This window comes from Podarcis raffonei, chromosome 9 (assembly GCF_027172205.1).
Source record: "Podarcis raffonei isolate rPodRaf1 chromosome 9, rPodRaf1.pri, whole genome shotgun sequence".
NCBI classification, from domain to species: Eukaryota; Metazoa; Chordata; class Lepidosauria; order Squamata; family Lacertidae; genus Podarcis; species Podarcis raffonei.
The window spans coordinates 48276533-48348621 of NC_070610.1; the positions used below are offsets into that span (position 1 = coordinate 48276533).

The 72089-nt window shown below is 42.2% G+C and overlaps 1 protein-coding gene and 1 long non-coding RNA gene across 21 annotated transcripts; one reads left to right on the plus strand and one right to left on the minus strand.

Annotated features, from left to right (window-relative positions):
- Nucleotides 1–4588: 4588 nt before the first annotated feature.
- PCDH10 (protocadherin 10) lies at nt 4589–59457 on the minus strand. Of its 20 annotated transcripts, XM_053403387.1 has the most exons (7): nt 55849–59456; nt 53550–53608; nt 52813–52919; nt 40523–40828; nt 19180–19201; nt 16158–16233; nt 4589–7251 (listed from the first exon to the last, which is right to left on the minus strand). In XM_053403387.1, the coding sequence occupies exons 1-6, from the start codon at nt 58504–58506 to the stop codon at nt 16191–16193; spliced, it is 3195 nt and encodes a 1064-aa protein (XP_053259362.1). In that variant the 5' UTR covers nt 58507–59456; the 3' UTR covers nt 4589–7251; nt 16158–16190. The 20 variants fall into 20 exon arrangements, 14 of the variants coding, with proteins under 14 accessions (XP_053259362.1, XP_053259372.1, XP_053259365.1 ...); XM_053403397.1 differs by lacking the exon at nt 40523–40828; XM_053403390.1 differs by lacking the exon at nt 19180–19201.
- A 4515-nt stretch (nt 59458–63972) lies between these two features.
- LOC128420756 (uncharacterized) lies at nt 63973–68478 on the plus strand. Its single transcript, XR_008332115.1, has 3 exons — nt 63973–64102; nt 67660–67887; nt 68318–68478. It is a non-coding gene; the product is annotated as an uncharacterized LOC128420756 (long non-coding RNA).
- The last annotated feature ends 3611 nt before the right edge of the window (nt 68479–72089 follow it).

The following is a 72089-nucleotide window of genomic DNA, read 5'->3' on the forward strand; positions in this document are numbered from 1 at the left end:
GTGCGCTTCCAACGCCATAAATCTTATCTCAGCAGAGAATTTCGTGCAGCGGTTTAAGAAGGCAGGAGAGTCAGTACCTTTCAATGAAGAATCCTGGAGCAAGCACTTTGGAACTCAGGAAAAAACTTTATTTACAAAAGAAAACCCTGGCGATAAAGCACACATGCTCTTATCTCCGGCATAAAGAAAACTTTACTCTAAACCTAACTCATATCAGCCCACCGGCCACAAACTGAGTGAACTGACTATTTATACAAACTAACTCACATTCTTGGATGCTTAATGACTTCCAGCTGCTCAGTGATTAGAGCGACTTGTTACCTCTTAACCCTTTAGTACCAACACAACATCCCTTGGAGACCGGATGTGCTGCCTTTGTGGATCCTGCCACCTGAGGTGGCTGCCTCACCTGCTGGTAATTAGCAATGGGCTGTGTGCGAGAGGAAGACAGTATTTATGTGCACACTTCCATTTATACCAGAGGCATATTAGCAGACACGTGGGGTGCAGGATAAGATGTGAGAGCTCTTGAAAAGATTTTCCATCCCTGGTTATATGAAGTCTTATTGGAATACTGGACAGATTACACCATTTTTATTCTCCATTTAATCCGCAACTCCCAGATACATTTGGTCCACCCCTGAAGTTTATTATTAATTTCAGGATTGTGAACACAACCCATTAGAAGCTGCTGTTGACCAAGGCACATCAAAATTAATGGGAATCACACCTTTTGTTGGGATGTAACAGTATTTCATTTCACTGAGGCTCACATGTAAAGCCTACAAACAGGACTTCACTGTTCCTTTCAAGAATGGTATCTATGTGTGCATGTTGCTTTCACAAGAGTCCTGCAGGTAGATGAATCTGTGTGTGCAACAGGTCACTTGGATATGAACTGATGGATCAAGGCGCTTGGCCAGTAGCAGCCTTCAGGAAACTTTGCAAATTTTCCATAGTGTGTTAGAAGACCACCTTCCACAATGGTGTTGCTTTACCTCCACAGTTGGGATGCAATATGCCTATAAATAGCAAGGAACACATGTGGGGGAGAGTTTTACTACACTCAGGTCCCGAATGCAGGTTTTCTAAAACCATCTGGTTGGTCACTGTGAGAATAGTATGCTGGACAAATTTGTCTTTGACCTGATCCAGCAGAGCCCTTATGTTTATGGAATAATGGCAAGGGCCAGTTAAATCAGATCATTGGTGCTTTCAGCCCATTACTGTCCATACTGAATGGCAGCATTTTTATAGGGTTTCATACAGGCATATTTCCTGTTGCCAGGGTATGAACCTGGAAACTTTTGTATGCAAAGCCTGTGCTCCAAGCCTGTGCTCACCAAGCTAAGATCCTTCCCTATATATGCTGCATGTGTGTGTGAACCATGAGTGAAGCAGTCCTAAATAAGAAAAGAATGTGTAGATGGGCAATAACTAAAATAAATAAATTAAATAAAAGCTTGGTTGTGCTTAGCAAGAAGTATATTGAAGTGTGTTCAATTGTATTTAGGTTGCAATCCAAACTCCGTGCAACCCCTGACCTTGTGCCTTTTGGGAGAGGTGGAGCCACAGCTGCTTCTGAAGTCTCATGGGTATGGTTGCCATCTTTCTTCTGGCAAAATACAGGGTGGGACATCTTTTTTTCTTCTAGTGCTGAGGTGGCTTCAAAGCAATCCATTAAGATCTATTGCAGCCTAATAGGATGGCTCCTCTGGAATTTGTCACACACACATGCACACATGTGCACATAAACATGAATTTGTAAATCTGTCTGTGCTCGACTACCCAGAGCTTAAAGACATGACCTTTCACACACGTTTTCAAACACATGCATTTGGAGATGATCCTTAACTGGGCAGAGAAAGAGACTTGAAATACAGGACAAAGCTGTATCAATACAGGACACAGCATTTTACATTGAAATATGGGACTACCCTGTTTTATTCAAGACATGTGGCAACTCTACTTATGGGAGCCACAATGGAATGTGTGAGGCAGGACCATCGGGTCCAGACTGGGCCCAACGTCAGTTTGCAAAGCTGCGAGACCGGCTTGGGAGTCAGCAGGTCCTCAGCCAGCTCAGTCCCTTCCCTGCCCCAGAGTGCCCCATTTGGGGCCTCTTCACTGGTTTCCACTGGTGGGGGTGCTGCCTGCCCACAGATCTGGAAGCCAGCTTGCTTCTACTCAACCCAATCCTGGCATAAGTGGTGGTGATGGTGGTGGTTGGATTGTTCTCCGTTAACTGAGGTTGCAGTTGCAGCTTAAGCTACATAACATAAAAGGGCTAAATCTTGTTTTCCATCTATTTGTTGGACATTTGAACTATTTGTTGGACATTAAAACCATGATATTAAACGAAATTTTTAAAAAATTGCAAAGAAAGTATAGTTTGGAAAATGTTGCCATGAGAACTCTTGCTACTGACTTAACATTACGGTGAATGACCACAGCTCCGTGTTAACAGCAGAGGCTTTAAAAGCTAAAGGTCCAAGGGTCTTTACCTGGCATCTCAAGTAGGGCTTGGAAAGGATGAAAACCTGGAGAGCCACTGCAAGTCAGTGTAGACAACACTGAGCTAGGTGGACTAATGATCTGATTCATTATAAGACAGCTTTCCAGGGTTCCTAACATGTCAGGCTGCATCTGTTTACAATCTCTGTGACATAACCAAAAGCAATTATAATTTAATTGTATTGGCCAGGCTCAAGGCAACCTACTCAAGCTTTAAACCTGGACCTGCTCAATTTTTCACAGCTGAAATCTCCTCATTGCAATGGGGGCTTCTGTGAAATTTCTGGCAAGGTGTAGGAGAATCTTGCTGGACAATGCAGATCAGATCAAATGCAGATCCTATCAGGGGCTTGCTGTTGAAAGGAGGAAGCTGAGGTTCTGTGCCATATGCAGCTTTGTGAATCTGAGGCTGAAATACTAAATGCCATTTTACATACTTCATCAATATTGGAAAACTTAAACATCGTTCAGAAATGCAAGGAATTGTTTAAATTGTTTATTTTTACTCTAGGGAAAGATCCTCAAAGTAAAAACAAAATAAAATAAAATATATTGGCTTTTAAAACCACCCATCTGTTATGGGATTTGGGGCCCATTCATATAATTTTGATGAAAAATCCAAACCACACACACACCTTGATATGCTATCTAATAAGTGGATGCAAACTATTCTAAAAGTAGCTGCATGTTGTCATTTCCAATACCGCCCCCCCCCCCCGGCTGCATTGCTGCAAGTCTACCATGCCTGAGAAACTGACATCCTGTAGTTCCTTCAAATAGTCCACAACATACTTTTCTCTTGTACTTGGGTAGTTTCCCATCAGGCAGCTTACAAGTCTTAAACCTGCTTAGCTTCAGCTGCAGAACTGCATTTGTACCACCTCAGATATTCTATACCTCTGCAGGCATTTGGCATGCAGAAAGCTAGAAGGATCCATTCTCCTTAAGCAGATTATGTTGGTTTTAGTTGTGTTGGATAAGTCCTTTAGGATCACACCTGAAACTTCTATATCTTTCACAGCAACTTCTCATACTGTATTGGAAGCTGCTGTGAATGTTTCCCCAAGAGTCTTGGGATGAGTGAAAGTGCAGAGAATTAGGAGTCTTGAAAGAAAATCAAATTCTACATTTGATGGTTCACAAGGAAATCAGAAAAAAATCCCAGTTGCCTTTTTGCCTACAGCAAAAGTGCATCAAGTCAACAAACTTAGTATTTAAGCTATTTGAATATTTTACACTCTTGTCTATGCAATAGCTACAGCAGAGGTGGCCAGCATGATGCTGTACTGATGAAATTGGACGACTTCCTTCTAACCCAACCTGTGCAGCCAATGGTTAAGGATTATTAGAGCTGAAATCCCATAGATCTGGAAGTCACCACATTGGCTGCTGCTGAGCAAGAGGAATATGCTTAATTTCTCCAGCAGGTCAAATTTTTCTAAAATTGTTTCTTCAAAATGAAGAGATTTTCCCACATCAGTCCGTGTGGTGAATTGTTTCACCTGCATAATGTGCTACTGGTTTTTAAAAACATAGGTTTGAGTTTCCACCAGGCCACAAATACCAGAAAACGCTCTGCTAGGGACACATACCAGAAGACACCTTGTAGTAACAAAAGGTAATCACTGACAGTAGTAGATCAGGCTACCCCACAACCAGATGCCCTCCAGTCGCTGTTGGACTACAAGACTTATCTTCCATGAATGACCATTGGTCATGCTGGCTTGAGCTGATGGGAGTCCTAGGCCAAAACATCTTTAGGCAACCAGGTTGGGGAAGGAAGTTGCCCTTGGACCATTCCCCTTTGTAGTAGTTAGCATCTTCTGTTTAGGCATCTAAAAGCTTGATCATGTTTCCATGCACAAGTCTCCCACTGACCTCAGTTGCACTAAGCATATACAGAAACAGGAGAGTAAGGAAAGGCGAAAGCATGAAATGAATTGATGCATGCCCATGTCTTCTACTCATAATCTATTATAGAGAGAGATGGAATAAATGCACTAGAAAAGACAGATGAAATAACAGCATTATGAATACTTTCCCCAAAAAAGTTGCGGGCAAAATGTGAGGGAGATTTTCAGTAAATAAAAACACCTTTAATAGTCTATAAAAAAGAAAAAGAAAAAGTGATATTTTTTTCTCCACAGGACTAGAAACAACTCTAATTTACAGTATACACCTCTGTATAGAGAGGCTATAAAAATAAAGCAAAACCAGTTCCAGGAGGGGCATTTCATTTCTTGCCTTAAAAGCACGCTCAAGTTGACAGATTTCTTCAAATGAAATATTCTTCACACATTTCATTATTAATAGCCCATTCCCCCCTCCCCGCCATAAAACTTAACAAGGCATATAGGTGACCAGAACTCCCATTACCTAAAGCTAAAGAAGAATTTACGGCTGTGTTTGCTCAAATTAATAGTTAATTTGTGTGCTTTCTTCTTCTTCTGTGATTCATATATAATACACATTGTTAAATGGATCCCAAGAAATCCCTGTCAATATATAAATAATTTAGAAATATGCACTAAAAGTATTTAGCAGGAATATTTTGTTTTGTTTTGTTACGAGTTTGGAAACTAACATTGCTTATAAGTCAACAACTTTTGTACACACAGTTCCCATTCACACAATGGGAATATGGCAGAAAATAATTGACGGAATAAATTCTTGTAGCTACTACTGGTGTCAGTCTGCTCTGCAACAATTTGCAGCTATTGGGACTCTGATGCACTTACAGACCTGGAAGTACAACGATATGCTTGCAAACAGTTACCCCCACCACAGAAGTGAATGAGGAAGTCTGCCTGCAGGGAAGCTTCATGTGTGCATTGCTGTATACACAGACTTCATAATAATAATAATAATAATAATAATAATAATAATAATAATAATAGTGTAATAGTATTTTCACTCCCCCCCCCACCCTTACTTATACCGAGTCATATATACCCTGTGAACAGAATTCATAGTCAGCAAGGAAGCAATTTTATGTTCCTAGGGTATGAACCAAAAGCTTCCAAAATAAAAAGAGTGGATTCTTATCCTTCATTCAAAAGGGCACTGCATCCATTACCTCCAACTGAAACACAAGACATGCTTTTATGGTTGTTGTTCTCCTGAACATTTGACAGGTAGTCATCAGAGAGAAAGAAAAAGACAGTAGCATTACGACAGAAAGAACAAACGAAAAACCTCACTATATTTGACCTTTCTTTTTACAATGGTACTTGTAATCAGAGGCCATGAAAGTAAAGGAAGCCTTTACTTTGTAGCATTTTGAATTTTTGACAATTTATTCTTTTTCTGATAAAAATATCCTTTCTGAGGCGCTTCAAACCATCCAAACTACAAAACGATAACACAGGCAGGACTAACCTGCTTACCACTGAAGCTGGTTCTGACTATTCCTAACTTCAAATCGCTTTTACGTTAAAGAGAAATTAATCAAATTAATGGCTTGGCAACATGTATGACTTTGTGGTTGGTCTTTCTTTGAAAACCACTGCAAGTCAGCATGAAAAGATGTATTGTGCAAAACAAGGTTAAAGGATGATATATGTTGTCAGCTATGAGTCTGGTGGCGCATGTGTGTGTGGGGAGATTGCCTTAAAATAGTTATCTTCACTTAACATCATATCTTACATTGCAAAATGTACAGACACCCAGTGTACTCTTTAACAACATATACATGTGAGTTTATAGAGCCTTTATAAAAAGTTTTTTGATTCCAAATTAAAAACCATAGAAATAGAATCAAAATAATGGAGGTTGATATATATACTTTGATAGTACATAGTCAGTGCTCATTTTCATAATTATTGACAGCTGTATCTTTGGCATTGAAAATTCAGTACAACTTTCAGGAAAAAATGTTGTTGCTTACAGCTTTTTTTTTTTAACAAGGACAAACAGGATTGACCAAAGTACAAAAATTTGGGAAGTATTATTAAAGATTTATTTTATTTTTAGGCAAGGATAATTTAAGGACCCTGAATTACCTTCTCGCTTTAGTGTATGGTGCGGATTGTATGAATTCATTTAAAAATCAACTAAATGGTACCACGTTTCCCGGAAAATTATATGTAATATAATATATATATTTTATATTTATTTAGAAGCTTTGAAATAGTACAGTAAACACTTTGCAACACGGTGTATAAACTACAGAATGTCTTTGATATTTTGTGGGTCTGCAGATTAACAACATTTCCATGACCCACAGGTGAAAAGAACATGATTCACAATTTCTTTTGTAAAGTTGGAATAGTCTGGGGGACACTTGATCACACAAAAATAATATAAAACAGTCAAGTTTAAAACAGTGATATTGCATTTATAATGCACGTTTCCTTTTTTTAAAATCTGTACGATTGGCTTCTTGTGGCGAATATAAACATCTAAAGGGCTCAGTGACATTTTGGAGAGAGAAAGAGAAACAGAGAGCGATATAGTGCTGTAAACAGGCACACACTGATCAGGGAGGCAAAGTCAGTTGCCCCTTGAAGTTTCTACAGTTCCATACATTTCAACTCATTTCTCAGGCCTGCTGAGAGCAATTAGGTCCTATTATTGGCCAAGATGTCTCCAACAGCACAGTAAATCTTCAGTTTTACACAGAATCAGATGGCCAAGATAATGACGTTGAAAAGTTGATGCTTTTGTTGGTCGACTTTTGTGCAAATCATGCTGCTTCAGGTAAGTCCCGTAGAATTGACTAGCATATCCTTTTCCGTGCTGTGGGGGAAAGAAAGAAACTTCTGAGAAAACAAAGAATAATTCTGTGGCATGTTAACACATAGCTGGTGCTCTATATTAAACAGATGAAACAGCAGTGGGCAGAATTCAGTACTCCATAGGTAGCAGTGGTAACTGGGCTTTAATGTTCTATTTCAGTAGTTTTCCATTTTGATAGGCAGATAGTAAAGTTGCTACAACAAAGTGGATGTGGTTTAGCAAAAATACAGTGTTTTAAAGGATCATGCTGAATTATAGATTTAGGAGAGGAGAATTACTGTGATTTTACATTACTGAAACCCAATTTCTTGTTATGACTTCTCTGGTAGCCCTGGTTATAGCTACCTATGTAGAATTGTAACCTAGACTGAAGAACATGGACAATCTATACAATGTATTGTTCCAATCACAATCTATTTCTGCATGATAGTTCTACTATTTCTAGAGCAGCTTGCCTCATGAATCCATCATATTCAGAGCTGGTAGTGCCAAAATTGCACACCAGAGAGACAAGGGGAGAGTGGCCTGGTTCACACATAATGCTCTTGTTTATCTCAAGATTGCATTATTGTATTCCAGATGCTCTTGTTTCATGCCTTTATAGCTTGATTACATGTCTAGGATGGGGTGGCCTAACATAGTATGGTGAAGGATGTGTACTGGGTTTGCACAAAACACCAAGAAATAGTTAAAGCAAACTACGGTCTGTATGCTAGCAACAAACCATGGCTTCATACTATGGTTTGTTCACAGTAAAGAAACCCTAGTTAAGTTGCTGGACAGGGCTTGGACAAGCAAACAAACCATAGTTTAAAGAAACAAAGTTTAGCATTATGTGCAAACCAGGCTAGAGAAAGCTTTTACAGTGGTACCTCAGGTTACATACGCTTCAGGTTACAGACTCCGCTAACCCAGAAATAGTGTTTCAGGTTAAGAACTTTGCTTCAGGATAAGAACAGAAATCAGGCTCCAGCGGTGTGGCAGCAGCAGGAGGCCCCATTAGCTAAAGTGGTGCTTCAGGTTAAGAACAGTTGCAGGTTAAGTACGGACCTCTGGAATGAATTAAGTACTTAACCTGAGGTACCACTGTACAGTGGTATCTCTGGTTACAAACTTAATTCGTTCCAGAGGTCCGTTCTTAAGCCGAAATTGCTCATAATATGAGGCGTGCTTTCGCTAATGGTGCTTCCCACTGCTGGCACATGACTTCCGCTCGCATCCTGGGGCAAAGTTTGCAACTGGGAGCATCTACTTCCAGGTTAGCGGAGCTCGTAACCCGCAATCGTTCGCAAGGAGGACGGTACATAATACGAGGTTCCACTGTACATCAACCACATTCACCTTGAAGACACTAAAAAAAATTTCAATGAAAACACCAATTCAAGCGATATCAGGTATATGTATAGGAACCTACCCTGGAACTAGGACTGGCTGGCTAAATAATAGCAGCTCTCTAGATTTACGAGTCAAATTTTCCAAGAACTGCTATCTCAGGTACTTGGAGTCACCTGAGATTGATAGTGGGATACTATAACTTCAGAGCCAGTGAGCCACTGTCTCTCCTAAAGCTACAATTGTTGGTTTAGGAAATGACTGCTGGAATCCTAGTGAAATGGCCAGTAGGATTATAAGGGAATGCAAATGAAACAACTGGACTTGAGGAACAAACTCCACTTGTTGCAGGCTCTGTGGTACTCTATTTTTCAATAAATAATCTGGTAGGCCATGGCAAGGATTCAATAATGCTTTTTGTACATTTTGGATGATGAAGAAGCACACTTTCACTTCAACATAGCATGATAAAAGTAGCACTTTGAAACCAATTTGCTTTCTCCTTTCTCCTATTTGCTAAAGCTAAAGATCCCACAACAATCTTAAACTGGTTTTTCCTTCCCTTTCAACTGAACCATTATCGTAGTCACCAACAGATATATGTATTTTCTGGGACTGACAGAAAACGAAAATATGTTGCACTAATCCCACCATTCAAATCCAGGCATTTACTGTCATGCTGAAAATTGACCTTCTTTTTTGTAGGTGAAAAGGGCCAGCGCATTAGCAGACGGGTATCCAAATCTGCCAGCTATGCTAGCCGTGTATTGTTAGCACCAGACATCAGCTATTTTGACTGTAATTGGGAGCAAAGGTAACAAACAATTTGTAGCGGCATTCAGAAAAGACACCAAATCAAATTCTCATCTGAATCGTATGCCTGCAGCTAAGATGAGAAAGAAACTTGCTCTCTTGAAGTGTTCTTTTTGAAAATATTACACTTGTGTCAATACACGGTTTGCCATCAAACTATCAAAGGCCACATGGAAGAATCATCATTAACATGTTTTATGGGGTGAAATTTAACCTCCAATGTTTCACCGTCTTCAGATTCTAAGGTGCGGGTTAAAAAAAAAAAGCTTCATCATGAGGGAAGGAAATACAAAGAAATCCCTATAACTGCTTTAATAAAACATTGCTACATGGCAATAAATTAAAACTTTTTTCAGAAATATTGTTGAACACTCTAGTTTGTTTTAAACCTAAATTGCTTTGAACCCTAATTTGTTTCAAACACATTTTGATATTGTGTTTTAATTGTTGTAACCCACCCTGGGACCTTGGGGGTGAAAGGCAGGTAATAAATTGTAATAATAATAATAATAATAATAATAATAATAATAATAATAATAATAATATATGATCCTATCAATAATTTTAAAGGAAACTATGGCAAAATTATACAAAACACACTAAAAAGTTGGAATAATATTTAGTCCAAAGAATATGCAGCTTTGGTATCTATTATGTTTATACTTGTTTATTTATTTTACCTATGTCTTTATTTGCATTTTACTTTTATGTAGCCTGTGATTATTTTTTACTGAAGGGCAGTATATAAAATTTACATATATGCATTTATTTATTTTTACTGAAAGGCAGTATAAAAAGTAAATATATGCATATTTATATTTATAAAAAATAAGCAACAAATTTACATACATCCTTTCCCCCAAAAGGCCTACAATATATTTTGATGTTATCCTATTGCAAACTAACAATAAACACAATCCAAATAAAAACTAAAATAAACAACGAAAAGCAGGAAACTCTTACACTTATATAGGATGCTTTATCAAGGTTTATCACTTGATAAACTTGACACTTTATGGATTGCAGGTGAAAGAATGAAACTCTTCCACTGAAAAGCAATAGGATGAAGATTCCCTTCCTTCAACATGAGTTTTCTGGCTATTTTGGAAGGCATGATTGGATGTAGTGGAGACACCATTAGGCTTTCAAAAAGGAATTGTTTAAACATTTTATATTGAATTTTAAATGAACAAAATACATGATGATACTAACTGCCTAGAATCCAATGAAATCAGTTCTATGAGGACAACCCTATTACCAACAGTCCTCCATCCCACATGGTAGCAAGTTTTGAAAGTAAGAGGAGTTTTAAAAGGAGTTTGCGATCTGGTGTGAGGATCAGTTGCTTGAACAAAGAGAAAAGATCCCACTGAACTTCTTGCAGAACTGTAAACTGCAGTTTGGATTTCAGCACTATGCGGTAAGCTACTAGAATAGGAAAACTGAAAGTAGACTCTGTTCATTATGTATTGGAATACAAAGTATGAAGCGAACTGAGATACTGTTTCCTCTTTAGTGTGGCTTTACTTTACATTTTAAAAAAGAAAGAGAATGCCTATTTTCTTGAAGTGTTACTTTTTGCAACATCCTACAGCTAGTGTTGACATCACAGTAGCCAAAGCCATATGGAGAATCTGTTGTTTAGGTGGTTTGTGGGATGGAGGTGTTGGGATCAAAGTAAAATGTGTTTTAATAACCCACAGCTGAATTAATACATGCAAATCATGTATTTGCAGAAACAGAGACATCAATAAATCAAGTTGTCAGTGGATGTTATTGTTGTGTCCAGTTGTAGTCCCCCCCCCCACCTCATGGAAAGCACTTTGATTCTGGAAAGGCCAGATCTAGAAAGTGATTTTTCCTATTTCCCTTTTTCTCCTCCATCCTACCTCACACTGTGCCAGTTGGTCTCTGGTCTGCAGTCTTTGTAGCAGGGTTTTGGGGGTATGAGTGCAGGGGCCTGAGAAGGGAAATTAGCAAAAAAATTCCTTCCCCCTCCGGAAGAGAAGAGCCAGGGAAGGATGTAACCCATAATGATCCGAGCAAAATAAAACAGGAGGAGATCCGTGATCTCCATTTTTTTAAAAAAAAAACTATTAAAAATACCAATGCAGGAGAAAAAGAATCAGGGCATTGGGAATAAGAGGTGTGAAACCATTCCTCCAGATGTTTGCTTAAAGGGAAATGTAAAGGTACCCCTGACCATTAGGTCCAGTTGCGGACAACTCTGGGGTTGCGCGTTCATCTCACTCTAGGCCGAGGGAGCTGGCGTTTGTCTGCAAACAGCTTCCGGGTCATGTGGCCAGCATGACTAAGCCACTTCTGGCGAACCAGAGCAGTGCACGCAAACGCTGTTTACCTTCCCACTGGAGCGATACCTATTTATCTACTTGCACTCTGACACGCTTTCAAACTGCTAGGTGGGCAGGAGCTGGGACCAAACAATGAGAGCTCACCCTGTTGTGGGGATTCAAACCACCAACCTTCTGATCAGCAAGCCCTAGGCTCTGTGGTTTAGACCACAGCGCCACCCGCATCCCTCAATGTTTGCTTACTAAAGCTCATATTGTACCCCCTGGAATGACACGTAACAGTTTCCATGTCTTTTCCCTATTGGGGAAATTGGCAGCTTGTAGGGGGCATTATATTGGGAAAACAACACAAGTTCTAAAAGCTGATGTAGCCCTGAACAACGAAGTCTCTTCTGCCATGTCAAAGACTGATAGTAATTATGGCACAAGCATTTAAGGATTACCATTCACCTTGTCTGATGAAGTGGACTCTACTTCATGAAAACTTGTGCTGTAATTATTTTGGCAGTTTTTAAAGTACCACAAGACCCTGTTGTTTATGTTGCAACAGATTAACAGCTATCTCGCTGGAAACTGCACCCCTGAACTGATTTACCACCTTGGCTGCTTTTAAGATTAAAAAAAACAACAACCAAGAGGCGCTCACAAATAAATAGCACAGAGGCTTTGATTCAGTCTCTGTACAACTTTCCTTGTGGCCACTTTTATCCTCTTCTAGTCCAGCTGCTGCTGTAAAGCTAAGTCATTGCGAAGGCTCATTCCAAACAAACAACAAGGTGTAACCAAGGTTTGTTTTATGGCTCACCTCTCTTAATTTGTCTTGGGGAGACAAACCATGATCTTGGGTTTGGATGGGATGGTTTAGTTTATGGAAGCACAGTGGCAGCAGGACAAGAGGAAGAGCAACACGGTTTGATCTTCTTTCTGGAAGAGTCACTTGTGCTAAGTTATGGTTTTGCTTAGTGTTATGTGCAATCTGGACAACTATTTACTGTTGAGGAAGCCACCTATTAAGCACTGACTAAATCAAGCTTTATATCTATCTATCTATCTATCTAGTCACACAATTTCATTACAGCAGTGTCATGACAATGCTGAATATCCCTTTCCAGGGGGCACTATCAATTAAAAACCAATTTAAACACTCATTAGAGTATGCAGTTATTAAACTAACAGACTGTAGGCCTACTTGATCAGATCCTGGGACAACAATTCCTGAACTCACTTAATCCTCTAGAATTTAACAAAGTTAGCATGTAATCCAAGGGTGGAGACTGTGACTCTACAAATATTGCTGAAGTCACATCATCCCTGAGCACTGGGCATGCAGGTTGGAGCTGATGGCAGCTATAGGTTCTCTATCTCTGTTATAAAACAATGCTTGCGTAGAGTTGAAAGACAGACAATAATCCCAACAAGAACACTCCCTTGACATGATGGGATGAAGATAATGTTAAAATGATCATGTGGACAAACAGCAGGGTCAGTATCACTTGAAGAGATGGGGGTGGAGTTAGCATTTTCTATAAAGAAACACACTGAATTGTGAATCACTCAAAACAGCCAGAAAAGGTGTGTAGCCTCAGAATTCTTTGCTTGCTGAGACAAAGGTATCTATTGGGGACAATATTATCCAATTCATGTGGGAACTGCTGTATGGTTCAGAGAATGATTAAAAAGCATCTAGAAACCAGCCTGACCATATAGATGGGACCTGATTGTTTGGGTCTTTCCAATGAAAATTGGTATCATGGAAGAAGAGAGGGGCTGAAAGTCTCATGTAGTTGAACCCAGCCCACAAGGTTAGGGCATTTAAACATTCTGCCAGTCTGCAAGAGCTGCTCATAAATAAACAGCTCCCCCACAACTGGGAGAATCTCTAAAGATTCAGAAACTCTATGAATCCTGACAGTGTGAAACAGTATCTGATTTATTATGAGAGAGAGAGAGAGAGAGAGAGAGAGAGAGAATTTATTATTTAGTTAAAAACCAGCATACTCTATTTAATACTACAAGTACCAATAGTGATAAAATAAAATAAAACAAAAAGGTAAGTAAGTAAAACTGAAGGCTTAATAATTTAAAAGAGAGATAGGAAGTCTTTATATATCCAGTAGGTAAGACTGACTGATTTTATAGGCTGACATGCAAAATTTTGTGACTCATATTGTAATCTCTGGTTTTCCATCTTCTAGAAGTAAACTAGACAATTCCAAATTAGAACTTCTGGACATTCTTCTAAGCAACGTGGCAGTAATCTTTCGACGAGCATCCTGGTAGTAGGGGCAGAGTGAAATGATATGGTCTTAATTACGTGAATGTTCTTAATTACTTATGTGGTCTTAATTAATTTCATGAATCACCAGTATATGTATAAATCTGATTAAAGGCAAGTAGAAGCTACACATGTGTTTTCATCTTGCATGTTTTTGCTGTGAACCACCCTGAGATACTCAGATGAAGGGTGGTATACAAATTAAATAAATGAAGCAAATAAAAGTAAATGTAAGATATGGTGGAAATGTTCGTTTCAATTAGTGATGCTGCCAAAAGGTCATAAATGGGGAAAGGGAGTTGGGAATCAGTTCTCCCAGTTTTGGACATCTAATGCCAATAACAAACCAAGCCAATACTCCACTAAGTTTGCACTTAGCTCGTAATGGGCTTGGCTGTCATCATTTAAGCCAATAACTGCTGCCCATTTCTTTCTCTAACCAAGCTTACCAAATAATCCAGGGAAGGAATTGCATCTGAGTCTCCATGTTGGCCTTAATGGCTAATGCACCTACAGCCACCAGGAAGCAAGGGAGATGTAATTGCCTCTGTATCTTTAGCAGAAGTGTAATGAATGTACCTGCCCATGTCTGCACACCCATCCTGCAATACTATGCAGGTTTGGTTTGGAAAGGGAAGAGACAAGAGCAAAGGCTGTCTGGGTAGGGGTTAGTGGCAGAGAACATCCTGGGTCCTGATGGTAATGAAGTCCAAATTAAGGTGTTTTCGTGAAATCCAGATTGAACTAAGTCTGGAGAAGTTTGCACATTGCTAGCTACAACCACATGAAATGTAATACTTAGTGTGTTCCATATATCACTTTGCTTTTCATCAGTTAATGAATGATTACCGTATATATGTAAGCATCTGCACAAAAATCTTTGAAAAAGAAATATTATTACAAATAGTTTGAGAATGTCAAATCACAATAAAACAATTAACCAGTATTTCCTTACAATTGCAAAAAATAAATATCAATGGTATGCATTTTGAATATTATCACTATCTCAAAACCAACCAGGTTCCAGGAAACATGATGTTTACCATTCATTTAGTTGCTGCATGTATACATAGGCAACAACTGCTAAATATTGGAGTGTTTTGGCAGTCAGAGCCATACACACGCTCAAAAAGCAATTTGGTTTTACTAAACCAATGAAGGATGCGTAGAGGGATTCACACAACAAATGGAGTTGAAGTATGCACATTTAAATCCATTTAGACCAATGGGAATAAACTGGCATTCATCTAAGGATTTTGATTTACCTTTATCATCATAACCATCATAACAAACACCACCACCCCTGCAGATCTTGGGGATTCATGGAGAAGAGATTCTTAGACATAAGCTGTTGTAAGAAAAGTCCCTTCTGAGTCTAATCAATATTGATTTTTTTCCCTCGAGTAATAACACACTTCTGCTGGGATTTTGTTTTCCTTTTTGCTTGGTCTCTGAGGACTCACTGTTTGCCTGTGGCTTCCATATAAGTAAAAATGCTCTTTGGAATCTTGATTAAACTGCCTAAATTTAACTGCCTAAATTTATCTATATAAAAATATGATGCATGTTCATCTGTTGTAAACTCCTTCACTGCTTCATTAGTTTGGCCATCAATGGGATGATACTGAACAATTATTTATATTAAAAAGCAAACAAACACCTGTATTTAAATTCTTCTAGTTTTGGAAATTATGCAGTTCAGAGTACAACGATGCCTCTATCTGACCGTTTCTAAATCACCTCATAAAAAAATAATTATGCCGTTTTTAAAACTCTTAATTCACCATACAACGAAAGCTAGCCAATATCCTGCTGAATTAATTCCTTTCCACAAAATTTAAGAGAGCTTTTTTCCACTCCAAACTTCAAGTGGAAGAATATGACCAGCCTCAAAGGTGGGGTCAGACCTTAATGTCTCACTTTTCAGCAGGCAAAGAAATGTGCCTGCACGAATATCTGTCTGAACCTGTATTATTATCCTTACTTTACAGTTGGGGAAATAGAGTCAGAGAGGTTATGTGGAAAGAAGGATTGCCATGTGGTTAAAGCAGGAGATATGAAGACAATATATCTGAGCTATTTCTGGCTTTGTCTTGAGGTTGGGGGAGGAAATCATCACTAAACCTCTCTGTCCATGATTCCCCCATCTGTAAAATGAGAATAATAATGCTTACCTATCTCACAGAGGATCTGCTGGCCTTAAATCACTATTCTTTTATAATCCACTTTGAGATCCACAAATGGCAAGGCCTAGAGAGGCGGAAAGCATAACGGTTATTACAAGAGTTCACATCAAAAATAAAGAATTCTAGCTCACACTATATTGAAGCTTTTTACAGTATCCTCATTATGGTTCACCAAAAGAGAATCAAGAGGATAGCTTTCTGTTTATCCCTTGAGTCTGGTGCCTTTTTTTTGCTTCATTTCTTATTATTAAATCATTAGCAAAGTTAAATAAAATTGCTACCATATTTGCACAACAAACTAGGTCCTGTAATATGTGTCTAGGGGGACAAGGGATTAACAATCAGTTATACAGAAGAAGCAGGAGGAGAAAAGGCTTTTTAAATCTGTTCAGGGGTTTTCTACCTTAACACATTTATTCCAAGAAGAGTTCAGATATTTTAAAGGCACAAATCACAGTATGGTATATAAAGCAGTTTCTATCCCAAAAGGTGATGGATTTTAAGAGCTACACAGAGAGGACAGGATGTAATATAATACAGCAACCACCAAAAAACATAGCAAATGTATTTATAACAATGTGTGCATTTATTTCTATGCATGTGAGAGTCTGTAAAAGGGCAATGACAATATGGATAGGAGAAAACTAATGAATCCCATTATCAACAGGGAAATGGGGAACCCTACTTTTTATTTAAATGCTTTTATATTGTGATCTGCCAGATTAAAGCTCCATCCCTAGGTACTTACTGGATGTAAGCTTTATTGAACATAGTAGCTGTTCAGATGTTCGGCCATGGCTCCATAAACCACGGTTTATGATGCATGACCACATGCCATGGCAGTATATTCCTCACTTTCTTTGATACAGAAATCCTGGCTTGCTTTGGACCAGAGTCACCCATTGCATCTGAATCAGGAAACTCTCATTTAATGTTGTTAAACAAATCAGAATAAGAAACCAAGATCTGATCTTCAGCAGGTCCTGCATACAGCTTGTTCACAACCTGTGGTCCAGAGCTGTGATGCTTCACAAATAGACATTTAAATGTCTGGAAAAATAGCCATAGGGATTATTTGATGGAAATTGGTAAGAGAAAAATGCAGCCCTGCTTATGGTAAATGGCAGCTTGTGGCTGTCCTCATCTCAGTAAGTTAGATCAGGGAAAAGCAGAAGATTCTTCCTGCCTTTGTAGAGTTTTCATACAGCCCATGTTCTAAGCACAGCATGTACAAAAATCAGCTGCTGCAGCTCAAGGGAGTCTATGACTCACAATTAAGTATTTATTCCTGTTCAGATCTGACAGTGCAGTGATGGAGTATTTGGGTCATCCTTTGGGGGCTCCTGGCTGATACTAGCAGGAAAGAACATTGCAACCATCTCTTCCAAACACTGAAGCAGACAACTTGCTACTTGTGCGGAGCCAGCAGCCGACAAGCAGCAGAGAAAGGCTACTTCAAACCATATTTAAGATCAAATAAAGAGCACATTTCTTTTTTGAAAATGCTGAAAATGTACAATGGTAAAAGGAAAAGTTAAGCTCCTTTGTACATTCAGAAGTCCCAGGAGACTTGTACCCAAGCTAGGGAGAAGCATATTCAATTGTGAATCCAGGGGAAGGACTTTTGAAGAAATCTCAGTGTATTGAAACCCCAAGGATTTTGCAACAAATGGCAAAAGCCCTGTATCCCATAGCCAATGTCCATTTAAAGTGGGGTCATAATATCCTCTGAGAAGGCAGATCTGCTGGTCTATTTCTGCTCTCCACACCCTGGCATTTTCCTTATATGGCAAACTTGGGGAGTAACATTTCATTTTTGGCAGACACGCTGTCTATAGTGTAGTTTTTTAACATCTGAGCTTTTAAAGCATCACACAGCATTATGGAGGCCCCCACTTCAGTTCATGGCACCTAGGAGAGATCTTGCTTCAGTTCAAATAAGTCCCAGAACTGTCTTAAATAGCCCTTTGGTTCAGGATTTGTCAGAATCCAATGCACTCCAGATCCCATCCCAAAACAGATCAGGGCAAAGATAGGGAGTGAGTGATGTAACTTGGAAGACGTAACCTCTACTTCACAAAACACTAGAAGCAGCAGCCATTCCACAAATTCACTCTTCATTTCTCTTCAAAAGCAGCACAAAGGAAAGCAGTCCAGCCATTTTAAAAGCATTCTGTAGCCAGACACAACAAGACAAGACAAGACCACCCTTTAAGAGAGCATGCAAAAATGTGGAAATGTTTATAACAATAGAGGAATTTTGTCAGCTAAAGGAGCACAGTTCCAAATGTTAAAAAAAAGACATTTTGCTATCATGTGTTAGGAACACCAGAAGCTGCCTTACAGCGAGACAGACCATTGGTTCATTTAGTTCAATATTGTCTACACTGACCGGCAGTGACTCTAGGATTTCAGGCAAGAGTCACTCCCAGTTGTACCTGGAGACTGAACCTAGGAAGCATGTTCTATCACTGAGCTATTGACCTACATGATGCAAGCGGACAGCCATATTTTCTTGAATGCCAGTGGTGGTCTCTATAGAATAGATTTCTGGGACAACTGATTTCTATTTTTTAAAAAAAGATTCAGGAGCTGATGTCACAGTTATTTCAAAAAAGACATACAAAGGATCTCCTGAGATCTGCATATGGCAGGGATTGTTTCATAGAGACAAAAGAATATTCTAAATTGTCTTGAATGCTTTAACGTACAAACTGCATAGAAGAGCAGCTTGTGTATACTATGTAAGTGATATGAAGTCAAAACCTGGATAATCTCCTCAAATGTGGAGCAATGGCAGAATGGGACTGCGCAAAACAGTGGAATAAATTTAAGGAGGGTTTGGACACCCTGGTCTAATAAAAAGAAATCCTATGGACGTTTTAAGACCTGACACCAAACCATACAGCATGCAAACAGCCTGCAGAACACCCATTCCCTTACTCCACAAGGTGGAAATGGACCTGGAAAGGATGGAGGAACATGGCATAATTAAGGAAATCAAGCCTACCTTGTGGTGTGCACCAAAGTTCCTAGTCATCGGGGGAGAGGTGGAAAAAAGAAGAAGATCTGTATTGATCTTTAAAAGCTGAATGAAGACGCACTCTAATAAAAAAATATGTACTTCCAACACTAGTATCTTTCCCAAAAGTGACAGGAATAAAAATATTTGTCAATTTGGATACCTCAAGTGATTTCTGGCAAATACCTTTGACAAACCAGAGTGCTAAATTGATTACATTCATCACACTCTTTTTGAAGGCTTGCCATTTGGAACAACAAACGCTTCCAATAAATTTTCAAAGAAAGGTGGCAAAACTCCTTAAGAGATTTAAAAAGAGCAATTGCCCCATGGATGGGATCCTAATACATGGCACATCAATGGAAGACTATGACAAAATCCTGGCAATTGTTTAGAATTAGATGCATGAATCCTAGCTAGGAGAAACACGTTATTTTGCAAGATGAAAGAAGAGTCTATACAGAAGCTATGCTTACAGGTACCATATAGGGTAGGGTAGTTTTGAACATCTATCCTTTTAAGAGATTTCTGCCACCATCTCTTCTCTGCATAGATTCAGCAGACAGAACCCCTGGATGGTCAAAAGAGGTGAAAAGGAATGGGGGATCATATTCCATCTTTGAGATGTTTAGCTTGAGTGGCAAACAGGTGGGCTCAACCAATTAGATGAGCACCATGTGGCCAGAAAGGAACTCTTGGCACCTTGTGGGGAGCTAGCAAATGAGGTCAAAAAGGTGTTAATTAAAAGGAGATTGCTCAGGCTATTCTCTGGTACTCTGGCATATCAAAGGAGCTCTCATATCAAAGGAGGTCATTTATTTAAAAGTGTCAAGAAATACATGCATCTACAACAGCACTGACTCATAAAACCTTTCTAGGAATGGAAAACTCATTAGGCCATTATTTGCAAGCCATCTCAACAGAGGACTAGCCACCAAGCTATTACTGAAATTTGTAGCATCCCAGTTTTTGAACCAGATCAGGAAATCTAAAGGAAACAACCTCCAAGTATGTTCCAGGATTTATTCAAACAAATACTTTCAACACCATTTGGTGGGGAAGCAGGATGTACATTTAAGAAACAAATAAATAAAGTCATGAAGTCTCAAAACACAAGTAGACACTTAAAAAGTCATTCTGCGCCAATCAACCACCAGTTCTTTTTTCCATCTAGCTGTTAACAGTGCTACTCAGCAGCACAGCACTATGAAATCTACTACTAAATCTGTGTCTATTGCTTCCTTGCAGTTTAGTAAACAGTCTGTCCTAAACAGACTCACTTAGTTTCCTAGTACAATTTGGACTGGAAAATACCCAATGCCTAATTTTGGGACTACAGATGATCGCTCTTAGCTACAGCAATAAGGCCAGACTGTAAGCAAAACCTAACCTTACATTTCACTACCTGAGAACAGCAAAGTACCCAAGCCAGCTAAGTTAGTTTGGCAGTTGAGACAGCAAACACCATAAACTCCCAAGGCATGGTGCACCTTGCCTGAGGTTAACACCTTCCTGAAGCAGGTCTGGGTCTGGTCAGTGCCTGGGTGGGTGACCTCCTGGGAGCAACATGTACACCACCTTGGGTTCTATGAAGAAAGGATCCATAAATGGAAAAACAAATATAAATGTATTAAAGTGAAATATTAAAATAATGAAACAATATAATAATCAATCAGTAACAAATTGCTGTGTTTCATGTCACACAAAATCAACTGCCTGAGATAGTAGCCTCACTATGGTAACTTTCACACCATCAGAACCTCTCCATTATCTAACTAGAGTTCCCAGGGTTCCTTGGGGAAATCCGTAACTGTTAAAATGGTACAAGAGTGATTTAAACGTATGGTGTGGATGTGACCTTTGCCTAAAGGTAGTGCTGCCTCTGTCTGTTGATACCATTTCCATCCAAACAGAAACCTCAGCATTAGTCATTATGTACTTTACAACTAAAGCACCAAGCAATCAATGGCCCAGTACATTACTGTTTCCCAGCATGATGTCCTCTGCTATTGGTTACCTGCTTTCCAAATAGATTTTAAAATCAGCTACCCCCAACATTGCAGACAGTGTTGTGACATGGGAATGGAAAATAAAATAATACTAGCTACTTATTTCTCTCAGGACAGTAAAGCACACCGTGACAAAGGGCGAGATACCTGTAAGACAGCGATGCTGAGCCTCACTTGTCTCCAAAATTAAAAATGAATGACCAGAATCCAAAGACCTCTCCAGGCTTTCACAGGCAGAGAAGCTATTTCCCTTTTGAACACCACTCGATGAAATGATATGGCTCAAGGCACATCAAAACATCTCTTCCGATTTTTTGTAAATATACGTTAGGTATATTACTTTAGGGCATGCCAAGATGAACATTAAGAACTGCATGAGTGGCATCTACTCTTCAATTTGTTTGTGTACTGGAGTAACTTTCTCGATGGCCCAGATCCCCTACCCAGGGGGTGGGGTCCTGCAGTGGAGAATGAAAGGAAGTAGGATGCTATCAACGTGGATGGTTGCAAAAGAGGGTTAGACTAATTCAAGGAGGACAAAGCTATCAATGGATCCTAGCCATAATGGCTACGCTCTACCTCCACTGGCAGAGGCAGCATGCCTCTGAATATCAGCTGCTGGGAATTACAGGTGAGCAGAGAACTGCTGTGCTCATGTCCAGCTTATAGGCTTCCCACAGACATTTAGAACAGGGTGCTTGACAAGGTGGGCCACTGGCCTCATTCAGCAGATTTGTCTTAGGTTCTTGTGTTCTTGTCATTGCAGGCTATGGATGACTGCTGAGCACTTGAAAAATTATGTATTCTCTTTAAGACTACTTTCCCAAAATAAAAACAGATATGCTGACAACTGGTGATGCTGGAATACGTATACAATGTTGGTCCTTATAGCAACATTATTGAGTGTTTGAAAAGCAGCTAAATGTAGCAGTGAAGAGCTATTTGAAGCCTTTTCTTACAGCGACCCCTATGTGCACTGTCACAATGCTAGTTATTTAACAATACATTTCTTGCTACAGTTCAAACGAAGAGCAGGAAGGAATTTCCTCTTTTGGGCTCATGCTCTGAAGACAAGGGTGAAGTTAAAAATAGGCATGTTGCCACACTTTGCAGAATTGGTTTTATATGTTTTCTGGGGAGCCCTGAAACACACACAAGCACAAAGCAAATTAGCAGAAAAATGAAGCATGATGAGGAAAGGAACGAGAAAGGCATCAAGGATGGCTGCATGATGTCAAACACCACAATATCAGAGCTGACTATGTGCATACACGCTAACCATGAGATCCGTTGTTGTGCTGCAGTTATAGTGTAAGACTTAAGACTGGAGAGACATAAGTTCAAATTCTTGGTTCACTGAGTTACTGGCAGCATAGAGAAATACTAGATAGGGAAGGCAAAGAAGAGCCTTTAGAAATATGCAATAGGAAAACCTCTCAGGCTGTGATCCTGGATGAACTGAAATATTAAATACCGAAGAAAATTCTTAGTTTTCATCTGGTAAGGCATGAATTGTATGCGTACTGAAGAAGAAGCTATGATACACTTCAGTTTAAATGTATTCATAAATGCTAATGCATACTGGAATGTGAACTCTCCTCCGCCTCTCCCCCCATCTACCAACATATATTGAGGTGCACTGTAGATGTGGATAGATGTGCACTGTTTCATAAAATGTATTAATAAATCAATAATGCATGTGAGTTTTTAGGTAACTAGCCCTAGGAAGCATAAACACACACTTCATATACGGTTCTGTGGGCATGCTGGAATTAGTATATTAACAGTTTTCAATGCCTTCCACATTTCGTTTCTTCTTCTTAAAATGGATGTGAAGTATAAGCTGTTAAGGTAAAGTGCCATGTCTTAAAATATACTCCAAATATGGCTTCTGTTGCCTCAACATTCTAACAAAAAGTAATTTTGAGCAGTTCTGCAGCTCTGGATTTTAATATTAATTTGTTTTTTTAACTAGCTTCCAATCTGTTGTGGTTTTTTTTTTAATCTGCTCGTACTTGATTGTTCTATTGTTTTCACTGTGGTTCTGACATTACATGGTATTTAACGTTGATTTTTCACCCCATTATATTGATTTGTACTGTCTTCTCATTATATCGATTAGTACCAGAGAAGGAATGACCGTTGGGAGGAGCACAGAGAGAAGAAACGACATTTGCACCTTTAGTAGCAAACCTGGATGCCTTCCTCTGCCCCACCTGTACTAAAAAACATGTCTCTCTCAATCAGTCTCTACAGCCACAGCAGGCGCTGTAACTCCCCAATAGTTTGACTTTTTCATTGTCTCCTGTGAAAGATGGATGCCAACAACTGTGTACTTTGTTATTAGCTGCTTTGGGAATTTTTTATGTCTCTGCATATAACATTTTGTAAGGCCATTTTAAATGTGCATTAGTGAGATTATTTCCTTCATCAAAAGCTCTGGTTTTGTTTATTTGTTTTGAAAAAAACAACTTTGAGAATTAATATTCTGCAGTTCAGTGGTGAAACACATGCTTTTGTAAGCAAAAGGTAACAGATCTCCTGACATCTCTAGTAGAGCTGGAAAAGACTCCTGTTTGAAAGCCACTGTCAGTACTGAGACAGTTGGTCCAAGGTAGCATCATATGTTCCTCTGAACATGTGAGCTATCCATATAACCAATACTCCTTGCCATCACCTATACTCAAGTTTTCTAGCATTCAAGGCACCTACATGGCTCTGTCTGTTATACATCATTGGCATAGCATAAGATTCAAACAAAGCATTTGATAAATGTACAGAATGCAGCTATGTATTTTTTTCTTATTTAATTATAGGTAGTGGGGACTGAGCAATGACAAACCTAGATAGCATCTTAAAAAGCAGAGACATCACCTTGCCGACAAAGGTCCGCATAGTTAAAGCTATGGTTTTCCCAGTAGTGATGTATGGAAGTGAGAACTGGACCATAAAGAAGGCTGATCGCCGAAGAATTGATGCTTTTGATTTATGGTGCTGGAGGAGACTCTTGAGAGTCCCATGGACTGCAAGAAGATCAAACCTATCCATTCGGAAGGAAATCAGCCCTTAGTGCTCACTGGAAGGACAGATCCTGAAGATGAAGCTCCAATACCTCATGAGAAGAGAAGACTCCCTGGAAAAGACCCTGGTGTTGGGAAAGATTGAGGGCACAAGGAGAAGGGGATGACAGAGGATGAGATGGTTGGACAGTGTTCTTGAAGCTACCAACATGTGTTTGACCAAACTGCGGGAGGCAGTGGAAGACAGAAGTGCCTGGCGTGCTCTGGTCCATGGGGTCACAAAGAGTCGGACACGACTAAACGACAACAACGACTAAACAACAACAACAAGAAGTGGGGACTGAGATACTTACTGAAAAGGCTGCATATGGGAAGGGAGGATACTGCATCCTTCCTCTGCGTTATTGGAGTTAAACTCTTTACCCACCTAAACAGTAAGGAGTCTTAAAAGAAAAGGACCCCACTGACACAAAGGGGAGCATTGTTCTTAAGGCTCCTAGCTACGTGTAGGGGGTGGAGCTTCACTCTAATCATGCTGAGGTGATGAGATATAAGCCGTACCTCCCTAGGAGCTGCCTTCCCCATAAGGGTTGACCCACCATGTCTGTAATTAAGTAAGAAAAAAACTAGGTGCTTAGAAGCAGCATGCTACATGTCTAGCAAACATCTAGTTTGTCACGTGGCTTCCAGAGTAGCTGAGAATAAAGTCCAAGAGTCACATATGAAACGCTAAAGTAAGCTGGCAATGCTCACCCTGACATGTACAATTATTTATAAGCTGTGTAGAAATAAAATGAGAGCTGTGAGCATCAGCTCTCTGGGTTGTGCAATAAAACAATGGTTGAAGTAATTGCTGTTTTCTCCCCCTTTGCAACAAACATCCTTGCTTTCATCTATATAAATATATAAATGCAACAGATCATTTCATCTCTATTCAGTGTACCAGTGGTTTTGTCCATACTCAAGAGGTCAAAAAATAGAGGAAAAAAAGCACATCCAAAAGCTATCTTGCCCCCAGCAGGAATAAAACCCTGTCCTTCATCTTGCTGCATGTAAGTGCATGTGTAATATTGCTGCCCAAATCAACTCAAATCCATTTTGGTGACACTGATACAAACATAAGCAGGGATGCAAAAGGCACTGATGGACATAGCACTAACCATTCAGAGCTTTTTATCCATCAAAATGACTTTGATGCTGATGCTGTTACCTCCACCATCAAAATGGGGCAGATGGCTCATCTAAATGCAGATAGGTCACTTTTTCTGTCAGAGCATATTTGTGGATACTGGACCAGCAATCAAGTGAATTTGCTAAAAAGGGTTATGAACCAAATTCTGCAGACAGACAGACAGACAGACAGTTTCGTCAGTTCCAGCACAGAATACGTCCTAGCAGTCTAGATGAGTCTGGTAGTCTAGGTTATTCAGGCAATCTAGTAGAAATCTGATAAGAGGACAAAAAGTCCTCTTTATATTAGCCTTTTTGTAAGAACTACATGCTGGGGCTAAAATCTAATCTACACTTACCTGCAACTAAGCATCACCGAACTTGCTACTGAGTTAATATTCATTGGTCTATGCTGTTCATATGCATTCACTTCAAACACTTAATACCACTGATTTCCCTTAGGAGAGCTCTTGACAATTAAGCAAGCATTTAATGTTTAGAATATAATTTTGCGTGTGTGTGTCTGTGTGTGAATACACACACACAGTCATACCTCTGGTTGCATTCGCTTCATGTTGTGGATTTTCGGGTTGCGAACGCAGCAAACCCGGAAGTGTATACTTCTGGGTTTCGCCCCGCAAGCACGCGCAGAAGCAATCTGTGCACTTCGCACATGCACAGAAGTGCTCTATTCCGCGTTGCGCATGCGCAGTAGCGACACTCTACTTACGGAGTTTTTGGGGTGCAAATGGCACCCCAAAATGGATCGCATTCGTAAGTAGAGGTACAAATGTATGTATATATGTGTGCATATATATATATATATATATATATATATATGAGAGACAAATCTGATCCTCATATTCCAGATGCAGCATAAAATGTTAGGGTTTTTGTGGTCAGTAATGTGAAGTGATGTACTTCAACCTGTTCTTAAATTTTCAACACCCGGGGGATGGAAAAAGTTGTGTAAAGAAATACATAAACAATTATCCTGACCATGCTACACATTCCATAAAGTACACCACAAACTCAACAGTATATCGCAAATAATTACTGCACACTGATATATTACTATACATTTGTATTTGAAATGTAGCCTCTGATGTTGATTATCTTGTGACAGCTATCCCATGCTTTCAGAGGCTTTAACTGATTATTCAGTGCTTCTGTTGTGGTGACTTCTTTAAGCACATATTAGCACATATTCAAGATCTCTCTAACTAGCGGCAACGTTTAACTAATTGCCAAGCTTGCATATAACTGCTCAAAATACCTGCTAAAAGAAAAGCTTAAAGAAACTTTCTAGAAGTGAGATAAATGTGACTGCAATTAACTTGGAGTGCAATTTTATGAATATCTATTCAGACCTAAGTCCCACTAACTTTGATGGGGCTTACTCTCAGATAGGTGGGCATAGGATTGAAATCAAAATGTATTAGCATAGCTTTTCTACATCTTCATGTAGCATCCCTATCCTTTTCCTAAATGCAGATTTTCCACTCTATTCCCCCAATGTAAACAACACAGGTTATATGCAACCAACCTGCACAACCTTCACCACATCCTCCTCATGTTCCCAGATCCTATAATCCCATCTCCTACCATCTCAGCAGTCTGTCCAGCAGGGGTGATGCATCTCATTTTTCTGTCTGGGATAAAACAAGAACGTGCTGCTGCACCAGTTCTGCAGCCTCCCTTACCTGGATTGCAATGCCTGTGAAACAGTGATGACGATGATGTATTCTTACAAAATTTTGTGAGACCTTGTGCGAGTTCTCATGAAATTTCTGCCACCCAAGGCAGCTGCTTCACATAGACTCATGGGCAGACCAGCCCTGCTGTCCAGATTTCAAGCCAACATGCCTGCATGACACTTTCCCTTCTGGACCCTTGAGATTTTTCACTTCAGTCTACCTTCTCTCACTGAAGATGCCAAAGGACATACTACTACAGTTCTGCCCCTTGGAATTATCAGTCCATCACATATTGGGGAGGGGACACAAGCCCTCATTACTTACAAAGCTGTTGCTATTAATAATATTATTGACTTGGCTCACAAAATTGACTCAAAGTGACTTACAACACAGTATGAACATGAAAACAAACAAATAAAAACTTCATTTCATGCAAATAAATAAAAGACGGGTTTTACAGGACCTGCCCATTAAAAGAGGCCACAAATACTCAAAAACATGCACTAAATTGTGTTTGGAGTTCCTGCTTGTGACCCATGACACACATTGCCACTACTAAGCACCCTCTTCAACTTCTGCAGTTATGAAGCCACCATCCTACCGTATTCTTCTTTATAATTCCTCCAATTGGGGCTACGTGGTGACCGCCTTACATTTTTATGTATATAGGGATACACATATACAATATAAAACTCCAGTTTGTACAATAAACATGTCATCGTCTCTGCTTTATTTCCTTTATACCATTTATTAAATATAGATTATTTCAGTCAAAGCACACAAATATTTGCCACAAGGATGCAGAAGAATGTTGAGATACCAATGAAACCAGCATTTCTTTAGCCTCCATTGGCATGGGCAGCTGAAAAAAGGCCCTCCAGCTATTCCATCTAGTCAATCTAAGGTGGTGATCCGGAAAGGTCCAACCAGGGCGAACAGTATGCTGATGTGGTTAACTAGCAGACTCAAAGGAGCTAATAGAGGAAAGAAGGCTTCCTTCAGAAAATGGAAGTCATGTCTAAATGAAAAAATGTATACAAATTTTAGCAAAAGAAATGTAAGCAGTCAATGAGGGAAAAGAAAGAAAGAAAGAAAGAAAGAAAGAAAGAAAGAGAGAGAAATCTAAATACATTAAAGCAGGATATTGGCTAAGGATGTGGTTGGACCTTTGGATGACAAGGCAGTTGAAAGAGGAAAGGTTAACTCACATCCCTGCCCCGCCAACTGCTCACTCTGTCACATACGAGTGAGACCACCTATAAGCAATAACTCATGGAAAGTGTCCTTGCCCTTGTCACATCCAAAAGAAGCAACCCAAAGGGGTACCATTCCCTTCAGAGTTGATCCTCTGGACCTGGGTTGTCAGTGGGTATTCTCCAAATAGACTTGTATCCTGGAAATCATCTACAGCAATGGAGTTCTTCCTCTTCATGGGTAGGGCTAGCTCGCCAAACCATCTGATTACTCCACCAAACTGTTCTCCAGATGCAGTAGAAAAGTTCTGGAAAAGCTAACATTCATAGCCATCTCCTGTCCAGCCATAGTCCTGCTACTGTTACCTATATTCTTAAAGTAAACCCCACTGCATTTTACAATGGAAATGCGACGTTTTCCTTGCAGCACTAAGTTTGCCGCTCAGTAACAGTGAAAATATATCCCAAAGGGTTAGCTGAATAATATATGCACATCAAAAGACGAGTCTCTCATTTTTTCCTATATTTTGCTGGATGTTGGCATGGATCCAACATACCATTGCAGTCGTGCCAGAGAAGATCGAAACATACCCTCCAACATTTCTCCGTTCTCTCCCCCTCCCCACAAGCACACACACATCTGGCCACATAAAAATCCTCCCCCAGGCAATCTGAAGCGTCAATAGACATTCAGGTGCAGCTTTGCAGGGATACATGGACTACAGTGCTATAAAAGCCCAATTTTATACCCAATGTGATAAAAGTCTTAACAAATCAATTCTCACCCTTTTCAATTCTCAACTTAAAATACAATTTCTGAAATAAACATTAACACTTGGTTAAAATGTCATGGGTAAAGAATAGCAGATTTGCAGCGATATGATTGGAAAAGTGGAAAGATAAGGGTTATAGAAAGGAATTTATAAGTAATTCAGACCAGGGGTTGCCGGAAAAAGTTTAAAACAGGGATGCAGAAAAGGGAGGCATGGGGAAGTCGCTGAAATTGGTTATATGAAAAAATTTATGAAAATATACATGTTTATATGTTTGTTTGTTGGTGTTTGTTGTTTGTACTGTCTTATATGTTGAAAAACCAATAAAAAATTCTAAAATAAATAAATAAACATTAACACTTGGTGGGAATGAAATCAAAAAGCAAAGAGTAGATCTACATATTTGGGGAAAACATGTGCACTCCTCCAAGAACAGTAACCAATTTAAAATGCAACTGGTACTGATGGTTTCAGTGATTTCAATGCATTTAAAAAATCCCTGCACATGGAAAGTTAACATGGCAAGGAGAATGTTTCAGCAAATCCTTCTGTCTAGCACCCAAGTTTTATTCATGCTGCAAATTCCTTTTTTCTTCTTTTAATCTGCAGGAAACATCAACCCTGTTCAGGCATGGTGCCTGAAGGACGTATGTGCCAGCCCTTCTTGCACCGCTCCTGCCTGACCTTCCCATACAGTGGTACCTCGGGTTACAGGAGCTTCAGGTTACAGATGCTTCAGGTTACAGACTCCGCCAACCCAGAAATAGTACCTTGGGTTAAGACCTTTGCTTCAGGATGAGAACAGAAATTTCGCGGTTGCGGCGCGGCAGCAGCGGGAGGCTCCATTACCTAAAGTGGTACCTCAGGTTAAGAACAGTTTCAGGTTAAGAATGGACCTCTGGAACAAATTAAGTTCTTAACTAGAGGTACCACTGTACCATGAAGAAGTTTGAAGGCTCCCATACTCAACATAGGAAGGTCTCTGGCAGGGATGCTGCAGGTGGGACCTGCATACACCCTTTTCTTAAAGGTACAAAATGAGTTTACATATCCACAATGATGCTTTCTGTCCATGCTGGCTGTTATTTATTACAGCACAGATCTTCAGATAACAGCATTATCATAATCCAGCCAGTGTTTCCTTAGACTTCTGCACATTTGAGTTACTCGTCCTTATTTTCTTCTTCTTTTTTTGTGTCACTTCTTTATCCGCTTTGGTCTTTGATTTTGTGTTCAAAAGCAAAGCAATTATATCGTGTTTTGAAGTGCTATCCTATCAAATTTCAGCCCGTCCTTCTAATTTATCAAGATTATAGAGTACTTAATTGCATTCCGCAAAAGATTTGCAATCCTTTCCAAGCTTGTATTGTTTAAATATGTGATTAGCATACTCTTCACTGCAATGTCTAAGTCACTGATGAGTCATATTATGCCTGAAATAGGCCACTTGTTATCCTCTTCATCGCTGACACTAGGCCATCATAACAACAATTAGTGTGCTTTGTTACCGCAAGCTATATTTCTGAGCTCTTGTTTTATTTAACTACAAAAAGGTACTGACACAATGACTTTGATTTGGAATTGGGCAAACTTAACGCTGTAGATTTCTGTGCCCCACACAGGTAGGCCTAACAAAATGTTTACTGCCTCCTGGGTTTAAGATGGCAAAAGGGGCCAGGCAGCTCTGAATCTTTGTTAAAGGATAGGCTACTACAAATATAAACAACTCAATTCTTTTTATAATTTATTATTTAAAGGCAGTTTACATAAAAGAAATCAATTCATTTTGCTTCTTGTAAAATCACAAATGAGGAAAAGAGGCTACTGAGTACCAAGAAGGAAAGGAAAACATAGCCACCTGGCATATTTAAGCCATTTAATGTACATTCTGTCCAAGCTAAATTCTGCTAAATACATTAAATTCTGTACTAAATTGAGAAATGATGGGCCAAATATCTCTGCAGCACCTGCCATGTGCAGGTTGTAGTTAGCTAAGTCTCTGTGTTCGCCTGGCAAACTTGACAAGCTAAAACTGTGGTAAAATATTTATTAAATTTATATCCCACCCTTCCCCTCAAAGGAATGCAGGGAGAGGCCCATCACTCCCTCCCTCACCTGGTATTTGTTGGTTTAACAATAATGATGCAATTACTAATCACATAATTAATGCAACACAGTGCTTGGTATTTTAAATTTTTACCTGAGGGCAACTTTCACCTTTGGCCAGCTTTGCATGGGTCACTTGCTAACTATGGGTTGGGGGACACACAGAGAGAGGCATATAGCCTCTTCTCTCTTTTTCTGATCCATGCAGATAAACTGTAGATGGGACAACTGTCTCCACCCTGCTCATCATATGGTCAATCTGATGACTGAGGAGGGGACAATTTGCATATCCATTAGAATCCCCAAGTGCTGTGTCTACTTTGACTTTTTGTGCCAGTTTCTGCCCAAATTGGTATGTTCTGGGTGGGTGGGTGAAAAAAAGTGCTTGGAGTGCCAGATCAGAGCCAGGAATTTACCACATCAAATGCAATGTATAGTATGCTATGTGAAATTGTCAGTTGGTTCAGAACATGGCAGCTGGAGTGCTAACTCATTCAACACTTGGGAGTCCCCTATTACAACAGCTGAATTGGCTTCTGGACCACTTCTGGGGACATGTTGAAGTGCTGAATAGTAGCAGTAATAGTAGTTATTAATTAAATTTGTATAATGCCATTCATCGAAAGATCCCCAGGGCGGTTCACAATAGAAAAACATAAAATGAGAATACAAAAATACACAATGCAACAAAAACAAACACAAACCAATAATCCCCCCTCCCAAAAACACATTCAAACAGTCCCTCCTGCCTTTTAATTAGATTCTGCTTTAGTTCCCAATGTATTCCAGACAGATTGATTAAAAATATTTTGATGTAGAATCACAGAAATGGAGGGAATCCAGTAGCCCTTCTAGTCCATCTCATTGCAAGATGAAGGAAATCCAGAGCTAGAGAGCATTCCCAGCAAATGACTGCACAGTCTCCATTTGAATTTTCCTTTCAAGAGAGCCCACCACTTCCCTCAGTAATCTGCTTCCATCATTGAACTTCTCTTACCATTTTTCCTAATACTCAACTGAAAACCATCCTCCTGTAAATTCAATCCACTGAATCTAGTCCTTTCCCCTGAGGCAGAAGCAAAAAACCCATTTGACTTCACCTAGGTATGACAACCTTTCAGGTAGTTGAAGATTGCTATCTGTTGCAGCTGGATGGACAGATCCTGAAGCTGAGGCTCCAACACTTTGGCTACCTCGTGAGAAGAGAAGACTCCCTGGAAGAGACCCTGATGTTGGGAAAGATTGAGGGCACAAGGAGAAGGGGACGACAGAGGACGAGATGGTTGGACAGTGTTCTCAAAGATACCAACATGAGTCTGACCAAACTGCGGGAGGCAGTGGAAGACAGGAGTGCCTGGTGTGCTCTGGTCCATGGGGTCACGAAGAGTCAGACATGACTAAACGACTACACAAAAATCTGTTGCAGCCAGCAGAGAGAGGCATACACCTGACCTTCCCACAGTAGGGTCGCTACAGCTTAGCAGGAGGGAGAGAGAAATGGGTGCAGTGGTGGGTTTATTGAGAGTGCTGGATCGGCTTGACTGATGTGCCCACACAGTACAAACTTCTCCACCACCTCACTCCAGCAAGCTGCTGCTGTGTAGTCAACTTTGCCTTTCTTTCTTTCTTTCTTTCTTTCTTTCTTTCTTTCTTTCTTTCTTTTTCTCTCTCTCCCTACCTCTCACCTCTCCTGGTCTTCTCTTCTTCATGATAAACCTATGCAGTTCCTTCCATTTTCTCCTCACAGAAACAAAGTTGCTTTGAGAATTTTCTGCTTTAAAATAAATCAAAACGCCAGTTCAAGTATGCAAATATGTTTGCCAAGAAACTGCAATGTGTGTGAATATTTAATTCCAATTATGGGAAGCAGTTGCTCATGATACAAGCCAGGTGGGTGGATAGGGCACAAAATGTATCTTTGGTTGTGACAATGTCCCTGAACGTACCCCAGATCTAAAATACATTTAACTCAGGCACAATCGCCTGCATAACATGCTCATCACAACAGCCCACATGTCAGTCATGAGAGTGAGGCTTTAATGTGGATCAGAAGCAAGCCACAGAGTAGAAAATGCATGGTAGATGAATGACAAATGTAATGCAAGTTAAACCTAACAACTTTGTTATATGGAAGACTTTAGTCCTGACTTATTCATGTTCTTCATTATATAATGTAGCACTTAACTATTTTCGTTCTTACTAAAATAGCGTCGGCAGTCATTTAGATAGATAAGCTTCATTTTCTCCTTTTTAGTTTTGACACTACATACATCCTTTTCCATTTTTCTCTACGGGTACATAAATTAAATACACACTTATGGCAAAGTGAATGTTATTTTCATTTGTGCTTTTAACCCCACAGATAAATCTTCTGCTTCACATTTTGAGAAGGCTGCTCTCAATCACTATGCCTCAAATATTATTGTGTGTTCCCCACCACTACCTTCCCACAGATGAGCAGTGGCATAGCACTATATGATTTACTGCAGAACATTATTAACCAAAACTAACACAAGTATTTTATAAGGTGATTACACAGGAAACTGACTTTTACATGGTTAGACTATTTGCCCATTTGGCTGAGCATTGGTTAATGCAGCCTTTGCCAAACTGGTGCCCTGCAGCAGCTTTTGTCTACAACTCCCATCAGCTCCAAGAAGCCCAACTGGCTGAGCTGAGGGAAGTTTTAGTCCAAACCATCTGTGGGCACCAGCGTGACAAAGCCTGGTCTAATTTGACTGGCAGCAGCTTTTCAGGTTCTTCCAGAGATCTTTCACATTTATTGCTGTCTGATCCTTAAAAACAAAAACAAACGGAATGCCAGGAATTTAACCTATGCAAAGCACGTGTTCTACCACTATGATAACATCCCTTGCTAATTAAGTTTGTGTAACTATTATCTTTGGTATAAAAATGAAATCTAGTTTTGAATAACAGAAACCAGGGGGAAGAAGGTTTGGATTCAGATTTAGGACAACTAAAACTCTTTGATTACAAATCATAACCCATTCACAGTATTTTTTTCTCTCAACTGATTTGTCCAATGCAAGCTTGTATTCCTATGCATGCATAAACAGGGGCCTCTCCAAGAGCTAGTTTAATTCTCTGCTCTTCATACGGTTGCTTCTTCTGCAGGACGAAGGTAGTTGAAAGGAAGTCTTCTTAAATGAAGGTGGATGTTTTGGAACCAGGGACCTTAAGATATTAGTAGCAGAGTATTAGGAAAAACATAACAAATTAAACAAATTAAAAATATGATACCTAGAAAATATTGCTGAGAGATAAATTAACTACTAACAGCTGGGTTTCCTCCTTATCATACAGATCCAAAAAGAAGAAAAACATTGCAACAGGAAGCTCCTCTGTACACCTCCTTGAGATCAACAGATTTTATATTCCATGGAAGGTAACCCAAGCAGAAAGGACAAATAAAGATGGTATTTATGGGGTTGGGGAATGCTCAGTAAGAATCAGTAATGCTAATGCTTAAAAATTTCTAGCTGTGTACCCTGTTAACTCATGTTCTCCCAAATTAAGAGCAACTATTCCATATCCTAGTTAAGATCTCCACTGCTTGAATTATAGTAAATGAAATCATTATGACAGCCTCATTTTAGTACTATCTCAAAACTGTGGTGCAGTGCCATTTTTCAGTAAGACATATACCTGAAATTCTGAAAAACAACCATAACAATCCATAATATGATAAAATCATTCTTGCCAATTTACAGAGGTGATGGCAAGCTGTCAGACCACGAGTTATGGAAGAATGTGGAAGCTGGCATGCTATTTTGTGATATTTCTGGTTTGCCTAATACAGTTGTTAATTTTCAGTTTCTTTGTGCAACTAAATGGTTTCTTGAACTATTAGCGCATATATAATTTCTCCACCTTTTGGTGATGAACTAACATTATCTATTCTTGGTTTTGCAAAGAAGCTTATAGTAATTGTGGTTGAAAGTACTACGCAAATGGCACTGAATCATCTCTCTCCTTGCTGCATTTTATAGAGACATCATACTGCAAAGTTCTCTTCAGCATCTTTACCACACAAAGCAGCTCCTGCAATAGCTGCATAAAATAGCTGCTTTGCCAATCATATATTTAAAACTAGAAAAGTGGATATAGTCCCCTTCCTGTTTTTCTTGATTTTTCTTGTTCTTTTTAAGTGGAATTCAAAATATTCATGGAATAAATATTATTTATATGTAATTTTATTCCCAAAATGAAGTTAATTTTCAGGATATTTCAACATAACTATTTCCTCACTGCCCGTTATTCCAACCATCCCATGGCTATGAGCCTCTGAGAGGGCAAGTAACTGCTTCCTTAAGATTACTAACAAGAGATAAAATATGAGATAGAAAATCTTTTCATACATTATAACAGTTTAATAAATGGTTTTTACAAGATCACATTATTACAACCCACAAAAATGAACAACAACACTAGTTTGGTATGGGGGGGAAATTTCCAATTTGTTTGGCTTTTTTGAAAAAAAAGATTAGTTTATTTATTTAAAAGCAGTGATTTTTAGAACTGCAGGCAGTCCTATGCATGTTTATTGAGAAGAACATCTCAGCATGGTCAATGGGGCTTGCTTCTGCTAGGTATGGTATGCATAGAATTATAGGTTTAATATCTCAAAATGCAGGTGGACTAAATGAGGGAAATTCTGCACATAGTATATCTGGCATAGTAAAAGGTCTCTTTTGCATCCTGATATGGTCCAGACACTTACATGAGTTGTTATTTTGAAAGCTTGTCTTCTCAAAAGTTTTTTCTGGCCATGCCATTATCCATGGCCAAATTACAGGCTGTGGTTATAACATCTGAATTATGTGGTTTCGTCTGAGTAGCATAATATTCCCACTGAAGTCAGCAAGGGTTTGGTTCAAATACAGAGGATCTTTAAATAAAAGCCCTGTGTGGATTCTGCTTGTTGCCATCACAAATTATAAAATACTTTCTTTATCCTCACTTTTAACTGCAGCCTCTTTAACTGCAGAGGGGCACTGACCTTCAGGAGTGACTTTCAAAACATGTGGCGGCTGTGAGACGGGCGATCTGGAAAGACTCAGCCTATGCTTAACTCAAAGTTCCCCAACCTGGTGCCCGTCACTATTTTGGACTGCAACTGAAATCACTCCTGACCAATGGCCATGCTAGCTAGGTATAGTTCAACAACACCTGGAGTGCAACCTTTCCTATCTCTTCAGCTGGAGAAGAAGAAGAGAGGCTTTTCAATATATGATTACAGTCTCCTTGACTTAAACAGACCAGAGCCAAGGCTGTATCAAATACTTAGCATCAGCTCCTCATCTCAAGTTTTATAGGCATATGCCAACTAGAGCCTAATAAAACGCCCTTTGGTCACTTTTCCCAAAGGCTGGACAAGCAACCTGAAAACCTTTTTTAAGCCAGCTATCGATCAGCACATCTAGTCTCAAGTCTTTGCCATGATTTATTATCTCTTTTAGTGACTGTGGAAAGTCCCATTCAATAGGATTTGCCTCTGAGGTAAGTTCACAGAACTTCCATTTTGGTCTCAGTCCAATCTTAGAATCCCAGTACTTGGTTTTTTACTCTTTAGTATCATTAAATAACTCCAAAAGAATAAATATCAGGTTTGCTCTTTTTTTAAGGCTCCAGACAGGAGAGTTTCATAACCCTAGCTGGAGATGTTAGAACTGATTGCACACCACTGAGCTACAGAGCTTCCACAACATACCGTTATTATCTAGATACTTACAATCTGGGGCTAAAATTATATGTAACAGTCTCAAGATTCTTTCTGTCCGTATGGGAGAAGGGGACAACTTCCCTGCCATTTATACACTCATTACTGTCCCCTTTCCCACTCTATTCCCATCTGGTTTTCCACTTCATGTCCTTTAATCCTTTCTGCTGACTGTCCTCTCTGCTTCAACAGACTTTATCATTCCTACCATTGCAGGAATAGTGCTTTGCATCTGTATGACCCAGAACCCATTTGCCCACATTTTGTCTTTACAAATGTTGCCAGATAGGAAAAGGACTACTCTTCTCTTAGACATTTCATGTCTCTCAATCCTTATGACGTCTCCTGAATTTTCAGTAGTGCCATTCTAAATGGATGAGATTTGATAACCACAGCAATTATAAAGTATTGCAAACTGAAACATTTTCCAAGTTTAATTTATCTAGAACAAGAGACAGGACTATTTCTGTTGGAAATAAAGTCAACTTCCCCCCTGAAAATCATATGCAACGGTTGGATGAATACCATCTGGTATAAGCAACTTATTTTTATTTAACGTGTTAGTATGTTCCAGCACTTTGTCACTTGACTTCTTATTCTCAGATGCGGCCTCTTAATTACCTGACATGAACAGATAAAATGAATGCAACTGTCATAACAGCTACTTTGGAATCTGCTTAATCTTATGAGTTGATCTCTGCTAAACTAAATTATTTTTATGCTGTTCCAACTACCTTTTAAACACGCAACTGCTGGGCTTGGGGATTTATTAGTTATGTGAGATATATGCTATATTTTATTGAGTAAGCTGTAATTTTCACTAACCCACTTCATATTCCTGACTTACTCTGTGAAGCTCTATTTAGCATCTTGAAGTTTTGCGGTGCAGAATGTATATGCCGCTTTTACATTTCTTGTTATGTATACATTCTTTGGCTATCACAGGAGTAGGTAAACCACGGGCCAAATGTGGTCCCTCAAACCTCTCTATATGGCCCTACAGCTCTCCTCATGCCACAGAACCTCTTCAACAACAAACACTCTCTTCAGGCCATTCACCAGCCAGCTCTGCTTCACTATCCCTGAGCTTTCATGATGGGATTAAGTCTGCAGCTGCTGCCTGTTGCACTGCCCCCCTTTCCAACCCCCTATTATCATTTCTCCAAATGTATGTTTCCCATGTCAAAGGCTGCTCAGGGAAACATTTTCAAGCACACCCAGGAGCTTCTGCACAGGCAGTGTGAGTTTGGGGGCAGCTCTCCCTCAATCCTAGGAACTGGCTTCTTGGGAAATTAATTGAGTCGAAAATCCCAGTGGAAATACAGACTGACGTTCTAGACTTTATCCATTCTGTTTCTGGGATTGCTTTGTTCTTTATCCTTTGAATAATTGTTTAATAATATGCAAATAATATATTTCTCTCCTCCCATCCTGAAGCTAAGAAATAACACAATTTAAACAATAGGCATTTTATTTGTAGGGTCAAGTATGGCTGCCCTCCCTCCCCCAGCTGCAGACATGGGTAGCATATCTTGCTCTGTTTAGAGTTTTCTAAATTAGCTTTTTTTGTTTGTTTGTTTGTTTTAAATCCCCTTTGTAGCTTTCAACAGCTCCTTGATACTTTTTTGGGGGCACAATTTGCCCCAAGAGAATGTTAAACTTAATTAGCCTGTGGTCACTATAGCTCGACTCTAGTTACCACTTGAATAAACTCGGTTGCTTCTCTTAGAATTGCAACTGAGAATAGGCTCTCTCTCTCTCTGTTGAGTTCAAAAAAGAAATTATTCATTGTAAAATATTTTCTCAACTCTATGAAACATTGTGCTCTTCAGTAGCTGGTTTCTTCTCCTTCATCTACCTCTCTCTCTCTCTCTAAAATAACTCTTGCTTGTTATGAAGTTCAAAACCTAACTTTATACAAAAGAAAATATTAATTGCAGGTAGGGGAAAACCTGTCTGATTTTAGATTTAATATAGCTTTATCCTGAAGTCTAGATGCAAAAAAACCAGCCCTGAATCCCTATTCCCCTTTAAATGTCTTTCAGATACCACCAACACATTGTGCAGGCTTAAAATCTTCAAATGTACATCACAACTTATGAGAAAATAAACTAGAGGGGCAGCTATGCAGAGTGGTCTATGATTTAAAAGGGCAGAAGCAACAGGAACAGGCTGAATTTGAGTGATAAACCTCTTATAGCTGTTTGGCACTGCAAAGTTGCTGTTCATTTTCAGCCATTAGAAGAAAAAAGATACACTACCTTAACTGAACAAGCTCAGGCATCACCTTAAAGAAATGTACAATGCTACAGGTCTGAAACATATGACCTAAAATCATGAAAAGGTTATTAGGAATGCATGGCCGAAGTAGTATCTCTAGAGTGAAGGGTACACTTGGAATGGCTGATCTGCTGAACAGTGAAAAAAAGATCTGTCAATCCTCCTCTAGATCATTAAGTTCAAAGGTAACCCAGCAGGTACAAGAAGTACAACCAGATGGTGTTTTGGCTTTTTTCTTTTTCTTTTTGGAACAAGTGATGTGCCTTAACATCAGCTGCTAGAAACTAAAATATACAAAGCTGGAATCAGAAGCTTCTGCTATGTCTGGCTTCTTAGTCTAAAAGCTAAAATAAAGCATAAATAAAGCATAAATTCCTGCTTTAAGATGGGATCCCTCTAGGACAGAACTGGGGAGGGGAGGGCAGAAGTGAGAAAAGAAGCACTGCTATATTGCATTTCAATGGTGACATTACCACTCTCATCAATTAGATTTGCTTTTCTTTCTTTCAGAAAGATCCCTGCAACCTTTGCAGCCGCTGCACTTCCTAAATGAAGGCACTGGTTTTCTTCATTTCCAGACACACAGACTCATCCTAAGCACTTATAATCAAGGGAAGACTTTACGATCTCCTAGTAAAACATAATGGGCCGGTAAGCATCGCAATGTAGAATCTCGGGCCAAAGAGTGATTTCAAGGCACTCCACTTGGCACGGAAATGAATAAGGAATTCTCCTCTTTCACCTAACCCTATGCACCATCTTCTGTATCACACACAAGCACCATCATACTTACAATGGTCTCAAGAATTCAGAAAGCTCCAGAAAAGATTGTTAAAAGTTCATCCCAAGAAGGATGGTCAAGAGAACAAAAGGCGATGGCAGCAGCAGCAGAGAAATATGAATCGGAGAATGAATGCCAAGCCTTGCTCAATGGGGAACAAAGCAGCTGTTGGGTACAAAACAAGTTTGGTACCACAAGTAGTCCCAATGAAGAAGCACCACAAACAGCTTACAAATGTGAGGAAATACTTGTCTTGCTAACTATTTACTTTTTAAAAATTCATTAGGGCAACAGTTCCAAAAACAGCATTTTAAAAAAACAAATCCATCTTCAACAAGGTCCTAGAAGTTACAAACTTAAAATGCCATAGGCATTTTCTTTAAAAAAATAATAATAATATATCAACATTGTTCTCTTCAGTGGTTCTTAATCCAAAGGGATTCAGGGCTTCTTCCCCCCATTGCCTCTGGTATACTGTTCTATTCCTAGCAAGCACCCTGGGGAATGGATTTTTATTCCCATCAAGGGAAAACTCTCTAGCAGCCTTTTGAACAGTACTTACTCAAATATGGTGGTTTGTAAGGCGCTCGTGTATTAGACAGCAGTCCATCCAGTTCCTTCCTCTCCAGAGTGCTGTGAAGGGCCTTCTCTTTGCCAAAGGTGGAGAAGGACCTCTCTGCCCCTGGCTGGGCTTCTGGTGTTTCAAACACTTCAGTGTCTGGAACAGAGTCCATACCGGGCACATGAAGATTGCTGCGGTAATCCGCAGCTTGGCGTCCATCAGAAGGGACAAAAGAGGGCATCCAGCACCGATCCGAGTGGCCCAAGGCTTTACATTCCTCCGTGCAATTAGAGAAGAGATCCATGCCTACAAGCAGGAAAGAGAGAAAAACTGTAGATATAATCTTCAGCATCATGACCAGCTGCTGATAGATGTATGGTGATCAAAAAGGAGCTGGGTGTTTTTTTTCATCACCTTCATTCTCCCAATAAAGAATCTGATCATTCAGTCTTCAAAAGACAGCACCTTCATTTAAAAAGAAAGGAAGTGCTAGAACGCTCCACAAATGGCAAAGCAAGCATAAGATGACAGGAAAGATTGTTATTATATATAATAAAATCTTGCGAACTTCCTCCATCAAGCTATCTGGGAGCTGGTCCCACTGTGTTTGATGGTAATGGCAGCGGCTTGATGCCCAACAATCGTCAACAAGGGGTTAGTATGACACAAAAAGGGTGGCATAGTGGGGAGGAAAGATGAGAAAGGGATGTAACTAAGTGGAATGAAATTCCACTTGTTCTGCTAGTGGAAAATGTCAATATACAGATAGGCTAAAGATTAAGGACTTTATTTTGGAGGAAGGAACATGACCTAAAAGAGCCAGCCTTTGGCACCATTTCTTCCAAGTTATTTTTTCTGCTACCGTCTACTTTACAGTCCCTTAAGCCACATTAGTAGCTATATAAAAAAAAACCTATTGTGAAATTACTCTAATTAGTGGCACTAAGGGTATCTGAAGCCTGATGCGACACAGATCCAGATACTATTGACAAACGTGTTAATGCTTACTCTATACCAGCAAACACTGGTCCCTGCCAACATGAAGCTGTTTGCTTACAAATCCTTTAAAGCTATTAGAATTCTAAATGACAAGTGAGACTATCTTCCAATAGGCATTTCAATAGACTGATTCCTTTAAGGCACTAGGACAGGTTTCTCGAAGGAGCAGTGATGGCTGAAGTCATTAAGAGTGGAATGGAATAACCAATGTTTGCTCAAGAGTGATATTACTGCATGCTTAAGAATTCAGTGGTCAAAAGTTGTTTTTCATGGCTTTGCTTGGAGAAAGAACTGAAAGGTTTTAGAGCTGAATTTGTACATGTAACAGTAGAAGAAAGCCTCGTGTTGACTTGGCTGGACAACAACAGCAATAAAATCACCCCCCTTCCCTAACACAAAGCTTACCGCTCCAACAAAACACCAAAACTCATTAACACTAAAGATACTGTTCAACACCAACAAAATGATCCACACAGCCTGGCCACCATCAGATGTTCATCACTGTAAGCCGCAAATCGTCATTTCCCAAACCTAGAGCCAAGACTCACTGGCATTGCATCATGGCAGCCTTGCAAGTCAGTTGGCAGGCTGCGGACTGCAGAGAAAGGAATAATCTGCCACAAGACCTTTAAAGTGTACAGCTCCTCTGTGTCAGGATTCGAGAATGGCAGCTGGTTCCTACAGATTACATTTTCCTGATGAGAAATGTCTACTATTTTTAATGCAATAGAAAAGACTATGTAGCCACTGTCCTAAGTCAGCATCAGCTATCCCCACCCACACTACCCTCCAAGGAAAGATTCATATTAAGAATTCTGCTGCAGCTTTTATAAGTAGAAGCAGTGTCTTAGCAAATTTTCTGCAAATAAGGTATCCCACCCAATTACCAACAAGTGCTTGATAACTAGAGAAACACAAGGGGATTTGTCTCAAGATTAATCTCACTTTATAATGACAGTTTTATTTTAAATTAAGCTTTGTGCAATACAAAGTCTGGATTTGACTGTAACCTTCTACTGATAATTGCTATGCAGAAGTCTGGAAGTAAATTACTAATCGGTGAGCTGTTGAGGAATGCAAACGTGAACGGCAGCTGGGATTAAAGATTTAGGGGAGGAATAGCATCCGAGACATACAAATGGTTTGTGAAATAAATGGCTAGCTTATTTCTTTGCTGACACAATGGTTAAAGAAAAGGGGTGGACAGAAAAGGCATTCTGAGACATTTTCAACATTTCTCCAGCAATATTCCTCTCTTTATATAATAAATCCGACTAGTAACTTTCCAGCAGATATTGCAATTGCAAAGCTGATTTTTAAAACATAGCTTAACATTTATATTTCATAAAAAATGAAGCAAATATAAAGAAATAAGTCATAATATTATCCAGAAGGATTTCAAGTTTCATGACAGTCACAATCTCTGTATTTGTTCAAAAAGGCTTATGAAAATAAATTTCAGTTTTGGAAACTGACACAAAGCTATGAGAAAACAAGTAAAACTATATTATATTCCTTGTCTAGGTCATTCCTCTCCCAATTCAAAACTACCTGTTTGCAGTTGTGAAACATCTATGAAATTCTAAACTCCTTTGATTTTCGCTGCTAAATGCAGTGAATTAAACATGTTGTACAATGCTGTGCAATAATATAGTATAATGCAAAATAGGAAACTATACAGTAGCTACTATAAATAGGTATAATCAAACCCTAGTTAAGCACTTTAAGTTCCCATGTCATCAGGTAACTGATAATAACAGGTGCTATCCCATTGAAACAACAGACTGAAGTTACTTTCGTGCGTTGATTTCAATGGGTCTGCCCAAAACATGACTAATGTTGGATATCAGCCACAGGAACTTTTAAAATGCTGTTCTGCGCAGAAACACTACTATGATTTCAATGGGCCCTATTCCCAGGGGTATAATGTTTGTGATTCAAGTGCTAAACTTTGCCTGAGTCACATCGTAACACGCCCACACACCCACACACAACGTAGGTGAGGCAAGCATGGATTTAAGGGTTGTAGCCAATGGCAGGTTGCACAACCAAAAGTGTTTCTTCAAGACCTGGTTTCCACCAACTTCTACTGCCAAATCCAGTGGTGAAAACTGGGTGGCTCTCCTTGTGCTAGCAAATGTGTTTTTGTTAGCATAAAGCCAACAAAACCCCAATTGTTTAGCAATAGGAGAAACAAAATGTCTCTCCCACCCAAACCTTGAAGACTGAAATGATCAGACCATTATATCCTACAATACAATAAAGAGAAATGAAGATTCTGGTTTAGAAATTGCACTGGCAAAAATGCAGACTTTAATTCAAGTTGTGCATTCTCCCATTTTTAAACAGTCTATAACAGGGTGACATTTTACCAAATGGTTTCTAACAGGTGTTTCTTCATGGTGTCATAATGACCTAGAATTGGAGCAATAGAAGCACAGCTGGTGATGCATAGATTCAGTAAACAGAGAGATTGTGAATGGCTCAGTGTCTGGGAATTGAATTGGCTCTGGGGTGTTGTTGTTTTTTAGTTTTTTTCCAGATCAGATTGCAATGTAGTTTTATGGCAAGCTAGCAATCTTATGCACGTTTACTCTGAAACATGTCACACTGTATTCAATGAGACCTATACCCTAACTTGTGTGTTTAGGATTGCACATTCTGTCACTCTCATGTAATATTTAATAATGAAAACCTTTTAGAGGAAGAAACAAGATTTGGCTTTGTGCTCTACTTTACAGAAAGAGAGACTGTATCTACCATCAGGGAATGTCTGCTTCCACCTGCTATGCCCTATTCTCCTGCCTTGTTGTTGTTTAGTTGTTTAGTCGTGTCCGACTCTTCGTGACCCCATGGACCAGAACATGCCAGGCACTCCTGTCTTAGCAGGCTTTATCAGAAGATGACAGAAGGACAGAAGTTGGGGAAGGGGGTGGCTAGATACTAATCTCATTGCCTTAGGGTTATTTTCACAGTTTGTCATATGCCTCTTTGTAATTTATGCCAGGAATGTGGAATCTTCTTGCAACCCAAGGGCCACAATATCTCAAGAGTGACCTTCTGGGAGCCACGTACCAGTGGGGTGTGTGGCAATACACACCACTCTCCACCTTCCATCTAGGCAAGCAAGACGTATTGTCACAGGTAAAACCACAAGAGGAGGTTGCAGAGAAGGTTCAGTGAGGGGTGGAGCCTAGGGAAGGGGTGTGGCCTGAATCCCAAGGACCACCTACAGAGGCCCGGTGGGCCACATTTGGTTCCCAGGCACCTGCTTTATATGCTGTCTTAATTTTCTTTGATATATTTTGAATGAATTGTTGCATTGTGTAGTAGGAATATTATAATTGTTGTTATGCACCATGTCTATTGTACTATTGCATTGCAGTTTTGTTTTCTGAAACAGCTCTGAAGACAGATGTAGAAACAATCAGTCATAAAACTGACAGATTTTAAGTGCAGTGGCTTCAAATAAGTGATTTAAAACCATCAAGCACAAAGCCAGTTTCTTTAAGTTTTATAATACCATTTTCCATTTATGCAGTGTTATGCAAATACACACTCCAGGTCTTTTTATGACCTGGAGTGTGTATTTAGGATAGAGGGCAACTGCTACAGTGTTAGGTTGGGTTTCATATACCATCTATTTCATTACATTTATAGCGTGTACCACCCCAAAAGACTGAATGTGGGTAACTTCTCCTCTTGCAAACAAACAAAAACCCAGCAAAACCAAATAAACATGTTTGTGGCACATGATGTTCCGGAAATCATAGTAATTATACATTTCTTTAGACTTGGAGAGCTATTCTGCAAGAAATTAACAACTAGTCAATGAATGGCTGGTGTTATCACCAACACTTGTTGATTTACCACTAAAATACAGCTTGTTCACTATTTGGTAAACTTCAGTGCAAAAGAGGCCGCCCAAGGACTGAGGAAGTGGTTGTTTCCTCTTAACTTCTCAATAAACCAAGAATCCCGTTACTGATTTATATATAAAGGAAATGTTAACTCACTCAAACACTTCCATCTCAACTTTGTCATAAATCTAACATGATGTGCAGTCTCTCTCTGCTAACTTATCTATTATTACTGCCAAATCTACATTGGGGGAGATTGAATTAAAAATGTTAATTGAATTTGGAAAAAAGGAAAAAATTTCCATTACATGTTAAACTGGGTTTTTAAAAGTAAATGAGAGTTATGGATTTTCAATGACTGTGCCAAAAGGGTTCTTCTAACAACTAGTACAAGTTACTTGTCAATAATATCCCTCAGTATATCTCATTTGTTATAAACAAAAAACACGAGCAAACAAACAATTTGTCCCTCACACTCCATCTATATTTCTGAACAATTTCCACTGCCACTAGCCATATCATGGGGCATAAACTAGGGAAACCAAAAAGGCCATGATTATAAAGACTATGGTCAACAGTAGTATTGATTGAAGTAACAAAGGGGTATGTTTGAAACTCCTCCCGCAGTCAACACCCAGTTTGCAAGAGAAGTTAAACAGGGAAGTAGGTTTTAACTATGTGTGGAAGTGCAATCCCATTGAATTCAATGGGGCTAAAGCAGTCTAGCTATTCACAATAACGAAGCCTTTATAAGGCATTCAAGTTTACATGAAATAACATGATTTGCTCTCAAACGTTAGGCATTTTTGAGATTTGTTCCTTCTTGATTAAATTAAATTAAGAGGAGAAAGAGAAAAGTATGCACAGAAAGCCTCTAGAGATTTTGAATAATCTTCAAAGTATCAGTCTCTAATTATCCAATTAAAAATTGCAACTGTAAGTAATAAGTATGCCAGACTTTCTTTCCTCCTCCCCTCCTCCCACCCGCCAACTGCACCTACTTTCTCCAAAACAGTTACATTTTTAAATAATAAAAGGCACTTCCCAGCTCTTTGGCAGCAAAAGTAGTCTTCAAAGTTTGTTTTCAACTATATGCATGTTTTTCCATCTGTGCTCTATGTCACCGCAAGGTTTTCTAGATATTACAGTAACGTCATGACAGAATCTAGACCAGTGGATTGTGAACAATCTTAAGGATAGCATCTACAGGCAAACAACTAAAAGATACAAAAGTCTTCCTAGAAATAAAAGCACCAAAATGATATTCAAATCAAGGAACAACCTGGGATGAAAAATAAGAAATAGCTATCTATGCTCCTTTGGAATTTTGGCATTTTCATTTCTCATTCTCCACACAGTAACAGCAATGCAATTCTCTTTCCAATTCCTAGAATTGAACCCTGTTGGTTCTTATCTGAGCAGCTAAGAATTGTTCCTTAAATCCCTTGACAAGAGAATCCACACACACACCCCTTGGTCATTGGCTTTTTAATGGCAATTCCCTTAAGATGCTCAGATGCAAGCAAAGATTTAAAAACAAAAACTAAACATAAATCCTTGCAGTACAGCCAATGACACACTGGACAGTCACTCTATCCCTGTTTCATTCACATCTGTGCCCAAAAGCAAAGCCATAAATTTTGTCTACAATCCAAGTCCATTTTTTAAAAAAAAAATTCTGTACTGTAGCTATGTTCAAGTTTGAGAAGATCCCTTGCCTTTTTCTTTCTCTATGAAAAATCTAGCCTTCTCAAGTCAGCATACTCTTTGTATGTTTATTTCGTGAACATCTAGACGCAATGAGGTGGTGGCTGAGGTCCAAGTCCTGGCAGACAGGTGCTCATATCACACAGCATAAATGCAAACAAACACAGAGAGTGGTACTTAGCACCTATGCTGGAAGTCTCAGAAGAGAAGCCAAGAACTTAATTACTCATGGATTAAACCCCAACCCCCCCCCCACACACACACACCAAGAGAAAGGCATACATACACCACTAGATGCACTCCTAAAAAGATTTATCTTCAGGAGATAATTCTACATGCAGAAAGTGTTTCTTTAATGGAGCAATTCCTGCCAAAAGCTACCACAATTATATCACCTGAAGTCACAATCTAGCACCCTTACTTTGTGTCAAATTTATTGTCTACACTAAAATTACGGCATGAGGATTCATTTGTTGACTTTGGGGTCTTTTCCCCCAACCCTCTCTCTCCTTTTGTTGTACTCCTCCTGTTGGTTTTTTTTTTTTACTTTTTATTTTAGACTCTTGAGATTCCTCCCCCCTCTAAAACCCCAATAAAAACATTTATGCAGGGAATATACTGAACAGTCCAACGATTTTCCTGAGCTGTAATTGATCTCAATCAAATACTTCAGTGAGTTACAGCAGGGAATTGGACTCTTTTGTTTAGATCATATACCATTCCATCTTTCAGGAAACAAAATACATATAGTATTATGTTGTACTGGTATAAAGCCATCGGTGTCCATGATGCTTTACAGAGTACAAGAAGGCAAAGCCATGTCCAGTGAGTTTACAGTCTGTAATTCAACACAGAGGGATGGAAATTCAGGCAGTATAAACAGAACGTAAGAAAATAAGAGAAGCCCTGCTGGATGACACATTCTGTTTTCATAGTGGCTCACCAGATGTCTATAGGAAGCCCATGAGCAGGACATAAACACACTGGGAAGATGCTAGTCCTACTCAACAGAGACCCATTCAAGTTAATGGCTATAACTAAGTTAGACTCATTAATTTCACTGAGTCTACTTAAATACTTAAATACAACCAAGCAGCACTCTCCTACACATGATCCCTAGCAACTGGTGTTCAGTAGAACAAGTGGCAAGTAGTCACTGACAGTCTTATCTTCCTTGTTGTTGGCGCCCTCCTTGAATATGACTAATAGCCTTATCCTCTGCAAATTCCTCCCTTTTCAAGCTATCCAAAGCCAGATTGGTGGCCATCACTACATCTTGCAGTAGCACATGCCATCATTCAACTATGGGATGTGTGAAGAAGTGCTTCCTTTTGTCCTTCCCAAGTACTGTACAGTGGTACCTCAGGTTACATACGCTTCTGGTTACAGACTCCGCTAACCCAGAAATATTACCTTGGGTTAAGAACTTTGCTTCAGGATGAGAACAGAAATCGTGCAGCAGCGACGCAGGGGCAGCAGGAGGCCCCATTAGCTAAAGTGGTGCTTCAGGTTAAGAACAGTTTCAGGTTAAGAACAGACTTCCAGAACGAATTAAGTTCTTAACCTGAGGTACCACTGTATTCCAAAATTCAGGTTTGTTGAAGGGGACTGGGTTCCAGCAGTATAAGAGAGTGAGAAAAACTTTTATCCACTTTCTTCCCACCAAAAATAATTTGATACCACGAAATCATGTCCCTTGCTGACTCCCCCCCCCCACATTTAAAAGCCCCAAACTTTGTAGCCTGGCTTCATAGGAAGGTTGTTCCAACCCGCTTTCCCTTTCTACATAGGGAAATAATATGGGATTCCTTCAATTACATGTACTAAGGAGGCAATCATATACCCACTTATCTGGAAGCAAGCTCCATTTAACTCAATGACTATACATCTATAGGACGGCACTGTTAAGCTTAGTTGCATTAGGTAATGGGTTGTTGTGCTGAAACACTTAATGAAAAAGGGGAAATCTGGGTATATTTAGTAGCTGTATATAGCACATTCTAAGGGTGGTATTCTAAGGATACCAATTGGTATCCATCAGCTAACAGAAGGCTTCTGTCAGTGGAATGGGGAAGGAGGTAATTTTGGCCCCCATTTCTCTCCAAATCTTGCTTCAGGGTTTTGGTGGGCCCTATGGAGAAGACCTGGGGACACAGGGAGCTATAGCGGGAATCACCTCCCTCTCTGGTCCACTAACTGCCTTCCATCAACTGCGGGACACCAACTGTATACAACCTTTAATATTTGTATATTATTTCCCAACACTTCACAAGGATTATCAAGCTGCAACACTTACAGCAATCCTGCGGGTGCACCTAAGTGTACTGTGTGCATATTTGAAGATGAGGAGTTAGATGCTGTGAATGGCTTGCCTAAGGCTATCTAGTGAATTCACCATGCAAGAGACAGGATTCACACCAGGTCCATGGTTGCTATGCATCCCTGCTGGCATTACCCTAAGAACCATTTTCTCCAAGCTTGCCACAAACACCTGACATCTCTAAAGTGAACACTACAGCATTTTCTTCTACCTGATGCTAGACACAGGGCATAAATGAAAAGCGCTTGAGAGTTTATGTATTTTTTTATTATTAATTTCCAGGTGACTTCATTTATTAGCAGTTTTAGATCACTGATGCAGTGCTATTATGCAAGCACTTCTGGAATGAGATGAAACTAAACAGAATCAGTAAAACAAGCAAAATGTGAAGCGAGAGAGCAGCATTAGAAGACATGTAGTAACAATGTTAAGAGTGAAAATGAACTATTTTTAAAAGCAAAAGTGGAAGCGGGGATTAGAAAGACATTGTGGTCATTTGCTACGGATGGAACAACTTCTACATCCATAAATAAATAATGCAAGCACACAAACCTGTATATGTAAATAAGTGGATAAGAAGACGGGGATAGTTAAGTATTTCAGCTTTAGCCTCTTATTTTTTATATTTAGAATACTGATGAAGTTGGAGCCTGAAACACTTAACTGAATTCATTTATTTACATATTACTATTTGGCTGCATCGTATATAGAGCCTTCTTCAATGCAGTTTAATTTTGTTGTTTTTCATTCATATCTATCTCTATATATATATGAGAGAAAATATATAGTGCCCTTGAACACTCCTCTAGATCGTTGTTAGCTACTGAAGTTCAAAGAAAACTAGTTCCCTCTCTTTCACAGAATAAACCAGGCAAAATGGACGGGAGTGAGAGTGAAAGCAGGATCCACTTGTTAGAAAGGGTGCTAGGGAAAACGTGACCTATGTGAAGAAAATGAAAGTCTTGCATTTATCAAAGAGCTTAATATATGTATCCCAAAGTCACAGGAGTAAGGTGAGATATTCCAGGACACTCCATGAATACGGATTCACACAGTGTCAGTATACCGCAAAAATCCTTATGCAAAGTGATAGCCATAAATGCCTAGCAGTAATTTCTCAAAACTGGTTATTTCAATTATTAACTTAAGTCAAAGTTTCAATTCAAAATGTTAAATCTAATTAGACTCAAAAGAAATTGTTCAATATAATTTATTCCTCTCCACTTTATTTGCGCAAGCCTGTAATTTAACAGGGAAGTCTACAAGTCAAGAATACCACAGACCATGCATTTTTTTAAGTAAATGGATCAGAATTGGTTTAAATTCAAGCATTTTAGCTTGTTTGGTTTTGGTGTTGAAATCACAAATAACTAGATTAAAACAAAATGAAGCCTTTAAAGTTTGGACCCTATGTTGTGAAATAAATAGCATCAATGCATTAGGGCAATGCAAGAACAGATAAAAAGTCTCAGGTCATCATAAATACCCTAATTTCAGATAATCCATTAAAAACACACAGAGAACAGCAACAACAAAAAGCTAAGTGTAGTACACTGGTAGATGCTTCTCAACTAAAATGGCTTTTTGCTTGATGTGCATTACGATGATTATATTCCCGCATTCTGCCTCTCCATTCCAGGCCTTTGTACAGATGTTTATTCTTTTCTCTCCTATTTGGTTATTATGGTTCATTATGTTGAGAGAATAAACTGATTGAAATGTTCAGAGAGATGAGTACCGCAATAAAATGTGTGTTGGGAGGGGGTTGGAAGGAAGCAGACAGGGAGATGAGGGCAAAGGGGGATTTTATCATGCTTGAGCACTGCTGCCTCTGAAATGATGCAAAGGAACTAGGGGTAGCTTGGAGGAGGAAGGAGCCTAAAATGCACATATCTGGAAGTCGGGGGTAGGGGGAACCTTATGCCAGATATAGAGAGAGAAAAGAGGGGCAGGGGAGAGAGAGCGGCTCTGTGTTCCGATGTAAACTTCTGGCAAGAGCTGGTTTGTTGTCAGGTTCCCAGACACAAAATAGATGCTCTGTTCACTAAGCATGAAGCCCTGCAAGGAGCAGGGAGCTCAGAGGCTCTTGGCTTTCCGCAAGTCTCATTAGGTCTGCATATTAATGACTTGCAGTAATATAAAGCAGCCCTTGAACAGGCTTTCCTCTCTCCCCCCACCCAACCCCATCTTACAACACGCCCAGGCTTCTCATAGCAAAAGAAACAACACACTTAGAAGAGCAAAGGGCTGGAAAACCAACCAGCCAGCCTCCACTCAGTCTCTCAGTGCTTCTGAGGAAATTGAGTAGGGTGGGATTCACCTTCATGTCATCTCTCCAGATGGTTTGGGCTACAGCTCCCATCAGCTCTAGCCAGCACTGGCTGGGGCTCATGGGAGATGTAGTCCAAAACATTTGGAAGGGACCCAGCTGAGGAAGGCTGTTCTAGCAAGAGAGGAAAGCAAGACATACACACTTCCTCAGAGGATCACCTTGAACGGTGTGGCTGTAACAACCAACAGGAGGCCCCTTGAACTTTTGTGACTTGACCATTATTAATGCAAAGATTGGATTCCAAGACCTCAGCTGATGACAATTCAGAAACAGCTGGCACTGAATACTGTAGGGTGTGCATAACAGCCACGTAAATGCCAAAAGAATCTTTGCTCCTCTCAAACTGGTGGAAGCAGCTCCACCACAAGACTATGCTCTCTTTTCATCCAGAAGCCGGTGAAGATCAAATCACCATGTACCACACAATCATGAATCCAAATATCACAATTAGATGCAGCCCACTTATTGGCTTATAAAAGCCAGGTTAACGAGATAGAAAGTAGCATCCTGCAAGTGCAAGGCATCACATATTCAAGATACCCTGTGAGACGCTACTGATCACCCCACACATGTACACACACAAACCTTCACCATCCAACTGCCATTCAATCATGACTCTTTTTCTGCCTCGCTCTTTCTCATTCAAACCCCTAGGGGCACACTCCTTGTGCATCACTCAACAAAGCCTGCTAGCCAGTTGATGCTGCAAACTGCTTTGAAATCTTCTCAACAGCTTTTCAGACGATCTTTTTCTGCCTGCTCCCAAATGTGTCAGTACCTCTGTACCTCTAATAGGCAAGGAAAGTCCACCACACAGATTAACATACCAAAACTCTGTAGCTCTCAAGAGCAAGCCAAGGTTGTGGTGTGTGTGTTTTTTTAAATCACACACACATAAATATGTATTAAATGGAACACTCTTAAAACCCATCCATGCATCTGCAGAAAAAGACAACAAACACTCTGTATCCCATTACTTTCAGGCCTATTATTTATTTATCTATCTGTAATTGCCCTTGCTGCCTCGCTTATTAAAAGATCAAATATTTAGATTCCCCCTTATCAGACTTACCAGAGGATTGACCTCGATTAGTGGCGTCATGATCGCTGTCTCCTTGCTCACTGTCTCCATGACCACTGTCCTTAGAGCTTACTATGTCTGCTTCCTGGAATGCAGAACTAGAAACATAAAAAAGCGCTTAATATTTGAACACCCAGGAAAAAGGGAAAGTCATAAAACATTCTTCTGCCATCACATGGCCACATGTGGAGCTGCACTCAGCCAGACCTCCCGCTCACAGCACTGATGTTGCTGTTGCTGATGTTGCTGTTGCTGAGAAGCTCTTTCCATCAGAAACAAAACTTGTACTTCCAGGCATTAATAATCCATCTGGACAGTCAGTAGCCATTATTACACTGCCTGTGCTACAGAGTTGTTATGAATAATTTGGCTGAATTTGCTTAAACTGGGAAGCTAATTTCTGCACAGAGAAGTCAATACTATATGCCAGTTCTTGAAGAGAGGCTCATAAGTATTTGAGGCACGTTTCAGACCAGCACAAAATGAGATTCCACTCTCTTTTCAGGTAATCTCTGCAAGACCCACCAAAAGCCATAATTCAAAGGTGTTCATTCAGGGCCGATTTATTTTGCTTAATGTTCCTGTCTGAACAAATTCATTTTTATATTCCCCAGCTATTATTCGACATCTGCAGTAAACACATTTCCACGTCCTCCTTCATACTTGCTGAAATACATCTCAGGTTGTGCAAAATTAGGGCCATAATTTAGGAAATCAGGAGGTCCTACCTGTTTACCCGCCGTGGTCTATCAACTAGATAACTGAGCTCTGCACGCTGGTGTTTAGTCTAGAAAAATAATTAGAAAAAATAATTGAACTCCCAGTGTGTTTTTTGCAGGCAAAACCAGTTTATGTATCTATAATTATTATAATCGATCTAGAAGTGCATTATAGTTAAGCCATTGAATACCCAAGAAACAAGTATCACTGGTGTATATGAGTTCCTTACTTCCCTTACATTGGCAAGGAATGAAATATTAGCCCTAAGGCAAATAAGCAAAGATTACTCTTGAATTCCATGCCTCTATTGAATAGCAATGGGTGAAAAATGTCAAATGAGGTACTATTTATTCTGAATAATAAACCTACAACTTGAACACCTCTGTGTATTTCATTGAAGCATATGGAAAGAAGAAATACAAATTTATTTATTTATTTAAAAAAAGATGAACAAGGAGAATATTTCTTCTTAAGTTCTAGAAGAACAATTTTTCAAATATTATCAAAAATTCTTCATTGGCTTCTCCAAGGTGCAAAACACTGTTTTCTCTCAGTAATAGACACAGAGAGTATACACTCAATTAAATACCCAGCAGACCACATTTTAATTGAAGAATGTTAAGTCCAGATTATGTGATCTGCAAAAATTCTTTACACACCAGGGTAACACAAAACATGCATAATGTGGCAGAATGTTAAGCTTTGATAGAAGCTTTCAGTTGCATTCTTTTGAGAGGGTTCTTTTATAACAAAAAATGCTTCATATGGAACCACTCTGCTAGAGTCATGAAAAGTTAATTAATAAATCCTTAATTCTTGAATTAATTAAAACTGCTGCCTCATAGTTAGATGTTCATAACCACAAGAAACCCCCCCACTCCCCCCACAACCTTAATCATACAGGCAGGCACTTTGAGATGTAAATGGTAGCTTTTTAATTAAAACACACACACACACAAACTTTACTGCATTGAATAGAAGCATCATTACAGAAACTATTTCAGATTTACTGTTCCTGAAAGGAGTAATAAAATAACTAAAGGACCAAACGAACAGCAAAAAATTCTCTGACATGCATGGATTGGTCTGCACTGAGGGAAAATAAAAACTGGCAGCTGACCCAGGGCTGTGTTGCTTTGATACAGAAAAGGAAGAAGCTAGGCTAGCTTCATTCAAATGCACATAGTGTGGGCGCTTGGCTGCAACCATTTCTAAGATGCTCCCCAGTGCACAATTGCTTCTGCCTCTGAAAAGAAGCTACTTACTGGCTGAAACCAAAAGGTGCCTCAAAACACACAGAGCTGTCCAAGTAGCCTGCCCTGCATCAGGATGGAGCAAGATGGATATTTAGGAGGGTGTGTGTGTGTGTGTGTGTGTGTGTGTGAGAGAGAGAGAGAGAGAGAGAGAGAGAGAGAGAGAAGGTGGACAAGGCATGTCTACACAGAAGTAAGTCTCCTTATGTTCAGTGGAGCTTTTCCCCAGGTAACTGCACATCATTACAGCCTAAATAACAGTGAAGGAATTAGAGATGGTGCAGATGAAGGAAAGCTGCACTGCAGTTTGATGGCAGTACAGTGGCTGGAAATGCATGTGTTGCTGGAGAGAGGGCATAAATCAGCTGACTACTCATCTGCTACTACTTGCCACAACTGTAGTAGTAATCTACAGCCCACTTAAGAGAAGTGAACTGAGCAGCAGGTTGATAGTGCCAATTAATAAATGACAGTCTGGAGACCTGTAAGCATTTGAGCAGGGAGATTATAAGGCAAGTCAATGCTAGTAACACTTAATACCAGTAGTAATACCAGTAGGAACATTAATAATTAGAGAAAAATATGCAACCAGTTGAGTGAGAGTTGTATGTGCAGCTGCTCAGGAGTAAGCCCCCTAGAAGGCAATGGGACTTACTTATGAGTAAATATTTGTTTACTCTTCACTTGACCACCTTGGAACTTCCACCTGCATCAGGTTCCAAAACTGATAGTTGGTAACTGTTACAGCTCAAGAGCCAGTAAGATATAACAGGGTGTCAGACTAGGAGCAGGTGAGACCTAGACTTAACTCTTCTCACCCAAGAAGCTCATTTGGTGACCATCATTCAGCCTGGTCTACCTCTAAAGGTTGTTGTGAGGGAAAAATGGGTATGGAGAACAACATGTGCCCCCTGCAGTTCCAGGGAGGAAAGGCAGGCCTGTTGTAAGTCTAGCAAAAGATAGTGAGGGCTACAGCAAAGGGAGGGGGGTAGTGCCCTAGTAGTAAGTGGCTCCTTAGGTTGTGAGAAGCCCCGAGGGCAGCCAGACGCCTTACCTCGCTGGACAATATACTGCCATTGGAGATGATGTCGGGCTGCTGGTCGGTGTATCCGGTGACGATGGCCCCGCAAGGGTTGTGCTCGGCGTCGGTGCTGCGGGAAGGGCTGCAGGGCTTGAGGAACATCAGGTCGGTCTTGGCCGACTCGGGGGTGAGGCAGACCTGGTAGCAGTAGTTCTGGTTGTGGTGGTGGGAGCCGAAGCTGGCTGACTCCTCGACGGGCACCTGGGCCGGGTTGCTGGGTACGTTGGAGCTCTGCACGAGCATGATATCGGACTTGCTGAGCTTCTTCTTGCGCGCCCGCGCTTGGCGGCTGCAGCAGGGGCAGCAGCAGCAGCAGCTGAGGCAGCAGTCGCTGGCCAGGCACGTGTAGATGTTGAGCTTCTTCTCCTTCTGGCAGCGTACGGCCAGCACGATCATGGCCAGCAGGAAGATGAAGGAGACCGAGCCCAGCGCGATGATGAGGATCAGCGTCAGGTCCAGGGATGTCTCACCGCCGGCACCGCCCCCCGAGCGGCTTGGCCGGTGCTCTCCGCCGGGGCCCCCAGCGCCCCCGGGACCCAGCCCCCCGCCGGCCCCTGCGCCGCCTCCGCCACCTCCCGCGCCCGCGCCCTGCCTCTCCACGGCGCTGTCCACCAAGACCACGTGCAGGGCGGCGGTGGAGGAGAGCGGCGGCTGCCCGTGGTCGCGAACCTCGATGACCAGCTCGTAGGGCCGCTGCGCGTCGCGCTTGGCGGGCACCTTGCGCGCGGTGCGCAGCTCGCCCGTGCGCCAGTCCATGCGGAACAGGCTGGCCTCGTTGCCACGCGCGATGCTGTAGGTGAGGCGCGCGTTCTCGCCGTCGTCCGCGTCCACGGCCGCCACGCGGGTCACCAGGTAGCCCGGCTCGGCGCCGCGGGGAAGCACCTCCCGCGCCGGCGTGCCATTGCGCCCGGGCAGCGGGCTGACGATGGCGGGCGCGTTGTCGTTCTGGTCCACCACTACGATGTTGACCGTCGCGTTGCCGGCCAGAGCTTGCTCGACGTCGGGGTCGTCGGGTCCTCCGCCTCCGCCCGCCGCGTCGCGGGCTTCCACTTGGAAGCTGAACTCCTTGAGCTGCTCGTAGTCGAAGGAGCGCAAGGCGTACAGGAAGCCGTTCTCGGAGTTGATGGATACGTAGGTGAACACCGACATGCCCTGGATCTGGCTGTCAAGGATGGAGTAGGCCAGCTGCGCGTTGGCGCCCTGGTCGCGGTCGGTGGCGCTCACGGCGTAGATGTACGCGCCAGGCACGTTGTTCTCGCTCACGTACACCTGGTAGACGGGCTGCGAGAAGCGCGGAGCGTTGTCGTTCACGTCGCTGATGCGCACCTGGATGGACTTGCTGGTGCTCAGCGCCGGCTCGCCCAGGTCCCGGGCTACCACCGTCAGCGTGTAGGCGTCTCCGCCGGGCTGCTCGCGGTCCAGGGGCCCTTCGGTGACGATGGTGTAGTAGTTCTTGAAGGAGCTCTTCAGACGGAAAGGCGCGTCGCCCTGCAGCAACTCGCACTGCACTTGCCCGTTCTCCTCAGAGTCGCGGTCGGACACGCTAAACAGAGCCACCACGGTGCCCGGCGCGGCAGCCTCGCTCACGGCCTCCTTGACGGTGGAGAAGCTGATCTCGGGCGCGTTGTCGTTGGCGTCGAGCACCCGCACCAGCACTTTGCAGTGGGCGGGCACGGCGTTGGGGCCCAGGTCCTTGGCTTGCACGTACACCTGGTACACGCTGCTCTCCTCGAAGTCCAGCTCGCCGTTCACCTCGAGGCGACCCGTGCGCGGCGAGATGCCGAAGAGCTCTCGCGCACGGGCCGAGATGTGGCTGCTGAAAGAGTAGATGATCTCGCCATTCTGGCCCTCGTCCGGGTCGCTGGCGTTGAGCTGCAGCACCAGCGTGCCCGGCGGCGAGTTCTCGGGCAGGGCGACCGTGTAGACGGGCTGCTCGAAGGCGGGCACGTTGTCGTTGGAGTCCAGCACGCGGATGGTGAGCAGGGCTGTGCCCGTGCGCTGCTGGGGCTGCCCGCCATCTACGGCCGTCAGCACGTAGCGGTGTACCGCCTGCTGCTCGCGGTCCAGCGGCTTGGAGAGCACCAGCTCAGCGAAGCGGTTGCCGTCGGGCTGCGTCTGCACGTCCAGCGAGAAGTAGCCATTGGGGGTGATCTCGTAGGTGCGCAGCGAGTTGGTGCCCACGTCCGGGTCGAAGGCGCTCTCCAAGGGGAAGCGGGTGCCTGGCGTGGCGCTCTCCGAGATCTCCACCGTCAGGTCGGGTTCCGGGAAGGCGGGCGGGTTGTCGTTGATGTCCAGCACTTCGATCTCGACGCGGAAGAGCTCCAGCGGGTTCTCCAGGAAGACCTCGAGGTGCAGCTGGCACGACGGACTCTGCTTGCAGATCTGCTCGCGGTCGATCTTCTCGTTCACGTACAGCACCCCGGTCTCCAGGTTGAGGTCCAGGTAAGGGCTCCGCGAATTGGGCACCGTCTGGAAGCGGCGAGCGGAAAGTTTTGTAATGTCCAAGCCCAGATCTTCGGCGATATTCCCCACGAAAGTGCCATGCTCTTGCTCCTCCTGCACCGTGTAGTGAAGCTGCGAAAGGGCTCCCTCCACCATCCAGATTAAGGCAAAGACGAATAGCACGACCATCTCCAAAAGGGGAAAAGAGATTTCCCCCCCTCCCCGACGCTAACACTTCCCCCTTCTCCAGGAAAAAAAAAAAAAAACCCTCCTCCTTCGAGAAACACCGTGTCTGTGCGGGGAGGGAGGGAGGGAGGGGAGGGAGCGCCAGAGATTGATGGGAGCTTTAGAAAGGATTTATGATTCCTTTCCCTTCATGTTCTCTTTCCTCCCCCATCGCCTTCCTTTAAAATAAATTTAAAAATTGAGGTGGGGGTAGCTGGGGGGGGAGGAGAAATATCACCCAAGATGGGCACGGGAGGGAGCCAAGCCGAGCTCCCACCTCATCGGTGATCTTCGCAAGAAATGACCAACTGGAGGCAATACGTAGGTGGCTATATAGACACAGGAGCCCGCTTTAATTTATTCCCAGAGTCCTGGCACTGCACCGCGGCAGCCGGAAAGGCGCTGGAGGCAGCGGTAGCCACGGCAAATCCCGAGGAACTGGTCGGTTTCAAGATTGTCCTCCGTTGGGCTTCCTGGTCGGAGCGGGAGCGCGGAAGGCTGCGGGAAGAAGCGATGGGCATGCCCCCTTCAGATGAAGAAAAAAGCATGAGAGACGGGGAAGGTCCTCTCTCAAAACATTTTTTTAAAGAGAGCTACAAAAATATGACAGCCAGCGGAAGGATGGGGAGAAAAGCGGCAGCCCCAAACTTTAAATTCCCTGAATTTCTCCGGGGCTTTGCTGAGATGCTCTTAAATCTCCAGCTCTTCTTCCTTGCATGCCTTTGCGCTCAGTTTCCTTCCGCCGTCTCCTCCTCGGCTGCTTTGCCTCTTTCTCGCTGGCTTGCATGCACATTCACTAAGCAGTGCTACTGCTGCTGCTGCTGCTACTGCAGCTCCTCGCGCTAGCTCGCCCGCCCGCCTCCCGTCCCGAGCTCCAGCTCCCGCGATCTCGGCTGGCAGTTTCTGAGCTCGGAGCGCTCGGCTCTTCTGTTTTTGCGCAGCGACCTGCTCCTGCCAACCAATCGCCTCGCCGTCACAGCCCCAGGGCGGCAGCCCATTGGATGTGCCGCACGTCCAGCAGCTGTCGTCACGGAGCAAAGAGGGAGGAGGAGGAGGAGGAGGGAGGAGGGAGGGAGCCCGGGAGAACCCCGCGCTCCAGTCGACTCGGCGCGAGGGCGCGCGTGCGCGCCGGTCTCAGGCAGAGAGAAGAGCCCTGCCACTCCCGAGGCGCTTGCCGGGGAATCTCTGCCTCGGAAAGTTACTATTCCCCTGTCGCGGCTCCTGAGCGAGGAGATCACCTCTCGTCATCAATGCAAACCATGACGCTAATAAACAAGCTGCTCCGTGGAGATGGAATTTCCACCTGCTGCCGACTTTCCCTTTCGCCTTTGCCTATTTCGGTACCTTTCTGCTCTGGAAAGTATCGCCAACAAGGAAAACTTGACATACATTTCCCTTACTTATTTTTCTTTTCCCCACGGTTTGATTTTCCTTTGCCGGATCGTCTTTGACACGCAATGGAGAGCCACTTGGAGTTTCCACCAACTGCCTGCTGTGGCTTTTGGGGGGGGGGAGGTCCTTAACAGCAAGCATTTATCTTCTAATCGATTTCACAAAACAAGCGCTCGCAGAGAGATTATGACACTGAATAACAATATATGGTGAACGAATTTATCCACAGGCCACCTATGCTACTATGAACATCGTACCCGCTATGGCTCAGTGGCAGGGCAGAGCAGAAGGTCGCAGGTTCAATCCCCACCGCACCCAGGTCTGGCTGGGGAAGTTTCCTGTCTGAAATTCTGGAGAGGACCTGCCAGTCAGTAGATATCATCCTAGACCAATAGTCTGACTCGGTTTCAATGTCTAGCCAGGAATCTGATAGGATGTGGTTTTGTTGTTGCTTTAAAAAACAATAATTGTGGATTAGAGAGCCCATCCGATGCAAGGCAATATTCAAACATATTACAAAATCATACTACAAGGGTAGCCAACATGCTGCCCTCCAGATGTCATGGACTCCAACTCCCGCCAGCCTTGCCAGTGAGCAAGGCTGATGGAAACTGTAGTCCTTAACTCCTGGAGGGCACCACGTTGGCTATCCTGTGTTTCCGAGTTTAAATATACAGTAGGTGCTTAAATGGTTATAACCAGTGTCCTGTGCTAGAATTGTAGAAGTGGGGAGCAGGGGTGCCAACTTGAATGAAATATTGGGGGTCCTCCAGGTAAGCCCCACCCTGCATAATCAATCACATGACCCAGTGCGCGCGCGCGCGCACCCCCCCCCCATTTGAATGGCAATGCTCATCAACTTGAGGGGGCACCGTGAAATATTTTATGTGGGTGCAAAGAGTTGGCTCCTGTGGCTCATTACCTTTTTAACAGCCATCCTAGTTACTGATGAAAGAAGATTATGGGGCGACATGCTTTGGCTAAAACTTGGGGTGGGAGGAGTGAAACTTGTGAATGGACGGACTACCAAACTTTTTCTCCCACTGTCGACGACTCTAGCCTAAAACATGTATACTCAGAAGTTCTGCCGAGTTGAATGGAGCATCTTTCCGAGTTGGGATTTATGTTTTGCTTTTTTAAAAGTGCTTTGGAGGCAGTGACGGTGGAAGAGATTACGATCAGCGAGGCTAAAAACAGCGAACTGGTGAAATCCCCCGTTCGACGCCCGGCGGGACAGAGTCTGTTTACTACGGTTGGCTCTCCTGCCTTCGCGCAATGACTAAAGGCTCCTTTACGCAGAGGAATTGCACTATAGCAACTGAACGTAGGTGCTCCCTTGGCGCAACGCTGCCTTGCTTTTGCGCCTTATTATTGCTGCACGTTAATCTTTGAACTTCCCGGAGCCTCGAGAGGCTCCCACTCGCCTCCCTAAAAGCATCTTCGCGCTGTAGGGAAAGGACGTTCCCGGGTCGTTGTGTCTAACACCCCCGCCCCGCCCCCCCGCCCACTCGCAGAGCGTCATAATTTATTACATTTGAGGAGCGGAATCAAAGAGAAGAGGGGCCAGCGGTAGTAAGTGGCCTGTCAAAGTGCAAAATGCAGCTCAGCAACTAAATGCTCTCACGTCATTTTTACAGTACGATCTTCTATTACTCGGAAGTAAGCCACACCGAGCCCTTGGGCTCATTCTCCGGTGAACATAGGCTTGAAATCCTACGCTTCCCTTACCTGGGAGGGAGCCCTATTGAACTCAGCGCGCTTACTTGCGAGTAGGCGTGCATAGGCTTACACACTGGGTAGTGCTTCAGCGAAGCTCCTCTGTCTGAAGCAAGGGGTTTAGGATTGCAGGGGATGGTTTGACGTCACAGGATGGGAAATGTACCCACCAGTCATTCCTCCAAGTTGCCCTCACGTCTTCCTCTAAAATCAATGCAGAGTCAATGGGAAATGGCCACCGAAACTAGTGCTCTCGGGCTAAAAGTGGGTGACCGCTACCCGATTGCTTCGGAGTAAGTGGCTTGTGAACGGCAGCCTCCGTAGACCATTCCCACAGTGCTTCCAAGGACTACCTTGCTTTCTAAATACACATGCGGAGGCGGGGGCAATGGATCCGTGTGTACACAGATTCTAACGTTCGGCATCTCTCTCGAAGTCGATTCGAATCGGCTTCTCGATCCCCAGCCGCAGACGCGGAGCAGAGGCGGGCGCGCGCGGGCGCTTTTCTTTATGATGCATTATAATTTGGGGCTGGTTGCTTGAAAATGTACAAGCGAGCCCTTTGGCAAAGCATAGCGCACATTATCGGATACCTGGTGTCCTCTGGAGGAGGATAGCCTTTTGATCTGCAGCCGCTTTATGCCTTGGCTCTAAGCCCGCTCATTAATTCGGGCCGAGGGTCCATTTGCCCAAGATGGTGTAAAAGCGCAAGGAAGGATTCCGGAAAGGGTATTTGAGGAGCAGTGGCAATATTGGATTGGGGAAGGGGATGGTAGTGAAAGAGGCATGACCCTAGATCTGTACAAGCATGACTTCCCCGTGTATAATAGTCCGTCTCCGACTCCAAATAGCCCCAGCCTCCTGGGGAATCTTTCTTTTCGCGAAGACGGCTGCCGCCGCCACGGCCGTCTCCCTCTCCTCCTTTCCCCGCCTCGTCTGCCTATCGCCGCCAGCCACCCATTTCTAAGCATCCTTCCCTGCCTAGCTGCGCGCATCCTTCTCTTCACTGCGGGCTGCTCTCCTCCTCCTCCGCTTCTTTTCACGTGAATGGGTCCTCCTGTCTCTGAGCAGTTAAAACCCTGGGTTGCCTCTCTGCCAGCAAAAGAGAGGGGGTGGGGGTGGAGGGGAGCGACAGACAAAATGGCTAGTCCTTTCACAGCTGCAGTAAATTTACGGGCGGCCAGACAGAGCCAAAAGGAAAACCGCGGCAGCGTCACACGCTGGCAGCAGGGGAGGAGGGACCGGGGAGCCGGCTGAAAAGGGACCTGTGGCTTAGCCGGAGAGGCTGGTGGGGTGGAAAGGGAGCCTGCAGGGTGTCTGTTTGAACCTCCCCACCGGATCAGAGACTCTGCTGCACCCTCATCCTCCGTTATGTACTTAACGGGGAAAAAATCGCCGTCGATTTCAACACCCTCTCTCCGGACTGGCAAAGGACGCGCGTGTGCGTTGGGTGGCGAATGCTTATCCGGTTTGCTCTGTCCTGGTTTTAAAACGCTGTCTTATTGTGGCACCTTGGTTGCCCCAAAGAGAACACCCGAGCCGCCCCTGCCTGTGTGTCAGTGTATACACGCGCGCGCACACACACAAGCGCGCTCGAAAGCTCAGTGTCGTTGACTCCGACGCTTAAAAGGAGAGGAAAGCGGGATGCGCCGCCGAGAGATGGATTGGACGGGTCTGGTGGTAAATAATCCACGATATCTACCGCCACGACGTTTTAAGTTTCCTCCAGCTCCGCAGGGGAAGTGGCAAATGTAAGCAGCAGGCTCCTCCTAGCGGCCAGAGCGAGCCACTGCTGCAGACGTGACGTTTCGTCGAAAGAGTTGTGAGTAGCAAGCAGCAGCAGCAGCAGCAGCAGCAGCAGTGTTGCTCCTCCGTCCTTTTGTGTGAGTAGTTCAAACAACCCTCCCCTCTTCGAAAGAGCCCATTTGTATTTGTAGCCTCGCCTCTTCAGCGAAGAAGCGAACTGCTGCGAAAGGCTCCTCCGCGGAGGAGGCAGCAATGCATGCGATTTAGTCCCCTTGGGCTATAAAAACCATCGCTTTGCCTTGGCTCTGTCTCCCTGTCTGAGCGTCTTCACCTTCCCCCGGCCCCCTCCCTCTCTCCTGGACGTGACTCTTCCCCTATCCCCTTTCTTTCTTTCGCGGGCAGCGCCCGCCGATTTACGACGAAAGAGGAGTTACATCAAACAGGTGCTCGGATGGGATAACGACGGCTACAAAGCGTCGTGGTGTATATTATAAACAGCGCGGTGCCACTCGAAGGAAGTTGTGGCCACAGCACAACTGTCCACCCCACGCCCCGGCGGCTCACCAGCATCCCTCCAAAAACAGGGGCAGTCTACCGTCCCGATCACAGCTGAGGCTTGAGGTGCTGCTAAGCTTCACTCGCCTCCTTCAGACCAGGATAACAGAGTTACTGCGTCACACATGTCCGGGTCACTTTTGGGTCTTAGGTGACTGATTTGAGTATTGTTATTATTTTACCTTGATTGATCGTCGCTCTCTCTCTCTCTCTCTCTCTCTCTCTCTCTCTCTCTCTCTCTCTCTGTGTGTGTGTGTGTGTGTGTGTTTTAATACTGCCCCAAATGTTCCTTTTCAGAGTGAGGTGGACTGGAGAACGGACTTTCTGTCTTCTGCAGCCTTTGGGAGAAGGAGGGGGGCAGTTTGTTAACATCTGGATAAATGGCTGCTTGTGGTGATTTAACATGACTTGAAAGCAATCTGTTCCTAAATCCTCTTATTATTGTGGCATGGCTCCGGGCTTGGCGAGAGGCGTTTTTCCGAGCAATTGAGGAAAAATAGGAAATCCAGATGGGATAATAAAAACAGGCATTTTCCAAAGCAAGAAAAAAGAAGAAAGGGGCTGGGGGAGATAGTCTAACTAGGATAATTAACCAATAAACAAGGGGCAAGGAAAATACACAAGCATCTCTTCGGGGAAATTCATGTGGGTGAAGAAAATAAGAAATGTTAGAGTAAAAGATAAGAAAAAGCCTGGAAAGCATACTGCCCGTTGACCAGAATGGAGTACCGCACAACAGCATAGAGCCAGAGACTGCATCTCCCATCGCCCTAGACCCGTGGCAATTTGATTTATAAGGGGGACAATTTGAGAATGAGTTATTAACAGTCAATGGCCTTTTAGGCTTCCTCCACGTGAATAGGAGTTCACTTTTTGAATAATAAGAATTATATGTCACGGGAGGGGGGGAGCACATCAGAATTTTTGGTGGAGCATGGCCAAAAAAAAGGTTGGGAACCACTGCCCTAGACCCATTGGGCATGCTCATGGCTGGTGCTGATGGGAGCTGGGAGTCCAGCAACATCTGGAGGTTCCCCATCCCTGGCAAAGAGACTCCTGCAGACTTCTTCACTATAATTGCCTCTTCCCTGTTAGGTTGAGGGTGCACGGAGGCAATGTGCGCAATCTCAGAGCTACAGCCCCTCCCCAAGGACAAAGGAACAGGCTTCCCAGCCAGTTAGTATTATTCATTCATTTTACTTGTATGCCGCTTTTCCACACACACACAGAGAGACACACACACATCATGTTCAAAGTCGCTTGCCACAATAAAGAAACAAGATATATTTTAAACAAACACTACAAAATAATTTCATGACAACAGAGCAAAACATAACAGTAACGATTTCATAACATAGCAAAATAATAGCAAACGCAACCCTCCAGATGTTTTGAGACTACAATTCCCATCATCCCTGACGAGTGGTCCTGTTAGCTAAGGATGATGGGAATTGTAGTCCCAAGACATCTGGAGGGCCAGGTTTGCCTATGCCTGCCCTAATCAGCCACACTCACTTGCCCCAGGCCCCTTACTAGCCCTGCTTCGCACATTCCCTCGCCTGGCTGGAAACTGCCCTTGAAATCTGAATGTGCTTTTGCTTGTTTCCAGTTAAAAAATTCAGGTTTTTTCCCCTCTCCATCTATTTTTGCCTCTCATGCCACCTATCACAGGCTCATGGCTACCAGAAGGTTAGCCAGAAGATGACCTTCAGGTTGATAAAGGGTTCCTTAACCCTGTATGAAAGAATGCAGTGGCATTGTGTCCCCAGAGAGCATGTTTGGCCATTAGTACTTAGATGCCATCCTGGAGTGAATGGAGGGTAATTTGTGGGATGGAGGATTTTATTTTTACTTTATATATAAAAAAGCTGGGTGTTGTAGGCAGAGAAAATTGAGTCACTTTATCTTTCACTGTACTTTTCTAGATGGTTATAGTGAATTATGTCCTCCAGATTGTTGTCACTGTATCTGCATCTTCGTCATGTGGTACCTCGGGTTACATATGCTTCAGGTTACATACGCTTCAGGTTACAGACTCTGCTAACCCAGAAATACTACCTCGGGTTAAGAACTTTGGTTCAGGATAAGAACAAAAATCGTGCTCCAGCGGCGCAACAGCAGCAGGAGGCCCCATTAGCTAAAGTGATGTTTCATGTTAAGAACAGTTTCAGGTTAAGAACGGACCTCCGGAACGAATTAAGTACTTAACCTGAGGTACCACTGTATTATTATTTTTCTAATTCTCCATAGGAAAGATCTGATTATACCTTAATTCAAATTTTATTTATGATGGAGATAGGTTGGAAAGCTTATAGGTTTAAAACACACAGGCAACGTTCTCGTATATAAGCATTTCGTATGAAGTCGCACATTGCGCCTAAACACCCAAACTATGGTCTTGTGCAATTCCCTGTCATTTCCATGTAGTTCCACAGGAGGGTAAGATCTCAGTAGATTATATCTAATATGCATAAACAAGGCTTCGGGGTCCACGAAGACTCTGGTACTGCAAAGGGCATTCTGCGCATCTCTTATCTTTATTTGTCCTAGCTCCATGGTTGGGCACTTCATTCTCATATAGTCTCAGTTGTCAGACAGGGCTGGGCAGCATTTTGTTAAGCTTTAAATAGTGAATTAGAAGCACTGATGATCTGAAGCAGCCCCCTAATGCAAAATGACAAATTGCACTTAGGCAATACATGAACAAGAAAATGATTTATGGATTTTCACGATGGTCTGAGCAAATGAAGGCAATATGAATTATACATCCTAATGCTCACTATATCATTTTCTAATAATACTGTTGCAGCTGCGAGGCTGTACATGGCTCTCTTCAATAGGGGCTATTGATTAATAAGAAGTCCAGGCCTAGTTTTACAGCACATATGCCTTCTCTCCTCTCTCTCTCTCTCTCTCTCTCTCTCTCTCTCTCTCTCTCTCTCTCTCAATGCCAGCACCAAATGAGGTTTTCTATTTTATTTTATTTATTTCTTCATTTCTGAGGCAAGTGACGAAAATCGACCCCACCGCCACAGTTCCTGTCAGCTCCTCCATATGTCATCGTTTTAGGCAGCAATTACTTCGACAAATGAAGACTAATCTTTTGCAAAACCACATTTTGCTCCATGCTGCCACTTAGAAATGCAAATAAATGGTTCCAGGCTGGTAAATCCACCTTTCAGATTGAAATGGAAAATTAGCAACAGATTCCTCCCTCCCTTGTAAAGTGCCTTGGTCTTCTTGATCATCATTTATCTCCTTTGCCTCCAGAAAAATGTTTTCTTTGCAATTATCTAAGACTTTGGCATCACGAAAAGATGGTTTCAGCATACGGTGTTATTCAACTACCCTTTGTTTTTGTAATAGAACATGTGTGCCAGCCAATAGAATTCCTTCTCCCCTTTATTTTCTGGGAACCATCAATGTCCGCAAGACCTAAATATCCATCATTTTCTGATTATTGTCAATGATCTGAAGAACAACAGGTGGAAAATGTCACAATCTCTCTTGACCTCGGACTTTACTTTCAGGGGTATTAAAAATGGAAGCAATTGATTGATATACCACTGCATTTTCCCACTTCAACAAATGGGTTAATCCATGGAAGAAAGCATTCTTGAGTAATTTATATATCCCTGTATGAAAAAAATCCTTTGAATACATGATGCATAGAGAACTTTTCCAGACCTTACCATTTTCTTTTTTCAGGAGTCAGCAGTTACTCTGCCTTTATGGTGCCTGGAATGGATGCATCAAACAGATTTAAGTGTGAACACGAAGTAATTCACACCACTATTTTCTAACTACAACATGACCCTTTGGCAATCTTATTCTGGAGGATATCCACATGGAACCCATTTTTGTGACTGAATCAAAATAAGCCCAGCAGCCTGTGCAAACGAGATGTCACACAAACTGGACAGAAATCACTTCATGGTGAGAAAGCAGTTGTAACTTGCTGAAGAATAGTGGCACTGTGGCAGCTAGAGAACAGTCTCTTAAGCAACTTTTCACATCCCTTTCATGGGAAAATCTAATTTGTATTAAATCATTGATTCTGAGTCGAGACAAGACAATAGTAATTTGTAATTGTGACTAGTATTAGTGAAAGGATATAAACCTCAATGCCCTCGAGAGACGAAAAGATTTAAGCTTAACCCAAATATTTTGAAATAGATTTTGTTTAAATGGGATGGAAGACAGTATTTTACATCTGTGTATCTTTTGTGGTAAGATAGCTATTCCAATGAAGATCTTTTGTGTGGAGAAAAGGCAAGGGTCGCAAGTAAATCGTACTCAAATGGTTTATTAGTTGCCTAGACATGTTTAATTTGTATTAATTTGTAGCTCTCCTTTCTTCTGGCAGGGTTTTGGAAGAAGCATAAATTCAAGCAGGTAATGGAGATGGTGTGATGGAGAACATTTCACATAAGGACGGAAGATTATCTCTACTAGATCAGATTAAAGGCCTATTTAGTCCAGCATCCTGTTTCTGCAGGGGCTAGCCACATGGCTGTGGGAAGCCAACAGACATTGGCTTCTTTCTCAGGAACTGGTACACATGCCTCTGATATATAACTACCATGTCTAGAAACCATTTACCTCTTGCATAGATGATGATAATGATTTTACTAGAATCTCCAATGTGTTTCAAATACTGTTACCACGATGCTCTTGGTTAAGCATAACCAAGGAACTGCATTAGGGGTAACAGCCTGTCAGTGATCTTCTCTTTTTATGAACTTTGACTTTACTTGCAAAGCAGACATGACCGGAATCACTGTGAAAATTGGACGGCAAGAAATGATAATACTGAAACTATTTGGCTGTCAAAAGATTGCTAAATGCAGAGACTTTCTCTGCTTGAAGGATCATAAGCAAGCTAATAAAGTTTGTACCAATCATCCTTGAATTTGGACTTTGAAAGCTTTGCCAAATACTTTCCCCCTAGTACCTTCTCTTTAGTTACACAATAATATTGACAAGAGGAGGAAATTACTTGAATTCCCCAAGTGACCATGATGCACAAAAACATGGCAATTCAATTTCAGACTCATGCAACAAATCAGGGGTTGTTTGTTTTCAGTCCTTACAATTTACAGAAATATTGCAGATTATTACTCCTTTAGGTTCAAGACAGGTTCTGATTCATTTGACTGAATAAGTAACGTATTTTTCGCCCTATAGGACGCACTTTTCCCCCCTCCAAAAATGAAGGGGAAATCTGGGTGCGTGCTATGGGGCGAATGCAGGCTTTCGCTGAAGCTTGGAGAGCGAGAGGGGTCGGTGCGCACTGACCCCTCTCACTCTCCAGGCTTCAGGAAGACATCCGCAGCCTAGGCAGCCCTGCGGGAGATCCCGCAGGGATGTCTAGGCTGTGGATAGCAGCCTGCTTCCTGGAGCGTCGGGCGCTCTGCTTTCAGGGCGCCCGACGCTCCGGGAACATATCCGCAGCGTGGGGAGCCCTGTGGGAGTTCCCCGCAGGGCTCCCCTCGCTGCGGATAGCAGCCTGCCGCCCGGCGGGCAGGGCACCCTGAAGCAGAGCGCTCCTCGCGCCGGGCAGACATCCGCAGCCTAGACAGCCCTGCAGGAGTTCCCCGCAGGGCTCCCCATGCTGCGGATAGCAGCCTGCTTCCCGGAGCGTCAGGCGCTCTGCTTTCAGGGCGCCCGACGCTCCGGGAACACATCCGCAGCGTGGGGAGCCCTGTGGGAGTCCCCGCAGGGCTCCCCTCGCTGCGGATAGCAGCCTGCCGCCCAGCACGCGGGGCACCCTGAAGCAGAGCGCTCCTCGCGCCGGGCAGACATCCGCAGCGTGGGGAGCCCTGCAGGAGTTCCCCGCAGGGCTCCCCACACTGCGGATAGCAGCCTGCCGCCCGGCGCGCGGGGCACCCTGAAGCAGAGCGCCCCTCGCGCTGGGCAGACATCGGCCAGCCCCACAAGCTCGGGGGACAGCAGGGAGGCGCAGCGCCGCCATCCCGCTGTTCCTCGACCTGGTTCGGTTTCCCCGACCTGCTTTTGGGGGGGAAATAAAGGAAAAATTTTTTTCCTTTATTTCCCCCCAAAAAAACTAGGTGCGTCCTATGGTTACGGAGTGTCCTATGGGACGAAAAATACGGTAAATGTTTCTTAGGCTTCTCTTTTTAGTCTGACCGGACAGTATAGCATGCTACATAAAGTAAGGATTTCAAACTACAATCTTACTGAATACTCTTTGAAGCATACATGCTCTCAGTTACAATGGGAAATTCTGCTCTAGTTGTCGTTTCTCCATTAACATTAGATGTGGTCTTCCTAGCAGTTCTAAGAGAAATCTCCAGGGTGTCATTACTCAGCTTAATTTTAATTATCTAGGCTTACAAAACAAACAAACAAACACCCTGGTCCTGCTTCAAGAGGATTAATAACTGCTCTTAGTGCAGGAAAGATTACCAAAATCAATGATGTGATTAGGATTGTAAATAAGAAGAACAAGCTGTTGCCATATTTTAAGAAGTTGCCTTCATGTCTAACAGCTCAGTCTACATTTTGCTGATGGGGTAGGGTGATTGGGTGGGCTTAGGCAGCAAACAAACAAACAAACAAACAAACAAACAAACAAACAAACAAACAACCTTGGTCCAAACCTTGTGGACTGACTGAACAGGAAATTACCTGGAAGGCCAAATTTAAGGTTAATTGTATGAGATGGAAAAGGTTAACTACACCTGTTACTACCTATTCTCCTAAAGTGTTCTTAATTGCCAGTGATGAGACAAAAAGAAAAAAAATGGAAATCTACATTCCTCTGCAGTCTTCCAAGGAAGTAGGCCTCATTGACCTGTATGAAGTTTTGTTGTTGTTGTTTATTTGTTTAGTCATGTCCAACTCTTCGTGACCCCATGGACCAGAGCACGCCAGGTACTTCTGTCTTCCACTGCCTCCCGCAGTTTGGTCAAACTCATGCTGGTAGCTTCGAGAACACTGTCCAACCATCTCGTCCTCTGACGTCCCCTTCTCCTTGTGCCCTCCATCTTTCCCAACATCAGGGTCTTTTCCAGGGAGTCTTCTCTTCTCATGAGGTGGCCAAAGTATTGGAGCCTCAGCTTCACGATATGTCCTTCCAGTGAGCACTCAGGGCTGATTTCCTTAAGAATGGATAGGTTTGTTCTTGCAGTCCATGGGACTCTCAAGAGTCTCCTCCAGCACCATAATTCAAAAGCATCAAAAGTATGAAGTTTACTTCTGCATAAATAGGCTTACTCAGACTGCACAGCTCAGTCCATTGTAAGGAACTCTATGGTATATAGCACAGGGTGTGTCGATGTCAAGCTTGTCTGTACTTGAGACTGGTCCATTAGGATGATTGGGGAATTGCCCTATCAAGCACATCTGCCCACTGCCTCCTGACATCAGGAGGCAACATGTGGGTCCAGACGGAAAAACGGTGCCACTGGCAGCCAGCCAGTGGTAAGTGACCCAGGGTAGGGGACTCCATTGCACTGCTCCTCTCCCCATCAGCCACCTGAGGCAAAAGTCTCACAGTGCCTTTTGATAGATCTGGCCCTAACCCATAGTCACATAATTAATACTGGTCCAGGGTAAGTGTTTCAACTTACAAAAAATCCCCTTCCACCTCTGATTCCTTAATGTCTTGCCCTAAACCCTGTCCCAGTTATAGGGAGTGGAATATAACACTTGTTTCATGAGTGGGATGTGTTCGAGAAGAGCAAATACATTTTCTTCTCTTGAACTTCTAATGAGTGCATGTGTTATTTTAAACCACATAAGGAGACGGTTTGTCTAGTAATCTAGCCAGCTCTTGTTTGTAGCCTCTTTGTCCAGTTTAACTCCACCACTAAACCTGAGCCATTTTTTGGTTCTCTTTCCCAACATGTTGATACCAGATATCTGCCTTTTCTCTCTCTCTTCTCTACACATCCTGTAAATAGTTGCTGTATGAATAATGCCCTTGTACTGCAGAAACTACAAGCAATTATTTCAATCTGATTTACCCAAGATGGTATGCTTCCTGTCCTTACTATTGTGGCCTAGTCAGTAGAAAGAGCAAGGTGGCTGTCTCAGCCAGCCAGGGCAGTGGCAGTGAGGTGCTGAAGGACATACATGGGTTAAGCTAGCTTTCTTCTCCTGGGAATAATGGA

Coding starts and splice junctions, on each gene's coding strand:
- PCDH10 (XM_053403386.1), bottom strand. CDS start 58,506: ATGGTCGTGCTATTCGTCTTTGCCTTAATCTGGATGGTGGAGGGAGCC. Junction 53,609..55,848: donor GCAGTATATTGTCCAGCGAG/GTAAGGCGTCTG, acceptor TTATTTTTCTAG/ACTAAACACCAGCGTGCAGA. Junction 40,829..52,812: donor TAATCGAGGTCAATCCTCTG/GTAAGTCTGATA, acceptor TCCTGCTTGTAG/GCATGGATCTCTTCTCTAAT.